This window comes from Castanea sativa, chromosome 9, assembly GCF_040712315.1.
Source record: "Castanea sativa cultivar Marrone di Chiusa Pesio chromosome 9, ASM4071231v1".
Taxonomy (NCBI): Eukaryota; Viridiplantae; Streptophyta; class Magnoliopsida; order Fagales; family Fagaceae; genus Castanea; species Castanea sativa.
The window spans coordinates 6,435,786-6,507,874 of NC_134021.1; the positions used below are offsets into that span (position 1 = coordinate 6,435,786).

General features: G+C 38.2%; 4 protein-coding genes across 4 annotated transcripts; 1 reads left to right on the forward strand and 3 right to left on the reverse strand.

Moving 5' to 3' along the window:
- Nucleotides 1-19,881: 19,881 nt before the first annotated feature.
- Nucleotides 19,882-20,406, reverse strand: LOC142608660 (uncharacterized). Its single transcript, XM_075780356.1, has one exon. The coding sequence runs from the start codon at nucleotides 20,404-20,406 to the stop codon at nucleotides 19,882-19,884; it is 525 nt and encodes a 174-aa protein (XP_075636471.1).
- A 1,881-nt stretch (nucleotides 20,407-22,287) lies between these two features.
- Nucleotides 22,288-23,772, reverse strand: LOC142608661 (uncharacterized). Its single transcript, XM_075780358.1, has 2 exons — nucleotides 23,005-23,772; nucleotides 22,288-22,899 (listed from the first exon to the last, which is right to left on the reverse strand). Exons 1-2 carry the CDS (start codon nucleotides 23,770-23,772, stop codon nucleotides 22,288-22,290), a joined length of 1,380 nt encoding a protein of 459 aa, XP_075636473.1.
- A 24,841-nt stretch (nucleotides 23,773-48,613) lies between these two features.
- Nucleotides 48,614-50,425, forward strand: LOC142608662 (uncharacterized). The gene is made up of 3 exons (XM_075780359.1): nucleotides 48,614-48,857; nucleotides 49,473-49,822; nucleotides 49,889-50,425. The coding sequence occupies exons 1-3, from the start codon at nucleotides 48,614-48,616 to the stop codon at nucleotides 50,423-50,425; spliced, it is 1,131 nt and encodes a 376-aa protein (XP_075636474.1).
- Nucleotides 50,426-66,932: 16,507 nt separating this feature from the next.
- LOC142608663 (uncharacterized) lies at nucleotides 66,933-68,173 on the reverse strand. The gene is made up of 2 exons (XM_075780360.1): nucleotides 67,834-68,173; nucleotides 66,933-67,660 (listed from the first exon to the last, which is right to left on the reverse strand). Exons 1-2 carry the CDS (start codon nucleotides 68,171-68,173, stop codon nucleotides 66,933-66,935), a joined length of 1,068 nt encoding a protein of 355 aa, XP_075636475.1.
- Nucleotides 68,174-72,089: the final 3,916 nt, after the last annotated feature.

Consider the following 72,089-nt stretch of genomic DNA (forward strand, 5'->3'; position numbering starts at 1 on the left):
ATCTTAATAGAAATGAAAAAAGAAAAATGCACTAATTAAAAGTACTATAAAATTTTTAAAATATAATGTGACATTGTCTCTCATTGATGAACTTCATCAATTTAACTAATGAATTTTTATATCACTTTTTTTGTGATTAATAACATGGAAATTTGTAAGCCAATAGTAAAATTTGTAGTATTTTTAACATCACTAATAAAAAAAATGTACAGCCTTTAGAAAAAATATATAATTTTATAAAAATTTGGACCTTTAATTATGGGAAATGGGACATTTTTTTTAAAGGAGAATTTTATTTTTTGGTGGGGCCTTAGGCATAGGCCTAACTTGCCTAGGCGTAGGGCCGCCCTGAGAGGCTTAAAAGTTAAATGTTTCAGACTTTTTGTGTGGTATGCAAAATATGCATCCACGTGTAAAAATTTCCCCCAGAATAGAACAACATAAGTTACATAATACTTTTAGCAAATATTTAGTACATGTGAGTAACAATACACAGAGTGCATGTTAGGATTAGTACCCTTAAATCCTATTGTATGATGCTATGTATGATATTATGTATGACATGATGTATGACTTAATATTGTGATTAATAAAGTTATTTTATTATTATATAAAATAATGGTAACATGAATATGGGACATTATCATATAGTCCATGAGATGCATTGTATGTGATTTATGTGAAAAGTCACAGAAGATGTAAATCACAAGTTCTTTGTAAACTCAGAATTAATAGTTCGTAGTCGGTGATGAAATTTGACATTTCATCTGCGAAGACTATAACGTGTCAACTAAGATGATTTTTCTTGATCATGGAAGTGGAGACTTCTAGTTGATAAGTTGATATGTTTTAAGAGTTAAAACATATTGAACAGGACCGCTGTGAGATTTATTATTCTCCTAATGACTGTCAAATGAATAATAAATCTCACGACTTCTATTTGCATGAATTCTTAATCCTGAGAGAATAATGAACCTGATCATGAAGTGTAGGTTGCTTTGATATATCAGGAGTGAGATCTGAAGTGACGGTCAAAATCTCAGTATGTTGGGCAGCCACATTTAGTGTTGATGGAACATATATTCTCAATATGGAATTCATAGTCTCTTGATGGAGATATAAAATATTCCCTTGAGATAAGTTTAATGGTTTCAGTTATTCAGAGAGTTAGGCCTAACCACTTTAGTAAGAAATTACTAAAGTATATATTTATGAAATTGGATTTCATAAATATATAATGAATAACTTTAAAGAATTAAACCGGGTACTCAAGGATAAGATGTAGTAATTTACAAAGTGGCAGTCTATATTTATGACTTTGTGTTACTACGAATATTTTATGAAGGGGTTACGTGTTTAATAAAGTCTTGGGATATAATTTATTAATAAGGCCTAGAGTGCAATTATATTTATATAGTGGTATTAAATATAATTAATGGTAACTTTGGACTTGTCAAGAGTTGACGGAAAAGCCCAAGGCCCATTGGAGCTAGTGTCTTATTGGTCCCTTTTGGTCCCACTTCAAGCCACACACTAAAGCCCAATTGGAAAGGCCCAATAGGCCAACCCAATTAGATAATAGTTAGTTATAAAGGGAGAAACAATTTTCTTAGAATCTTGAGATTAGAAAAGAAAAAGAGTAACAATACAGAGAGTGCAATGGCTTGGGGGCAAGTGAAGGAGTACGGCACAACTAGTAAACAGCAAAGAAGCATAAATTTTTAACTTCTAAAGGCCAAGTTGCAAATTATAGTTTTTAACTTTTCCTAAATTTAAATAATTTTTCTAACTTTACTTTCACTCAATTTAGACCTCTAACGTTTAACTTTCTTCAATATTGTCTTTCAAATATTCTCCATAAAAAAATGAGCCATTAATGACCTCCAAAATAACGTAATTTTGTAGTGAACAAAGTTGAGAGTTAACAGTATAAGTTTAATAAAGATTAAATATTTATTAGGTCCGAGTGTGAACAACCTCCTCCAATCAAATGTAAGGGGAATGAATTAATCTTCGAGGAACCAACATTACTTGATTAGCTGCCTTGCTGAGCTTCAGGAAAAAGTTCGACCAATAAGAAATGAGGAAATGTGGAATTTCCTTTAACTATGGCCCCCAGCGACCAGCGAGGTTGTTTGCTCTGGGGCTTCGATATACTGAAACCTAGTAATTTGGTCGGATACATTTTCGGTCATAATAAGACTCAATAACTCGTAACCGTCACATCATTTTCTATCAAAGATGAAAATCCTAATTCTAAATCATGAATTATATATGTGTGCGTGTGTTTCTCAAAAAAAAGAAAAAAAAAGAAATGATACAAACGTTATTTGAACTGTTATGATTTATGAATATGAAGTCAATTACAAAATAAGTGCTGGATGCAACAATGGGATCATTCAATCAAAAGGTTAATTCACCCTACAAGTTAGTGGTTAATATGCATTCTTGCAATCTATGATTTTTTTTTTCTTGGAGAAATAATTACAATATGCTGTTAAACCCGCAGCTTGAACACTTTCCTCTATAGTCTCCCAAACACTTTGTACATGAGGAGGTGATAATTGCTACAAGGCCTTTAGCTTGCAATCTATGATTTAAACCATCTGATTGTGTTTAATTTTGCAATTTTTTTTTGAGATGGTGGTTAATTTTGATTGGTTCTTAATTAAAATGAATTATATTTTCACTCTCATAAAGTGGCTTAAAACTTGTAATTATACTCAAATAAATCAGAAATAATGATCAAAAAGTGATAAATTTATTTTCTTAGATTAGTTGATTCACATATTCATGCGTTTAATAGTATATATTGTATGTAGGACCAAAACGATATGCTTTTTTATACTTAGATTGTCTCTATGACCAAAGTGATAACATTTATTTTCTTAGATTAGTTGCACGTCGCAGAGCATATTATATAATAATCTTCACTATTAAACAAACTCTTACGAGAAACTGATTCCACCTGTCAGAACTAGTTATCAGGTAATTTATGGTCTTTTCACCTCTGATAGGCTAAGCAGTTTATTCTCATGCCTAGGATGGACTCACCACAAGAAGTATTTAAAATGCATATTGATAAAAGAGGTCAAAATGAAACCAAGAGTTTGAATTTGACTATCAAAGTCTAGATAAGAAAGGAAGAAAGGAAGAAGATTAGAAGCAAAGAAAAGAGGAGTTGGAAATTAAGTATGGGGATTTAAACGACAAAAACAACAGCTAAACGACAAGCTTGAATAAAGCTACAAGTAGTTTATTGTTAGTATTTATTCTCACACATGTACATACACGTGGCTTGTGTTCACATGTGCTATAACTAATTTAGTAGAGTTTGTTTGTTTCTGGTATTTAGTGTATATAAACAAAGTAATCATTGTAGAATTTGCTTAATGCTGTAAAGTTGTGATTTGCAATTATGTTTTATGTTGGCTCTATTCCATGACAAAAAGTGTTGTAATTGTATTAATCTATTTCCTTGTATTTTGTGAAATTTTATTGTATTGAGTTTAGTATTAAGTTGGTGAAGAATCAAGCATAAAATGAAGATTGGTGCAATTTCACGACTAGCTTGCAAGAAGTTCGCGAGTGATGGTTCCTGCAAAAAGCCACATGAGAAACACATGTTGGAAGCTAAAGAGTCAAGTGTTAGGTTGCATTTCATGAGTACTTCGCGAGACAGGCTATCTCACTAAGTACTCGCGAAACTTTCTGCTTAGAGGATTTTAAGTGTGACTTTTTTACTGTTCATCCATACTATATATACCTTCATTATTCACAAAAATAAAGGAGGCTATATTCAGAGAGAAAACCTTAGATAGGTTTCTACAACACAACACACTCACCTTTTAGAGAGAGAGCTACTCATCTTTTAGTGAGAAATCCTTGTAGTCTTTTCTCATTCCTCTCTCCCATTGTTATATCTTAAGAGGAGATTTGTATTCAAACATAATCTACATCTATTCAAAGTGTGGAAAGTGTTTTGAAATTTGGGAAGCTTTGGGGATTTACCAAAAGAAATCGGTGAGGCTTGGCTGATATAATCAGGCGATATTGTGGGATCTAGAATGGTAGTGAAGATAAGACTCCGAGAAGTCCGTTGGTAGCAAGAGCTTAAAGAGCTCAAGTACATTGGGTAGACTAGGTTTGGAGTGTTTTTTGTTATGCGTATACTCTAACTTATTCACTAGTGAATCGATTTCGACTTGAAGGGTTACGGAAAGGCTTTTCGTCGAATTCTTCTATTTCATTTTTGATAATACATCTTGGTGTTATTTTGTGTTAGCATATTTCTTCCCTTATTCTTTGCGCTTTACATTTATTGTTTATTGTTTATGTTCATGCACTAGAGTAATTTTGGTTTATTGCGTTTTATTTACACTTATTCCATACTTAGATAAGTTAGAGTAAAAATAATTAAATCGTAATTTTAATTTTTGGAATCTATACAAGTATTAGTATTTCACGCTAATTTGAACTTTCAAATGCGAATACTGATATTTTTCAATCTTCTCATTCTAGATTTCTCTCTCTTTTTCTGTTAAGATTCTGTTATTGACATAATTGCTGCTTATCCCCTCCTTTTGGTAAGTAAAATAATCATTTTATTAGAAAGTGGAAAATGCTTTGGTACACTAGAACAGCTCCAAAAGAATTACATTCTTAAGTTTAAGTCAATTAATTGTATGGAAAAAGTGGAAATGAACACTGCATAAGGCAAACATCCAATCATACAAAATTCTCATGAATAACTGCTTCCTAAGACAATGATAATGATAATTGTTTATGTCAAGACAACAGAAGTCTGATAAAAGAGATGGAGAACTTGGGCAATTAATGACAACATTATGACCAGAATGTGACATAAAAAAAAGTAGTGGAAGTGTAGAAAACATGACTGCCAATATTTACCACACAAGAAGCACCAAATCATAATGATCTATTCCGATAGACAATTTGTTGTAAAGTAAATAAAATTTTAAAAAAATGTAACTATGTACAAAACTGGCTTACTTTCAGATGCAACTCAGCTGCCTTTTTTTTTTTTTTTGATGAACAATCTTCTATATCTCCTTCAATGCACACATCCACTTCAATTATTTTCTTTTTTATTCTTCTATAAAAGAAATTTAAATATATTTCCTAAACACAATAATCTCGGAACATCAGATAAATTTTTAAAATTAACTTATACACAACACAACATCTACTATTCATAAATGTCTTGGTGGGTTTTGATGTGTTATAATAAATTAATGATAAAAAAAATTAAAATTTTGTATAAATTGATTAAAGAGGAAAAACCAATCACAAAATTGAAGAAAGTGCGCTTTATTTGAATAAATTGATCATAAGTGGGGGAATTTGTTTGTTTAAATACCGTATGTATGTTTTTTTTTTTAAAATTATTTGTTTGAATACTGCATGTATGTTTCATTTGCATTCATTTTAGTTTATTTTTCTGGTTGATTCTTCACATTGCAGCGATGAAATTTATTTATGAACTGGTAAGATATGCAGCGATGGTCTTAAAGTTTAAATATTCACTTTGACATGTTGCATCAGCTCCTCCATTAATAATATGATACGCTGAAAATTTGTTGTTTGCCTAATCTCTCCGCAAATGAGACAAATTAGGAAGCATAGAATAGTAGAGTTCATAGTTTAGCTCAAATTGCTGAAATGATAGTGTTACATCAATTTGCAAAGCTACTAGTTTATATAATAGCTTTTCTTTTTTGTTTTGTCTCTAGTAAATCGTTGCACGCAATGTCCTGGTTGTGGAGAGGTAACGACTTTGGTGTGCTTGTGAGAGAGCTACAGTTACTATTGCATATATGCTTGCCTTGTTTAAGAACTAATAATCATCTGTGAAACAAGAAACAGATCAAGCAATATTTTTTGCTTGTGGATTTTTTTCTTTTTTCTGGGACATGTTTGGTGGTGCGATTCATGTGATCATTTATCCAAGTAACTATACCAGTCGCAGGTCTTTGAAAGTAGTTGCATCATAATAAGAGGCTTAAAAGAGTTGTATGCAAAATTCACATCCAGGTATAATAATTTCTCCAAGAAAATAACAACATAATAATTTTAACAATTTGTTTTAGTACATGTGACAACGGAAAAGAGTACAATGCTTTGGGTTACAACTAGAAACAAGAATAAGCCTAATTCGGTCTATCCAATGTATCCATTATCCCTCCTATAGATTCAGTCCAAAATCTTTCATCCAAAAAAAGATTCAGTCCAAAGACGGTACACTTGTATTTCTTTTTTCTTAGTTATTTATTTATTTATTAAATTCCTACAATATTGAATTAAAAACATGTCGGGACCACCACATTAACCTTTACAGCTTTACCACATAGACAGAGACCTGGGGCAAAGTTTCAAACAAAACACAATTTTGAAGTAATAATTATGTCGACATACGCATCCTCATCTAACCCTAATTAAGTAATTACGTAGTTAATTTTTTTTTTATTTTTGCAAAAAATTAACCCAAAGCTACAAACAATAGCAGATAATAATAGCGAAGACCGAAATTGTATAGATGGCCCCGGTAGCGAATTTGAGGTAAAGAGGAAATGGAATGGAAATGGCAATGAAAAACGCAGTTACGGAGAAGAATACGCCAAAATTCTTGAGCTTTTGGGCTGTTACCAAGAACTTGGGCTTTATGAATTGGCTAACAAAGAAGCAAGCAAAGGCGAATAAGATTGCTAGAGAAAGCAAGTGGAAGGCTGCAGAAAGCTTTGTGTTGATTTGAGCGGATACTGAAGCCATCTCAAGGGCGACAGACAAACAAAAACCAATCATTAAATCAGCCCAGTCCATGTGGATGCGGTGCTGCACAACTACTAAACCAGCTGCTTCAGCTGGTACTTCAACTGGGTCCCCAGCTGCCAGATCTGGTAGTTCTGGGTCAACAGCATCTCCAGAAGATGAAGGCTGTGGATGCTGTGGGTTGAATTTTGGGAAGAGTTGACACAATTTTGTGATAGGTGCAAGAAAGAATTCCTTGAGAATAGTTGTTATATTCATATTTGAGAGCTTTGGTTGGAGGCTATTGTTTGATTAATGTGTTTCCCTCTTTATACAAGTTCTTATTTTCTCACCAACGTACCTTATATGTTTCCTTCTTTATAAGAGTTCTTATGTTCTCACCAACGTCCTGAGTTGCACCCTTATTTCCTCGAAAGTACCTTACACGAGTGACAACACCATTTGCCACGAGTAAAGTACCCCACACGAGTGATAACACCATTTGACACGAGTAATAAGTTGACAACACAAATACACGTTGGGTTTTGTCTTTCTTGTGGGCTCCACTTCCCCACGATAGAAGTCACCCTTAGCATTCTTCTTACAAAAGAAGGATGTTGTAAAACTTATAAACATATGGTTAAACTTATATTTAACCAATGTGGGATACTATGATCATAACATACCATCACATTTTGTAGCCAACATCCACGATGGCTCACTCTAGCGACACTGACCTATTGGTAATCATTTCTCTTTTTGGTGGCTCTACTCAACTATCAGTAATTTTAATCCAATCTCTCTTTCTCTCTCTCTCTATATATTAGCTTTAGTAGTCATAACAATGAGATTAATCTATAACTCTTGATTAGCTTCCTTGCTGAGCTTCAGGAAAAGGTTCGACCAATAAGAAATGAGGAAATGTAGAATTTCCTTTAACTATGGCCCCCAGCGAGGTTGTTTGCTGTGGGGCTTCGATATACTGAAACCTAGTAATTTGATCGTGCGGATACCTTTTCGGTCATAATAAGACTCAATAACTTGTAACCGTCACACTATTTTCTATCAAAGATGAAAATCCTAATTCTAAATCATGAAATGATACAAACGTTATTTGAACTGTTATGATTTATGAATATGAAGTCAATTACAAAATAAGTGCTGGATGCAACAATGGGATCATTCAATCAAAATGTTAATTCACATTAAAAGTTAATGGTTAATATGCATTCTTGCAATCTATGATTTAAACCATTTGATTGTGTTTAATTTTGCAAATTTTTTTTTGAGAAGGTGGTTAATTCTGATTGGTTCTTAATTAAAATGAATTATATTTTTATTCTCATAAAGTGGCTTAAAACTTATAATTATACTCAAATAAATCAGAAATAATGAGTAAAAAGTGATAACTTCTATTTTCTTAGATTAGTTGATTCACATATTCATGCATTTAATAGTATATATTGTATGTAGGACCAAAGTGATATGCTTTTTTATACTTAGATTGTGTCTATGACCAAAGTAATAACTTTTATTTTTTTAGATTAAATTAGTTGCTTACAGAACATACTGTATAATAATTCTCACTATTAAACAAACTCTTACGAGAAATTGATCTCACTTGCCATAACTAGTTACCAGGTAATTCATGGTCTTTTTACCCCTGACAGGTTGAGCAGTTTACACCACAAGAAACATTTAAAATGCATATTGGTGAAAGAGGTCAAAATGAAACCGAGGGTTTGAGTTTATCTATCAAAGTCTAGATCAGAAAGGAAGAAGATTAGAAGCAAAGAAAGGAGGAGCTGGAAATTAAGTATGGGGATATAAAGGACAGAAACAGAAGCTAAACGACAAGCTTGAATAAAGTTACAAGTAGTTTAGTGTTAATATTTATTCTCACACATGTACATACACGTGGCTTGTGTTCACACGTGCTATAACTAATTTAGTAGAGTTTATTTCTGGTATTTAGGGTATATAAGCAGAGTAATCACTGTAGAATCTTCTTAACGCAAATACAGATATTTTTCAATCCTCCCATTCTAAATTTCTCTCTTTTTCTGTTAAGATTCTGTTATTGACATAACTGCTGCTTCCCCTCCGTTTGGTAAGTAAAATAATAATTTTATTAGAAAAAGGAAAATGCTTTGGTACACAGTACACTAGAGCAGCTCCTAAAGAATCACATTCTTAAGTTTAAAGTCAATAAATTGTATAGAAGAAGTGGAAATGAACACTGCCTAAGGCAAACATCCAATCATACAAAATTCTCATGAATAATTGCTTCCTAAGGCAATGAGCTATAATAATAATTGTTTATGACAAAACTGCAGTAAGTATGAAAATAGAGACGGAGAACTTGGACAATGACAACATTATGATCAGAATATGACATAAAGAAAAGTAGCGAAAGCGCAGAAAACATGACTGCTAATATTTGCTACACAAGAAGCACCAAATCATAATGAACTATTCCGATACTCAATTTGTTATATAGTGAATACAACAAAAAAAAAATTAACTATATACAAAACTGGCTTACTTTCATATGCAATTCAGCCTCTCTTTTTCTTAACGAACAAAGCTTCTCTTTCTCCTTTAATGCACACATCCACTTCAATTAGTTGCTTTTTTATTTCCCTATAAAAAATTTTTTAAAATTATTTCCTAAATTAATATTTTTTAAAAACCCATTAATTTTTTCCTTAAAAAAAATTAACTGATACACAACGCAATATCTACTATTTATAAATGCCTTGGTGGGTTTTGACGTGTTATAATAGTGTCACATCAATTTGCAAAGCTATTAGTTTACACCTCATATGCAAAATTATAAAACATATGATATGTAAATAGAAAAAGGAAATTATGCTCTTACAAGTACCTCATTTAGGCCAAACCATATATTTCCCCCTTTTAAACCCCCTTCCCATAGCCCCAACACAGCTGTAGACACCTCATTTCGTTTTGAACTATATCCAAGCCCCCCGGTCCCAATAATGAGAAATCAAATCGCTACCAAAATGATCAATGCCGTGTGTGGAACCCAATGATTTAATAAAGCCCAAAATGTGAGCCAAGAAGCCAAGTCTAAGCCCAAAATTCATTTTCTAGCTCAACATCCATTTAAAAGCCAAATTTTTAAAAGGCTTACAAAGGGTGCTTAGGCGTGTGTATGGATGCGTGCGCACTCTTTTGGTCAGAAGCCTAAAAGAGCAAGGCTACCATTAGAAGGACAATGATAGGTGGACTTTTAAGGGGGAAGGATTGATAGGAGCTGTGGTGTGGAGATGTGTGGTGATAGGAGCTGGCCTTGGCTGAAGTGATAAGTACTGGTAGTTAGTTGCAGTGGCAGTTAGCCTTGGTTGCTGAGTTGGCATTGTATTCAGTTGACTGTTTGGATTAGATAGTTATTACCTGTTGTAACAGATTGGGGACTTGTAATTGGGAAGGGAATTGTACTATAAGAAGCTATAGCTAATTGTAAAGAACCATATCAGAAATGTTAAGCAAATTTCTCTGTTTCTCAATCTCTTAGTTCCTATTTCTCTATTTTTACTTCTTACTTCCAAGGAGGCCTAGTTCCCTCGAAGAACTACTTCAATTCCATAAGAACCATTGGATTCCTATCAGACAAAGACATAGGTCCCTAATAGCTTTCGTATTAGAAGGAAGTACAATATCTTGTTTTACATATGGAGGTATCAAGCTCATCTGTAAAACATCACTTGAGGAAACAATTGCTTAATTATAAGCACAGCACACTATCTCACAGAACATGTTTACAAATATTATTTACCACCTAGAACAACAAAGAAAACAAGAAAGCCCATAAGCTTCATGTTTTATATCAATTACCAGTCCATCAAGTTATTTATTTCAGCAAGGGAAATATATCATGTGCTTGTTACCTGATAACAGGCAGAAGCACAATTACCACGCTGTGGCACCCAATTCCATACCTTGCAGTCTACTTGTGAAATATTTTTTATGCTTGAATCCAGTTCTTGCATATATTTGAATTTAGTTGTAATTGGATATTGATTCATTTTCTTGGGATGGATATACTGTGCGTTACTGATTCCAAGTTGCTCAAAGAGAATAATTTGGTAAGGATTAAGGAAATACAAAACAAGTTCTTATGTGACAACTTCCTAATTTCAATTAATGGCAACTTTGCATATAGATTATTAACGCTGAAATAAGTTGGGGGGATTTATTTGCTGAATTTCATAGATTATCAAAAGTACTAAATATCAAAACCTTAAACAGAAAAGTCTGAACAGAGCTAACTAGCCATGGAATCGTAGGATTTGCTCCAAACGATCATCAAAAGAGAAGAAAAAATAGAATAAAAACATTGAAGATGACATAAATTATTTTGTTCCCATATACATTGGGATACAATGGTTATGCATCAAAAGTAAGTTTTAGTACTTATGGAGAGAGAGAGAGAAACATTCCAAAACAGAGAAAAAATAAAGAAGATGTCATATAAAGATTAAGAAAAAGAAAACTCTGAAAACACTATCAAAGTCTACAACCTGGTCAAATGTAAGACTCCATGTATGTTGAATAAAATACATTTGTAGTTTCTTACTAGTTATAATTTATAGTGTAATAACTCTGGTGCATGTTGAAAGAGGATAGGGAACATAGCATAACAGAAAGCCAAAAATGGCACACCTGTAATATGAAACTGTAAGGAGATCCTAGTCCGCAAAAGTTGAGCCAAAGCTGTATCCTACGAGATATATTGAATGTAAATATGTGTTTACACAATTCTGTGGATAGAAAGAGATAAAAAAATCTTTTGATACTAGACAGATCGGGAAAGGGCATCCAAAAAGTCACAATGGCAGACATCAATGACCTAACCATAAAATTACATTGGAGAGTGTATCTATATTAAACATATAGCACTAAACATGAATTTCATAAGGCAAATGTCTTTCATTCAAAAGATGATTTCCAAAAACAGGTCTTCCTTGACAGTGCCCACCGGCATTTGCTAATCCAGGTGCTCTGCTCAGCACGTCTCCTAATATATGTTCCAAATAAGTTGTCCTCTACAAAGCAAAAAGTTTGAAACCATAAGTGATAAAGAACACAAACGCATAATCTAGTGACATCCACAAGTACTAAATGCAAGAATTACTTGGTTTGGCCCAGAGGCCAACATCCACAAAGAAATTCATTTGATGGCACCCTATACAGAATCTAGTGACACAATGAATCTAGATGGGGTATATACAGGAGGCTAAACCCTTAACTAACCATACAATAAATCGTGTTTAATTGACTTGAAGTACCAAGTAGTATTCTTTGCTTGCACACCAAGAATTGGGTTTGATACCTTTTAACATCCCCTCAAATTCAAGGTGGAAGCTTGAAGACAAGTTGAGGAATTTTTTTTCCAAATAATCTTAAATATCAAACAATTTCGTTAGTTGTCTCGTTTCAAAACAATGTGGGAAACTAGCATCTCGAGTGTCTAAAACTCAAGTTTGTAAGTCTCGATTTGTAAGTGGTGGCATCTGATGTGAAAAAATATCCATGTGAAACTCGAGTTTCTAAGACTCGAGTTTCACCTTTTTATTTTTTTCCTCCTTCTTCTACACGTTCTTCTTCCTCACGTTTTATTTTTTCCTCGCATCTTCAGATCTTCATTCTTCGACGATGCAGATCTGAAGATCAGATCGTCCAATCGCCCACCCAGCGTTCAATCATCCAATCAACCTTGGCTCACCTGGTGTTCAATCGTCCAATCGACCAGATCGTCTCTTCGTTCTTCCTCTGTTCTTCAAAGCTCCAGATCGTACCTCTTCAGATCTGTTCTTCCTCTGTTCTTCGTCAGATCGTTCTTCCTCTGTTCTTCTTCAGGTCTGTTGTTCTTCAAGTACCAAAATCGAGTCTCTAAGACTCATGATCTATTTGGCATCATATTTCCAACTCACCAAGTAGGAATTGAGTCTTTAACCCTCGAGTTTTAGACTAAAATCGAGTCTATGAAACTTGAGATGCTAGTTTACAATTTTCTTTCAACCAAATGTTAACTTATGATATTTTTTCTCCTCACTATGCTAGTTTGCAAATTCCCTCCAACTTGAGTTTGGAAAGTGAACTCATGATGATGCCTAGAAGAAGATGACCATGAATGACCTACATGGATGAAGAATGGATCATGTAGAATGAACATGCAACTTGTTGACAATGATAGCGAACAATGAAGATAGATGAATGCCAATAAGAAAATAAGGGCCTAATAAGACTGCATCAGTAACCAAGGGGGGACCACTCAAAACAATGACGTTATAATGAAGCAAGTGAAATGAACACTGCCTAAGGCTGCCTAAGGCAAACATCCAATCATACAGAGTTCTCATGAAACTGCTTCCTAAGGCAATGAAAATGATAATTGTTTAGGACAAAACTACAGAAGTATGAAAAAAGAGATGGAGAACTTGGGCAATGTCAACATTGTGATTAGAATGTGACATAAAGAAAAGTAACGGAAGCGAACGTAGTCTTCATCGTGGTCAGTCATTAGAGTTTCTTCGTGTGTGTGTGTGTGTGTGTGTGTGTGTGTGTGTGTGTGTGTGTGTGAGAGAGAGAGAGAGAATAGAGACTATACAAATTTTGGTCAGTTTTTATTTTTTGGTGGGATATTGGTGGGGACGTTTTGGTAAAGACATGAACCCTAAATTGGGAGTGCGCTTTTACGTCGTTGTTTGATATAAAACCACCATTTGTGTTTGCGCTTTTGTGAAGAAGCATTTCAGAGATCAAAATTCAAAGTTTGGAAAAGTGGAACACAAATTTTTCATAACTTTTTGTCACAATTATGACATGATAGAATGTGAGTGGCATAGAAAATTTGTTGGGACCATATGAAAGTGGCAAGTAGTCAATCATAGTATCTTATGTAGGATAATTGCAATAAAAGTTATGATTTATTATGTGGTACTAGAATTACTTTAAAGTGTAAAACTTTTTTTTATTTATTTTTTATGTGGTTTATTTTTTTTAAACAAGGTAGAATTTCTATTCTAGCCTAATCTAAGTGTATATAGATAACTGTTTTTTTTTTTAAAATTAATTAAATACAAACTTTGGTGAAGGAATTAATTACCAAGAAAAGCACTAATTCATGCTTTAAAAATAATTAACGGTTACACAACACATTATCTACTAATCATACCTCAGTGGGTTTTTGGCTTGTTATAATAATGAAAAATTGGAGGAAATGATTAACGGGGAAAAACCAATAACAAAAATGAAGGAAGTGTTCTTAATTTTAATAATTTGATCAGTGGAAAAATTTTATTGTTTAAATATATAATTATTATTCTTTTTAAGAAATAGTAAATATAATCACTTAACCATAATTTTATCTCCATTTAATAAGTGGAATGGTAATGACTTTGTTGTGCTTGCGAGAAAGCTATTCTTACTGTTCCATTTAATAAGTGGAATGGTAATGACGTTCTTGTGCTTTTTGAGTTAATAATTAATCATTTGTGAAGCAAGAGACAAATCAAGAAGATTTTTTTGCTTGGGGAGTTTTTTGTTTTGTTTTTTGACACGTTTGCTGGTGCGATTCTGTGATCATTTATTTGGATAAATATACCAGTCACAGACTCACGGGTCTTTGAAAGTATTTTTATTATTATTTGTTTTGCTGAAGGTCTTTGAAAGTAGTTGCATGCTTGCATCATAATAAGAGACTTAAAAGTATCTGTTACTGTGCTGTATGCAAAATTCACATCCAAGAATGTTTACACAGTAGAAAATAATCAGATTATACTTTTTAACAATATTTTAGTATATGTAACAACTAAAAGAGTACAAAGTTTTGGAGGTAAGTAGGCGCAACAAAGAGGATGGTACAAGTACAACCGTACAACACTACAACTAGTAATTAATATGAATGAAGCCTAATTCCTAGGCATGAGATCGTTTATTGGTGTGTGTAATAGACAATTGAAGAGTTTAGTCCCTCCAATTCCAATTGGAATTGACAAGGTTCAGTCAAAAATCTAATAAGACAAGGATTTATTGGCGACACGGCCCACACCCCTCCCTTTACTACACACACCACCGTCTTGGGCAATGTCGTGGACCATATCGCATTTTGATACAATACCTGAGCTCTTTTAAGGTACCAGAGTCCGAGACTCACTCCAATGGGTGACCCCTGTTGGTCACTACAATTGCTTTTTCTCCTGACTCCTGGGCAAAAACATAGTGTAATGAATGATAGAAACTTTATATAATTTATTTACGTCGCATAATGAAAATGGTGCGACATTATTTATTGGGCTAATTAAACAAGCATATCTTTTTTTTGAGAATCCTTAAACATGCATATCAAACTTATAAAACATATAATGGAAAATATGGATAAAAAAACTGTAACACAACACAACACAACACATACTATTGATAAATGCCTCGGTGGGTTTGACGTGTCATAATAATAAAAAATTGAAATTCTGGATAAATTGATTAATGGGAAAACCAATCACAAAATTGAAAAAGGGTTATTTATTTGGATAAATTGATCAGCGGGGGAATCATTTTGTTTAAATGCAACATGCATGTTTCATTAGCATTCATTTTAGTTTTTTTTTTTTGGTTCTTCGCATGGCAGCTAAGAGTTAAGCGGTAAGCCTAATCAATTTGACATGTTGCATCAGTCACTAGCTCCATTAATAATATCATTCGTCTCCCGTCCAAAAAGGAAGTGAGCACAACGCTATTTTCCAAAAAAGAAATTGAGTACAATGCTTTGGGGGTACAACTAGTGGGAGAAGAAGGTACAACTAGACGTAGTAACAAGAATGAAGAGTTTAGATCAAGATCCCTCCATTAAATTCAGTCCAAAATCTTTTTTTTTTTTTGGTGAACAGAAGTTTTATTAACGAACTAAGAGGAAAAAACAGCCTCAGTACAAAGTCTGTTAAGATACACCCATTGAGGTCATCTTCAAAAACATCAACTAAGTCCACAGGCGGATTATCAAAAGTAGAAAAATCAGCATCTAAACAATAGCTCATCCTAGCAAGACTATCCGCACATCTATTCGCCTGCCAAAAGCAATGCTTAATACATATCTGGCTAAATGAGAAATATCCAAAGCCTGCCATCCTCCCACAAAAGAGAAATGATGTTATTTAGATAAGACGGATTTCCTAAGGTATCAACAATAGCCTTGGCATTAAGCTCAATCTCAAGAAAAGTAAAAAGTAATATTTAGGTTGTTGCACAGAAGAAGAACCTCCCTTAATCCCCACAGCTCGGCAGCAAAACTGGTTGTCACTCTCAAACTTCCAAAGACGGTACACTATTGAATTGAAAACGTGTCTTTGACGGCCACACCATCCTTTACAGCTTTACCACACAGACCGAGACCTGGTGCAAAGTTTCAAACATAACACAATTTTAAAATAATATAATTATTCCATATATTAGAAATACGCATCATCTGGACCTCATCAAACCCTAATTAAGTAATTATATAGTTAATTTAAAATAAAAAAAAATTACCCCAAAGCTACAAACAGTTGCAGATAATAATAGTTAAGACGGAAATTGCATAGATGGCCCAGGTAGCGAACTTGAAGTAAAGAGGTAATGGAATGGTAATGGCCATGAAAAACGCAGTTACGGCGAAGAATACGCCAAATTTATGGAGCACTTGGGCTGTCACCAAGAACTTGGACTTGGACTTTATGAATTGGCTAACAAAGAAGCAAGCAAAGGCGAATCCGATTGCTAGAGAAATCCAGTGGAAGGTTGCAGAAAGCTGCCTCTCGATTTGAGTGTATAGTGAAGCCATCTCAAGGGCAGCAGACAAACAAAAACCAATCATTACATCAGCCCAGTTCATGTACAGGATGTGGTGGTGGTGGTGGCGGCGGTGCACAACTACTAAATCAGCTACTTCGGCTGGTACTTCAACTGGGTCGACGCCGTCATCCCCAGCTGCCAGATCTGGGTCGGCAGCATCTCCAAAAGATGAAGGCCGTGAATTGAATTTTGAGAAGAGTTGGAGCAATTTTGTGATAAATTGAAGAAAGAATTCCTTGAAAATATTTGTTACATTCATATTCGAGACAGTTGAAAGCTCTGGTTGGGGGCTAGGCTATTGCCTTTTTTTCTTTGTCTTTTTTTCCTTTTACTGTAGCTAAATTTTTATTGGATTTAATGTTTGATAGACGTGTCCGCCGTTATATAGGCCCCCGTATAATGGGATGCTCGTACGAAACTTCCTAAGATGAAAATAACATATATTTTATTCCCGAACCTAAAAGAAGATAAGTAGCATTCTGCTTATAAGACACCTCAAGAATCCTGCTTTGAAGAATTCTGCTTTGGCAGAAAAGTACTCCCTTATAGTTTATAGAATTGCTTTTTTTTTTATTCTAGATTTATGGAATACCATAACAATGGTGTCAAACTTTAAAAAATTTGTAGCATTCGAAAGATGTTGGAAAACTTCGAAGATTGTGCCACATGTTGGAAAACTCTGAAAATTGTAGCAGTGGAAATGTTGGAAAACTTCGAAGATTGTGCCACATGTTGGAAAACTCTGAAAAGATTGTAGCAGTGGAAATGTTGGCAAACTTTGAAGATTGTGCCAGATGTTGGAAAACTTTGAAAAGATTGTAGCATTGGAAACATGTTGAAAAAAGAACACTTATTTGGAGAAACTTATCATGAGTGAAGAAATGATTAAGATCTTGGTAAAGGCGCGCGAGTGAGAAGGCGCGTGGAAGGGTGACATTCCGTGGTTGTGTGGTATGTGCGGCTTTTTCCATAATAAAATATATATATTTTTTGGTAAACAGAGGAGTATATTAAAAGAACTAAACAGGTGAGTATATTTACATATGCGTCAGGCGTGTCGGTGTCTGAGTTGATTTGAAGACTTTTATTTTTATTTTTTCTTTTATTGTACTGTGGTCTTCATCAAGTCCTCTCTTCCCCTAGATACTCTCCCAACCAATCACATTTCTTTCTAAACTCTCTCTCTCCCTCTTCTTTTTCTTTTGTCCTTTTTTTTTCTCTCTTTTCCTTGACGTCATGCAAAAAAGCATATAAACCCACATATTTTAAATATAAGCGGATCTCTTTTCCTTGTCGTCATGCAAAAAAAAAATATATATATATATATATATATATATATATATATTTTAAATTTCATACAACATTTTATATACAACTCATATCTTGCTTGAGAATTGTTAATATTAAGTCCAATATCTTTTTATTTTTTTTAACAGGTGAAGATAAATTTGATAAACCATTGTGCGTCCCAAAGATATGGCTGCTGGGCCTTAGAAGAGTTTGTGCTTACAATCTATTTGTACAATGGACTTTTGAATTTCCTACCATGGGTGGCGCGATGCTCGGCAGGCCCGTTTCTTGTGTCTCCCCGTTTTTCTTACTATCTCTCCCCTTTCTTCCTTGTGGAGAGTTGATATCTGTTCTCTCTCTTTAGATTGCAGGGAGTAGCCCATTTGAATTCAAGCCGTCGGGGCTTATGTTACTAGACGTCCGGCGTAAGTGAACGGGTCCCTATACCCATATGAGGCTAGCGTGAGGCTTTTACTTGCTCGGCAATAGGGCTTGAACCGAGGGTTGGTTTTTGTCCTTAGGTAAAATACAGCGTGAGGTTTTCACCTGCTTGGTGATAGGGCTTGAACCAAGGGCAGGTTTCTGTCCTTAGGTAAAAAATAGCGTGAGATTTTCACCTGCTCGATGATAGAGCTCGAACCGATGGCAGATTTTTGTCTTTAAATAAAAATAGCGTAAGATTTTCACCTGCTCGGTGATAGGGCTCGAACCGAGGGCAGGTTCCTGTCCTTAGATAGAAATAGCGTAAGGTTTTCACCTGCTCGGTGATAGGGCTCAAACCGAGGGCAGGTTTCTGTCCTTAGGTAAAAATAGCGTAAGGTTTTCACCTGCTCGGTGATAGGGCTCGAACCGAGGGCAGGTATCTGTCCTTAGATGGATGAGTTGCCTTTAACCTCGTGACTCTCTTTATAATTCTTGCCTGGCGATAATAACTTGAAATGAGAAAAAGGGGTGGCGCTAAATCAAGGTCTTCAAATTAAACATGCAGTGATGCCCGGTTGCATCAGGTTTATATCTTTGGAATGTGTTCGGTTACTGATAAATTTTTTTCAAATTGCGAACATTCGACGGCCGGGGAAGCGGTCTTTCCTCCAAATCCTCTAAATAGTATGCCCCTGCTCCGGCAATAGCAGTCACACGGTAGGGCCCCTCCCAAGTCGGAGCTAACTTTCCTGCGCTCGTGTCTCACGTATTCCCCACTACCTTTCGGAGTACCAGATCTCCCGCGGAAAACTCCCTCCTTCTGACAGCTTGATTGTACCTCTAGGCAAGCTTTTGTTGATACTCGGCTAGCCGGATGGTGGCCATATCTCGGTGCTCCTCCAGCAAGTTCAGCTCCCTAGCCATCAAATCCTCGTTCTCATCAGAAATGAATCCCGCAACTCGGACGCTACACAGGTTTACTTCAGTGGGGATGATTGCCTCCGCTCCGTAAGTTAGAGAGAACGGCGTTTCTGTGGTTGATCTCCTCGGAGTGGTTCGGTATGCCCATAGGACGCTTGGAAACTCCTCGGCCCATCTACCCTTGGCGCCCTCCAACCTCTTCTTCAGGCCGCTCACGATAGCCTTGTTGGTTGCTTTCGCTTGGCCGTTACTCTATGGGTAGGCCAGCGTGGAGTATCGGTTCTGGATACCAAGGCCCTCGCAGAACTCCTGGAAAGCTCTGCTGTTGAACTGCAAGCCGTTGTCCGATATTAAGGATTCTGGCACGCCGAACCTTGTTATAATGTTCCTCCATACAAACCTCTTAACATCAACGTCTCGAATGTTGGCCAGCGCCTCAGCTTCTGCCCACTTTGTGAAGTAGTCCACTGCCACCAGCACGAACCTTCGGTTGCCTGTTGCTCTAGGAAAAGGCCCGACTATATCCAGCCCCCAGCGGGCGAATGGCCACGGGCTGTAAACTAGGTTCAAGTTCCCGGCCAGTTGGCAGATCATCAGCGCGTGAGCCTGACACTGTTCACATCTCTAAGCATACTCGATGGCTTCCTTCCTTATCTGCGGCCACCAGAAACCCTGGGTCATTGCTCGGTGCACCAGCGAGCGTCCCCCCACATGGCTATTGCAGACTCCCTCGTGCAGTTCGGCTAACAGCTCTTTAGCCTGGCCGGGGCGAAGGCACTGCAGGTATGGCCCTTCGAATGATCTGCGATATAGCTTCCGATCGGCAGATAACCAGTACCGAGCTGAAGTTCGCTGTACTCTGGCTGCCTCCTTCTTATCTCCCAGGGCTCGATCCTCTGAAAGGAAGTCGATGATCGGATCCATCCAGCACTTCTTAGCTTCAGTGACCTGTACAATCAGTGCCCTAGCGACAATACTTGGCTCGGACACCAACTCCACCCTGATCAGCCGAGATACTTCGTCAGCTATTGATGATGCTAGGGTTGCCAAGGAATCGGCATGTCGATTTCGTCCCCGGGCTATCCGCTCGATCTTGACCGTCTCAAAGTTACCCATCATTTGCTTTGCTAGCCGCAGGTATTCTATCATCCGGGGATCCTTGGCCTCGAAATTCCCTTAGACCTGACTTACCACGAGGAGGGAGTCCGAGTATACCTCCACCTCCTTTGCCCCTAGATCCATGACAACTCTCAGTCCTGCCAGCAGAACCTCATATTCGGCCTCATTGTTAGAAGCCCTGAAGCCTAATCTGAATGAGTGTTCTAGCTTCAGATCTTCCAGGGTGATGACCACGATCCCAGCCCCCGCTCCAGCTGCATTGGACGCTCCGTCCACAAACACTCTCCATGCCCTGACTTCTACCACGCCGGCTATGATCATAGCCCTCGGCGAGAACTCGGCAATAAAGTCCACAAGTACTTGTCCCTTCACGGAGTTCCTTAGCTTGTATCTGATGTCGAATAAGCACAGCCGAGTCCCCCACTTAGCTATCCTCCCCGTAAAGTCAGATCTCCTCAATAGTGACTGGAGTGGGTACTCGGTCAAGACGTGGACTGTGTGGGCCTGAAGATAATGGGGTAATTTTCGGGTGGAGTGCACGAGTGCTAGCACCAGCTTTTCCAGTGGTAAGTACCTGGTCTCCGCGTCGAATAGCGTCTTGCTGATGTAATAAATCGGGAGCTGTGCACCGTTATCCCTTAGTAGTACGGCGCTTGCCGCATGCTCGGACACGGAGAGATACATGTACAAGTCTTCTCCCAGCTCTGGGGCTGACAACGTTGGTGCCCGGCCAAGGTAATCCTTTAGATCTTGGAAGGCCCTGTCACACTCCTCGTCCCACTGGAACCCCTTCCACTTCTTCAGAAGTTGGTAAAAAGGCTGGCACCGATAAACGAACTTGGAAATAAATCGGTTGAGAGCAGTCAGCATACCAGTCATCTTTTGAACCTCTTTTGGATTGCCCGGCGATCTGAGACGTTTCATAGCTTCAATTTGATCGGGGCTGACCTCTATCCCCCGTTTAGTAATCAAATAACCTAGGAATCTGCCGGATCCAACCCCGAATGCACACTTATTGGCGTTGAGGCGCAGCCGGTGTCGTCGGAGTATCTCGAACACTTCTTTCAAGTCGCCAACGTGCTGCCCTTCTTGCTTGCTTTTTATCACCATGTCATCAATGTATACTTCCACCGTCCGTCCAATCTTATTCCTAAACATCCTCGTCATCATTCGTTGATATGTGGCTCTCGCGTTCTTCAGACCGAACGGCATCACGGTATAGTGGTAGTTAGCATCGGGCGTTAAGAATGTCATCTTCTCCTGGTCCTCGGTGGCTAGGGAAATTTGCTGATAGCCCTGAAAAGCATCGAGGAAACTCATTCTCGGGTGTCCGCATGTAGCGTCCACCAATTGGTCGACTTTCGGCATCGGAAACGGATCCTTCGGACATGCTCGGTTAAGATCGGTAAAATCAACACAAACTCTCCACTTGCCGCTTCTCTTAGCCATTCTGGAAAGAACGTTTCCTTTATGGCCCCCGCTTCTCTCAGCCTCCCAACTTCCTGTCTGACGGCTTCCACGTGCTCCTTAGCAGACCTTCTCGGTCTCTGTTTCTTGGGGGGGCACAAGGGATCCACATTCAGCTTGTGAACTATGAACTCGGGGTCGACGCCGGGCACCTCATATGGACTCCATGCAAACACATCCACGTTTTGTATGAGGAATAATAATAGTTGCACCCTTTCCTCATTATTCAAGCCTGCCCCTATCTCAAAACTCCTTTCACTTCCCGGTAAGATCTTTACGCTTACCAAATCCTCAACAGCGGTGGTCCCCTCCACCTAGGGATGCTGTAATTGCTATAGGGGTGCCTTCTCGGCTGATTCCTTCTGCTCGGTTTGTTTGACTACCGCGGCTACCAAACATTGCTTGGCCGCCTGCTGATCACCCCTTATTACTGTAATCCCCTCATCAGTTCGGAACTTGACCTTCCCCCATGTCATGAATCCATGGCCTTTTGAATATTGCCATGTATGGTGAGAAAGAGGTGACCACTATGTACGTCACCATTACCTCCCTGCCTCCCATGATAACTGGGAGCGAAATCTGCCCCTCTGGAATCACCATGTGCCCGTCGAATCCCATTAAAGGCGTATCATACTTGGACAAGTCCCCCTTTGTCAGGCCGAGCCCCCTGTATAGGTTTGGGTACATTACATCTGCGCCACTCCTTTGATCTATCATTATTCTCTTCACTATGAATCCCATTATTCGGGTTGTGACTATTAAAGCATCGTGGTGGGGCTGGGTAGTACCTTCCAGGTCGTCGTCGTCGAATGCGATGGGTTGTCTTGTGTACCTTGGCTTCTTCCCCGGGGGTTGTTCGCTTGCGCTTCCTTCAGCTAACACCACGGTCGACACCCCTTTTGCTGTGGGTGTTTTAACTGCCCTCTGAGCGGCGTGGATGACCTCTATCACTCCCAAAGGGGGTGGGAGAGGGTTTCGACGCGACCGATCAGCTTGTCCGGTCTCCTGATTCCCTGTCTCCACCAAATTCTCTTTCAAATGCCCCTCCTTCACCAACTGTTCAAGGTGATCTTTCAACACCCTACACTACTCGATGGTGTGCCCCTTATCCCTGTGATAAGAATAATACAAATTCTGGTTTCTCCTTAACGGGTCGCCTACCATCTTGTTCGGCTGCTTAAAATACGGTTCATTTTTTATCCTATCAATGATGCGGTGTACAGGCTCCTTGAACGTCGTGTTGACTCCCCCAACTGCCGGGCCGGGCTCTTGAATTCTCAAATCCTTCCTGTGTCTGGGGTTGAAGCTGTTGTTTTGAGGATAACTGATTATCGGCTCCTTCCCTTTGGACTGCAGCCGATCATCTTCTAAGCGCTTGTACTCTTCGATACGCCTCATTAACTGCCTCATATCCTCGGGGGGATTTAAGGTCAACGATTCTCTTAGCTTGGACTCTTCGGGTAGGCCCATCCAAAAGGTGCTTGCCGCGATCTTTTCATTACCCCCGCCAATCTCATTGTACAGCTCCCAATACCGGCTGGCGTAGTTGCGAAGGGTCTCTCCAGCCCCCATCTTCATTGATAGCAACGTGTCCACGGGCTGTGGCACCTGGCTGCAAGTCATGAACCACACTCCAAACTCCTGGATCAGTTTCAAAAAACTGTGGACCGAGCCCTTCTTCAACCCATTGAACCACCTCAAAGCAGTAAGTCTAAGGCTCGAGGGGAAAACCTTACACATCAATGCATCGTTATGGGACTGTAAGGACATCATTTGGATATAGTGACTTACATGTTCCACTGGGTCTGTCTTCCCAGTGTAGGAGTTGAACGGTGGCCGTGCGAATTGGCTCGGCATAGGCGCGCTTTCGATATCTCTAGAGAACGGTGACCAGGTAGCTTGACGCAGTGCTCGGCTCATGGTTTCCATGGCCGCGTTACATGGTCGTTCCGTGTCGGGGGAAGTTGATTCACGGTCCGCATACTCTCGCTAGCGGTCGCGGTGCCTATGAGACCCGGATTGATGAGATCCTGCCTCGCGGCGATTCCCCACTCTAACTGACCTTTCCCTTCATGCTTCCTGGTCCCTTCTCCTTCGTCGGCCCCGTGCTTGCAACTCCAAATCCCTGACCGCCCTGCGCAGGCGCTCGAGCTCTTAGTCCCTCTGTTCAAGCTCCTGGTCTCTTCTGTCAAGGCGGCTGCGGCCTGAGGTATCAGACATTGTTCAGAGGGTTTGGTACGACCCTTCTCCGGGCCCAGACTCTTCTGCCTCCTCATGCCTTCTGTCCTCCTGCCTTTTTTGCCTCCTTTCCCGCCATGTAGACCCCCGCGACGACCCTCCAGTGCCGCTCTCTACATGGCTTCTCTGTCTGCTTCCAGACATCCTCACGAGCGCGCTAAGATAGCACCACAGCTTCGTAGGAGTTCCCCACAGACGGCGCCAATTGTGCGTCCGAAAGATATGGCTACTGGGCCTCAGAGGAGTTTGGGCTCACAATCTATTTGTACAATGAGCTTTTGGATTTCCTACCACGAGTGGCACGATGCTCGGCAAGCCCATTTCCTGAGTCTCCCTGTTTTTCTCACTATCTCTCCCCTTTCTTCCTTGTGGAGAATTGATATCTGTTCTCTCTCTAGTCTATTTCCTCTGAAATTGCCAACCCCTTTGACTGAATCTTCCCTGCCTATTTATAGCCAAACTTAGTGGAATGGTCATGATTATTCTCCTGATGGGTGAAGGGAGGGGTCCAATACTATTACCCATAAGTGGGAGTTTAGTTGGGAGTGGGAGGAAGTGAGAGTGGCATTGGAACTGACTCCACTGCTGGGGTTGATGCTCGGTAAGGGTGTTCCCTAGGCAATGGAAGGGAGGTCCAATACCGTTTCATCTAAGTGGATGTTTGATGGCAGGAAGGAGAAAATGATAGTGGCGTTGGGACCAACCCCGTATGTAAGTTCTGTGCTCGACAGGGGCACGTCACAGGTTGCTTCGAGCACTCCGAGCTCAAATCTCTTGGATGGCACGCGCGTTACTACGTGTGATCAGCGCAGGACTCTTATAAGGGTTAGTCTTCACGGGCCTTAGGGCGATTGGGCTTGACAGGGGGTAGGGCCCGTACAACCATCTTGAACAATTATATTTAAAATATGTGCACAATAATGTATTCAAAATAATGTATCATATAAAGGTAAACTTAATTTTTCTTTGGGGAAAAAACATTTTTCTCCCTCTATGTTTGAGGTAGTTCACAATTTCCCCCTTATCTTTGAAACCAACTAATTTCCCCCTCTATGTTTGGAAAAATGAGAAAATAACTTCAATTCGTTATTATTCAGTTAAATATAACGGAATTTAAAATAAAAAATATTAGTTGTACACCACAAGGAAGAGAGAGTTGAAGATTGCATTATTGTTTTCTTAGATTGTGTTTGTAATCATTGTAATTTCATTGGATTTAACAGAAAAGTAATGAATTGAAGGTTTTTTCTCGTTTTTCAAACATAGAGGGAGAAACTGGTTGATTTCAAAGATAACTTGGCAAATTGTGAACTACCCCTATTATTTTTGCCAACTTATTTTACTATTCAACTTATTTTTAGTACTATTCATGGGTCCCACTACATTTTTGGTACTATTCATGGGTTCCACTGTACTAATTCAGCTAAATTTTACTTTTATCTATAGTACTTTCAGTAAAAAGTTTTCAGTTTCAACAAAATAAGTGGATCTCAAATGGACCCATAATAAAGAAAAGTTGGTGTTTTGAAAAGTGAGAGAATTCATGTTATCAAAATGTGAATTGTATTATGGATTGATTTTTTATTTTTATTTTTATTTATTTATATCATATATTGTATGATATCTGTGGGGAGTAAAAAGACCCTGATGGGTACATGGGCCGTTGGGCCATGCTAAGGAAGGCCGACCTGCTCTTGGGGTTTAGGACTTGTTAGTACTATGGGTCGGCCCATACGCCGAGGATCCGAGGATCTAGCCGAGGGTGAATTTCTCTGCGGATGGACACCGGAGAACTCGGGATTTCATGGTAAAGGTTAGGGAATGACACGGTCAAGGCCAATGGTTAAAGGGGGTGAACCCTTGAATGCCCTAGAAGCACCGATGTTGGAGAAATGTCAAAGATAAATGCTGCTACCTCCACATTAAAGACCCTGCACCTACCACCCTGGCCGCATTAATGGGGAAGTGACACCTGAACAGTGGAAGGGAAACTTCTGGTTACTATTCAAAGGCACTGAGAAAAGAAATATCTAGGCTAAGGGGGAGATGGGACAACACGTGTATAAAATATCAAAAAGAGGAGTATTTAAGGGGCAACCTAGAACAAAAAAGGGGGACGGACTTCTTTGTAATTGAAAAGGAAAAGAAAAAAAGGGGAAAAGATAATATAATAACAACCCTTGGCTTACGTCCGAGGAGGTTGATTTACAATATTCTCCATTATTTTTCGAGTGTTTGCAATATTTGGCTTGTCATTTAATCCTCACATACTTCTAACCTGGGTTTCAAGCCCACACTCTACAAATTCATATTGTTTAAGGCTCATTGGGCCTGAGCCCGTAACTGTTCTTGGGTCCAGGTGCAATTGTGCACTTACAATATCATGTATCATATATCATATGATATCATGTATCATAAGATGCAAAAATACATAATAAAATTTATAGATATACATACATAAAAGGTATATTTATTATAAATTTAAATTATTCAACAAATGACTAATTTAATCTTCACTTATATCATAATATTTAACAAAACTAATTAAATTAATATATGTTTATCACATATGTGTGAGAAATTTTTGTACTCCTGGGAAACTTATTGCGTACTCCCTAGAAACTTGTTGTTGTCCCACATCGCAAAGATCCTCCCCCACTTGCTGCCTTATAAGTCTGAAGCTGAAGGAGTAGTGTACCATCAGTTGTACCATTAGTTATTAATAACTGATGGTACACTCCTTACTTCAGCTCAGGCTTATAAGTGAGAAAGTGGAGAGGGATCTTTGCGATGTGGGACAACAACAAGTTTCCAGGGAGTATGCAATAAGTTTCCCTAGAGTACAAAAATTGCCCACACAACATAAACATTCAATTGATCAAACCCAAAATATGAAATATGAGCCAAAATTATTTATTTTCATCACATCCATTATCTTGCCTAAACAACTCAATCTAAATCAAAATTATCATGATATTCATCATCTTGCAAAATTATTTATTTACTAACATTTTCTTCATCATTATCAATATTTATTTTATTTTCTTGTTCTTTTATTTTAATAATTTTTCTTTATACTTCTTCTTGGTATTCTAACTTCTTAGACTTATAATAATAATAAAAAATAATTATTTAATATCTTACTTCTATTATAGAAAGCAATTTGCAAATATGTAAATGTAATGTAAAGTGTGTTGTCACAATTTTGTAGGAGAAAGAGAGAAGGGGAAAAAAAACCTTATGAACATGCTATTTTACTGGGCTCAATCAAGTAGCCTAATAATTTCATAAAAAATCTAGTATCACAGAAAACAATTTTTGCCACAAATCCCTCACATGTTTGACTGTGATTGGTTAAAAAAAGTAATGACTTTGTATAAAAGTAATAGGCAACTAATCACAGTTGGATATGTAGGAAAATTGTGGCAAAATTTGTGAATTTGTTTGTGGTAATAGAAGAACTCATAATTTTGTGTTAAAAACAAGTCTAACAACTTGTATGACTCAATAAAAACACAAAATTTAACAAAAAAAACATATTTCAAATACACGTGTTTATGTATCATACGATTCATGAACACTTTTGATATTTCCTTATAACATAAAACTTTTTGTATATGATATGAATTGTATCGTGTGCATACGATACTAACAACTATGAGAAAAATAATAATAATAAATAAATAAAATCATATTTAAATAAATAATATTCAAAATAAGGAATTTACTGTGGTGAAAAAGAAAAATAGTTTGCTTTTTTTTTCTTTTTCTTTTTTTTTTTCTTTTTTTAGAGAGAAAAGTAGTCAGCTAAAATTGGAAGGTTTTTATCATAAAATAGGAACACATTTTTTTGTAAGATGATACCAATGGTCCTATCAGTCCTATGGCCCCCGGCGAGGTTGTTTGTTGTGTGGAGTTTGATATATTGGAACCTAGCTAGTAAATGGATCAAATATCTTTTACGGACATATATAACTCATAACTGTCGCACCATTTGCTATCAAGATCTTTCGAGGATGTATAAAATCCTAATTTTAGATTATGAAATGTTACAAACCATGGTTTGATCCCTTGAATATGAAGCCAATTGCAAAATAAGTGCCAGATGCACTTTGAATCTTTGTTTTTAGATATGACCTGGTCAAACCTAGTCAAGCTTGGTGAGTTTGTGATGACTCTAGTAACTTGGATGAGTTTTTATAATTCAGTTGAGCCTGTGAAATTTGTAAAATTACATCTAGAAGTCCACTTTATTGGCTTCTTTATTGTTCAATATGTTATAATATGATAATTTAAAAATGAGAAAAAATAAAGATTTTTTTTTAATAAAAAAAAATGCACTTCTCAATTTGTCTACCTACCTCCAAGATTCACCTCCTATCAAAAGTCCACTTTGTTTTTGTGAAACCATAATTTTGAATTATAATTATCAATTTAATTTAGGCATATGCCTATTTTTTTAATTTACATATTTATGTTATGATTTCTCATACGCGCGTACATATATATATATATATATATATATATATATATATATATATATATAATTTAGAGTCCCATATATGATCTAAGCTCCATCAATGGTGACTCGGTGAATTTAAAGCAAATAGAAAACCCATTTTAGCGAGAATGAAACCCCGTCAGCATTGCATTGAATTTAGAAAGACAAAATCAGAACAATCGAGGGAGAAAAGTGTGAGTCATGAATGATGAACGTCTCAATTTCTGACTCAGCCAGGACTATGACCCAAAAAAGTGTCGGCCTTTTTTTTTTTTTTTTATTTAAATGCAAAAATTTTAAAACCACCTAAAATGTCACAATTTTTATTACAATTATTGACGTGCAAATTATGAGTGGTGAAGAAAAAATTATGAGTTTATTTAAAAGTGACACAATCTGATATATTGGATAATCATTGCAAAAGTTACAACATTTTATACAGTACTAGAGCTATTCATTTGAATGTGGCACATTGTATGGTAGAGATTGATAGGCATGGATATAATAACATACATGATGGGTATTGGGCTTGGCAATTTGCGACAATGTCAACGAGAGTAAATGGTGCCTGAGGGACATGAGCTTCGTCCTTTATCAGTACATGAAGTAAAGCCTGGAGAAGTGGCGGGTCGACTCCATGTTCTTAATTTACCATTGCTTATTGAATGCAGGTAACAAAAAGAAACATTTTTTCTAAGCCTAAATTATAAATTGCACTATTTAATTTGGTCAAAAATTTAATTCATTTTTCTAACTTCACTTTCACTCAATTCAATTTTTTGACTCTTAACTTTGTTTAATTTAGTCTTCCAGTTACTCTTTATCAAAATTGATGAGCCAGTTACTCTCTGTTAATAGCACAATTTTGAGTTAAGTCTAACAAGAGTACTAAATTGAACACAATTAAAAGTTAAAAAACTGAATTGAAAAAAAAAAAAAAACTTAATTAAATTTTAGACAAATTAAAAAGTACTATCTGTAATTTAGCCCCTTCTTTTTACTACCCATAAGTTAAAAACAACTGCAGATAAAAATGGAAAGAGCGGTAATGGGATAGTCGGCCCAACTAGCGAATCTGAGCAGAATGGAAAAGGAATGGCCATGAAAAACGCGGTTACGGTGAAGAAAACGCTACATTTCTCAAGCACTTGGGCTGTCAGCAAGAACTTGGGATTTATGAATTTGCTAACGACAGTGGAAGCAAAGGCGAGTAAGATAGCTAGAGAGTACAAGTGAAAGGGTACAGGGAGTAGTGAGTTTACTTGAACAGATAGTAAGACTATAGCAATGGCCCAAGCCAAACAAAAACCAATCACATTCTCTTCCCATTCCATGTGGTGCACCTGTACCAAGCCAGCTTCTTGATCTGGTTTTTCAGCACCATTCACAGCTGCTTCAGTTGGTGCTTCAGCTTGATCGACAGCGTTGGCCCCAGTTGCCAGAGGAGCTAACCCTTCTGAGTGGACAGCATCAGCAAAAGGTGAAGGCCGTGGAAGTTGTAGTTGTGGGTAAAATTTGGAGAAGAGTAGGATAATTAAAACAAAGAATGGCTTGAAAGGATTTGTCATTTTCTTTTGGCTGGCAAATTCGTATTGCTCTTCTGGTTTTAGCTTGTTCTATTGATACTTGCTAATTAGTCCTGAATTATTATGTGAAACATTTGGAAGAGTGCACTCACGTGAACTCGAAACTTCCAAATGTTTCACATAATATTTTGGTAAGGGTTTATTGAAAAAAAAAAAAAAATACCAATATTTTTATGTGAAACATTTGGACTTCGCAATCTTCCAAATTTTTCACATAATATATCGGTCATGAGCCGTGGCAGCTTCAAAAATTTTGTTTAGAGGAGTCGTTAAGAAACTTAAATTAAACAATTTTTTTTAAAAAAAAGAGAACTTGAATATATCAAGTTATTGACAAAAAAAAAAAGTTTTACAATTTCCTACTACAATTTTTCAAATTTTGAATTGTTATATGATAGTTCATTATGATTATTTATTGCCAATGTGGGAATTTATGATCACTTTATTTTGTTAAGTTTGTCTAACATTATTATCTATTAATTTGTCTTTGATTTTATAAAAATATTGTAAACTAAACGAATAAACTTAACTCATTGGTTCTGTATAAATTATTGACGCACACAACTACACTCGTTCATATGTAAAATAATACACTACGTATCTACTTAACCAATTAAATGTTTGAACAATCACTAACTTTATCATTTTTCTTCTTGAATAATTTTTCTGACTTTATAACAAAAAGTAATTAAACATGATAACAATATACAAACATGTAATAAACTCTCTCTATTTCCTAATTACTAAATTATATGAAGTTATATTATATTTATACTATACACACAAATATCCATATACATCATTATTCACACAAATAACATTATAATAAAAAGTAATGCACACAATTAATATTAGACACACTCACACACATATAATATAAAGGGTAAACTGCATAAATGGTCCCTATCCCTTACACCATATTTCAATTTGGCCCCTAACTTTTCAATTGTGTCAATTTGGTCCCTAACCTTTTAGTGTCGTGTCAACTTAGTCTTTGCCGTTATCTCATGGATGGAAAAGTCTGACGTGTCAAACGGCCTAAATAAAAAATTAATTTATTGCCACATCAACGAACACATGTCCTGCCACATTATTTTTTTTACCCAAATTAATTTAACCCAAATCATTTTTTTTATAAGAAAATTTGTAGATTTTATTAAACAGGGGCAGGCCCTCCTTCCGACAGCGCCTTCTCTCTTCTGGCAGCGCCATCTCTACTCCGGCACCGCTTTCTCTTTTCCAGTAGCATCGGGTGTGTCTCTCTCTGTTTCGTGATTTCTCTCTCTCTCTCATCCTTACTTCATGTTTGGCTTCCTCGAAATTCAATGATTTAGGGCCCATTTGGTTTGTAATTTGTCATCACTCAATTTTCATCACTCACCACTCATCACTTAAAATACCCCAATTTCCCAAACCCACCCATTTGGCACTCATCACTTAATTCTGCCGTTACTTTGTTTCCCAAAAAAAAAAAAAAAAACCCAAAAGTCAAACATTGCGGCTGAAACTTCAAAATTTGTGGGTTTAATTACGAAAATGCCATTAGAAACTGAGTTTTGGAAACTGAAAATACCTAAAATGTGTTTTCAATTTCCATAACTCATCACTCAAAAATCAGAGAATTGAGTGATGGAAACAAGAGTTAAAAACCAAGCCAAACAAAGTTTTTTTTTGTGAGATCCATGCGTTTTGAGAACTCAGTTATGGAAACTGAGTGATATGATCCAAAAAAACCCTCATCCAAACAGGCTCTTAGTCTTTTCCTGCTTTTAATTTCGTGTTTTCATTTGGGTTAGCTTTGTGCATTTTTTGTATTTTTCTACTTCATGTTTTGGCGTTTTGCTTATAAATACTCTTTTGTTTTACTTGATTTTTATGCTCAATCTCGCATCAGTGGAGATTGGCCCTATGGATGCTGCAATGTAGAAACTCCATTTTTTTTAACCCTTTAACTTTGTTATAGTCCCAGCTCAAAAAAAAAAAAAAAAAAACTTTGTTGTAGTCCACTGTGAAATTGTTTGAGACCATTTCTACCTTAAATTGTTGGACCCACTTGTAGTAATAAACACATACAGGCAAATGGATTTTTTTTTTTTCCAAATAACATTAAATATTAAACAATTTAGTTAGTTGTCATGTTTCAAAACAATGTTATAAACTAGCATCCAGAGTGTCTAAAACTCGAGTTCCAAGATAAAGCTTGAGTTTTTAAGTCTCAATTTGTAAGTGATGGGAGGTGATGTGGAAGAAAAATCCACGTGGAACTCGATTTTTCAAGAGTCGAGTTTTACTTTTAAGACTCGAGTTTCACGTCTTCTTCCTCCTGAGTACCTAGCATTCTTCTTCGTGTAGATCTAACCTAGCATTCTTCTTCTTCCTCGCGTCCAATCGGAGCTCTAACGTTCTTCTTTTGTTCTTCGTCTCTTCATCAGATCTCCTCTATTCGTCAGTGTTCTTCGTCTCTTCGTTAGATCGTTCCTCTGTTTGTCAGCATTCTTTGTCTCTTCCTTGCGTCTGTTCGTTCTTCCTCGTTGCTGAAGACCAGATCGTCCACCCAGTCGCTGAAGATCAGATCGTCCACTAGTGTTCTTCAACAAACAGATCGCCCATCGAGCACTAGATCGTCTTCTTCAGCGCTGCAGATCTCCAACCCATCTTCTTTGGCGCTGCGTTCTTCTTCAGGTTGTTTTTCTTCAAGTCCGACAAAAATTGAGTTTTGAAGACTTGGTTTTGCTTTTTAGAACTCGAGTCTTATAGACTCGAGATCTATGTGGCCAAATTGGTACACGGCAGTAGTAAAACTTGAGTTTGAAAGCCTTGATTTTTGTCATCGATCTCGAGTTTTAAAAACTCAAGATACTAGTTTCCAGCATTCTTTCGAACATATGTTGACTTATCATATTTTTTCTCCTCACTGTGCTAATCTGCAAAATCCCTCTAGCATTCAAATGAACCTTTGCATGGGGTTGTCACATGATTCAAAAGGTATCAGATTCACATAGAAAATTCAAGAAAAGAGCCAAGACATGGAAATGGTCTAGTTGTAATGCTTATTTCTTACAAGCTATAATGCTCATCTCTTTTTGTATATTCTTGTATTTCTGATACTGTGAATATTCTACTGTACTAATTAGAGCCTTTTCTAAATTATCAAGTATAATTGATATGATGTGGCTATACACTTAATATTTTTGGGACTTGGGCTGTCCACTATCCCCATCTGATTGTTTGGCATTTTTCTTTGATTTTTACTATCTTCACTTGTTTGATGCATCAAGCAAGAACAGTTAGGTTTTGATTGGCATGGATTGGTTTTAAAAGACCTTAGTTGCAAGAGAATTGTCACCTAAGTTTTGCTCAACATTACTTTGGGAAAATAAACAAGTGAGTTTGTTATTATTTATTAGGCTTAATTTCAATACAGGGTAAGAGTAATTTTAAGCTTTTATTATGTTTTTCTTGAGATTATGGTGGTGTAAGAGTAATTTTAGACACTCCTTAACTTGGGTGTCTAGGGGAAGTTTTTCTTAACACTTCAACAAACACTTTATTTTGCAGTTGGTAGCCCTTCATTATTTTCCTTACTTTTGAATTATTTAAAGAGTTGTGTGAAACACTTTATTTTGCAAGGAAATGCTAGAAGGCTACTTGACAAACATTTGATGAGAATAGCCACTAAATTTTCAAAATTAGGATTTGCCTAGATATTTTGGTGTTTAATATTTTTGCTATTGGTGACTTATTCTCAATCTGTCATCAATCATAAGTTTTAGATGATGATTTCGTATGATACTTTTGTTTGGAGCTCATATTCTTTGTCTGTTCTTTTATGCTTATGTATGTTATTGTGGGTTTTTTTTTTTTTTTTTTTTTGTGGCTGTTCATTTGAAACGAATTGTAATTTATTTGTACCAAGTTACAAATGTCTTCAAGTACCTCATATGGAGGCCTTGTAGCACAATGATGTTAACTTAAAGGCTAACTAATGTACTAGTTTCAAATGATGTAATTTTGAGTTTGTAATAGATACTATGATGTAATTTGAGTTTGCAAATATGAACTATGGCAGTCAATTACATCCTTTATTATTTGACCTTGTTCTTGTCACCTTTATTTTTCACACTTATTTTTGGCATTAAAAAGTACCAAGTTGCAAAGACAAACATGATAATGGAAAGCCTGGGCATCATATATAAAGATTACATGTGCTTGCGCTCTTGAGCATAAAGCTGCCTCAAATATAATGAGGAAAATGTTCTATTTAAAGTTTAAACAAAATAGGGTCGAGAACATGTTCCGTTTCACACATAAAAAAACTGAAAATGACACTAAACAAAAATATCCATTCTGTTAGGTTCTAAGACCTTAGGGACTAATGTATTAAAACTTCAATTTGTAATGTGTTGGCAAACCATGATCAAAACTTAGAGTCTAGATTTAGGCTGCTCAAAGTGTGTTTAATTGTAAAATTGGAATCGAGTGATTGCAGAATTTATTGGTGTAAATCTGTAAGGCTTGATCAATCGAAAATCAAACTCGATTGATCGAACCTCGTGCAGATTAATTTTCTGCAGAATTTTCTAACTCAGCCCAAACCCGTTTTGATGTGTATTGTTTTATGTTTTATGTCTTATATAAATAGAAAAACCCTAGCTACGTTTTAGAGGCTTTTGATATGCTGTATGTGTGAATCTCTTGTGAGATCTAGAGGCATTTACCTTCATACATACTTAGGGTTATCAAGATAGTGATTGATGTCAAGAGCTTGGTAATCAATTCATTTTCTGCACAAAGAATATTCAAGAGGATCAAGAATCATAACTAGGAGAACTTGCGGTTGGAGTGGATCAAAGAAAGAAGTAGTTCGTGGACTCAGAGCTGTTACGTGGTCGTGGTAGTAAGTTTTTGACATACATACTTAGAGTTATCAAGATCGTGATTAATGTTAAGAGTTTGGTGATCAATTCAGTTGCTGTACAAAGAACATTCAAGAAGATCAAGAATCACAAGTAGGAGAACTTGTGGTTGCAGTGGATCAAAGAAAGAAGTAGTCTGTAGATTCGGAGTTGTCACGTGATCGTGGTAGTAAGTTTTTTACAAAAGGTAGTAATAGGATGTTAGTGGTCTAATTCTTATTGTATAAACTTCAATTCTTTCATAGTGGATCCGTTTTACCTTGAGGATAGCTAGGTTAAATCCTCCCTAGGTTTTTTACTGGTTTGGTTTTCTTGGGTCATCATATTGTTGTGTTCTTTATTTTTTCGCTGCTTTACATGATATGATTGTTTTGTTTTAACCTAGATCTGAATAATTTATTTAAGTAATCACTTGGCTAAATAACTAGGTTAAATATATTCTATTGTTAAGGGGTCTAAAAACTAACAAGTGGTATCAAAGCGAATTAGCTCTTGTATTTAGATCCTTTTATCTAAGAGCTAATATTTGACCCATGTTGTCATGGAACACGGTCACTCTCTTATGATCCCACCACACTTTGATGGGAGCAATTATGCCTACTGGAAAGTCCGGATGAAAGCATTCTTGAAATTCATTGATAAGAGTTTGGAATTCCGTTGAATACGGATGAGAGAAACCTACTACTCTTGTAAGTGAGTGGGAATCTTCTCAAAAAGAAGCAGCCGCTTTTAATAGCAAAGCTATGAATGCTATTTTTAATGTTGTTTCTATGAAGGAATTCAAGAGAATTTCTAATGTTGAGGTTGCTCATACTGCTTGGAATATTCTCCAAACTGTGCATGAAGATACAAAGGCAGTCAAGATCAATAAACTGCAGCAGTTAACAACTAGATTTGAAAGCATAAGAATGTCTGATGATGAATGTTTTGATGAATTTTATGCTAAACTTAATGACATTGTTAATTCTGCTTATAATTTGGGTGACATTTATGATCAACCTAAGATTGTTAGGAAGATTCTTACATCCTTGACTGAGGACTTTAGACTCAAAGTGACTGTCATCATTGAAAGCAAGGATGTTGACTTTGTCCCTGTTGATGAACTTGTAGGATCTCTTTAGTCCTATGAGCTAGACTTACTCAAAACAAACAAATCCAAATCAATGGCTCTTAAGTCTATTGATGATGTTGATGGGAATGAATTTGATGATGAACTCTCTTCTACAGAAATTGCTTATCTTGCCAAGAACTTTAGAAACTTTCTTAGGAACAACAACAGAAGGGCAAGAGGTAAAAACAACACTGAACCTAGGAATTTTAAGAGGAATGAACCCTCTAAAGTGAACAATACTAATAAATCTAAAGAGAAAGTAAGTCAACCCTCTAATAATTCTTTGGGACAACAATGTTTTGGTTGTCAAGGGTATGGTCATGTGAAATCAGAATGTCCTACATTCTTGAAATCAAAGGGTAAAGCTATGGCTGTAACCCTTAGTGATGTTGAAATTTCTGATCATGAGTCTGGTAGTGATGAGGATGAAAATTTCATTGCTTTCACAGCTACTGTTGTAGTTGATGAAAGTGTTGTTGTTGAAGAGAGCCCTTCTGATGGGGAACTCTCTGAATGTGCTAATTTGCAAGAAGCTCACAATAAGCTATGCAAAGTTATTGCAAAGGATGCAATGAATGTTGATTTAGGTTTAAATAAAATTGCTTCCCTTGAGCTTGATAAGAAAATTTTATTGTTGAAACTGTATGATGCTAATAAATTGATTGATAAAGTGAAGACTAAGAACATGATATTGATTGAAAAGATTAAGAAATTGGAACTAAAATTATCTATTGCTAGAGAATAAACAAATAGGTCTTCTAGTTTTAAACTTGAATACATGTTGAGTGTTCAGAAATCTCCTTTAGACAAAACTGGTCTAGGTTTTGTAGAAAGCACCTCGTTGCCTGAAAATCATTCCACAAATTTTGTTTCTTCTTCTGAACCCCTCATGAGTGAGATTGTCAAACTAGTAGAAGTTACACCTCCTAGGAAGATTAGGATTGATCTTAAAGAGTCTAAGCCTAAGAATCCTACTTTCTCTAAGGATAAGGAGCATGATAGACCTTTATGGGAATGTCATTTTTGTGGAAAGACTGGACATATTCGTCCAAACTGTTTCAAGTTGCAAGCTGTAAAGCGAGCAAATAAGCTAAAAGTACCTGTGCCTGAAGTACAAGATCCTATGGTACTTATTGGTGAGTTGGTAAAGGTATTAAATCTTTATTGCAATCCTAGAGTTGCTCATCATTCTAATAAGAATAATAACTCCAATGCTAGAGTTGCATCTAAAAGATTTTGGATGCAAAATGCTCAATCTAATTGAGTCTTTCTAACATGGTCCTCGTACTTCATCTCTTTACTCTTTGTGACTATTCTTCCTTGCTGTTTTTTGTGTTTCTTTTTTATTTTTAGGATTTGCATTGCATAACCTTCATGCATTTCATGATAGGTTGTGTTTGTTATTCTTTTCAACAAAAAAAAAAAGGAAAAGGAAGGAAAAATGTGTTTTGCATGATTTTTCTTGGACTTATAATCAATGTTGGCCATATTATCTTTACATAACATGTTTAAGTACCTTGATTAGCTTAGAGGAGCTTATTGTATTGCACTTTGCTAGTTTTAGTTAGGTAGTGCATGTTGTGTGAGAATTGTTTATAGTTTTTGATCACATGATCTTAATTTTGAAGTCACATGCTTTTGATTGTAAGGACTAAAAAAGCCTAAAAGAAAGGCATAAATAACTATCTCACCACTGTTTACTAGCCAATTATGAACACCTTAGTGCATATCATAAGATTTTGTACTCGAGAAAGTGTAGCACATGCACAAAAAAAACATAAGGTATAGCCTCGGTTATATTGAATTCAAATAATATAAAATTGGTGTGTACATTATGAGGCAATACAAGAAACTTCCATGATTGCAAGCTTGTTTTCTAGGAGATGTAGGAGTTATATGATATAACTTTTTAGATGATAGTCACTTTTAAATTTATGTGATGAATTCAGTAGAAAATGTGATTGATTACTATTTACTTATCACCTCACATGTATTTCATACTTTTGCTAGTTGCACACACTACACAAGTTATTCCTTGCTAAACTTAGTATATGAAATTGTGTGAGAATTTGTTTTGGCCATCCAAGATTATATGTGCCTTGATGTTAATGTAAAATATGTTCAATGTTTGAGTTTTTGAGGACAAATTGTGTGAAAATTTGTTTTTGGGAGATCTGGGTTGTATTCAAGTGTTTTTTAAAATCTTTTCGTCTCATACTCATGCATTTCATTCATAAAATAATGTGCTTTGAAGAGTTTCTGCATTTAAATGCTTTGTTTTTCAAAAATCTGAGTTTTCCAGATTTTCGATCAATCGAACTTGTTGCTTGACCGATCGAAAATGTGATAAAAATTTTGGTTACAATCTGCCTGGCTCGATCGGTGCTCGATTGATGCTAGATCGATCGAATATGTTTTTCGATCAATCGAAGCTAATTTTTGACCGATCGAAAATTAGTCAGTGAGTGTTTTAAAAACAGTTTTCTCATGTGTTCTTCACACTTTCTAAAACTTTTCAAACACTCTTTTGTCTATTCTTGCTCGACCGATCCAATCCAAGCCAAATTTGTCGTTTTCTTCCTAAAATTTCTTAAGGGTTTTTGTCTTCTAGTGCTTGTAAGTCACTTTTACCCTTTACTTTTCAATTTATTCACATATTTCATGCATTTTTTTTTTGAAAATTTCGAACCTAGAGATTTTGGGATTTTTATTCAAATAAGTTGTTTTTAATCAAATTTGTTTGATGGGTTTTTGTCCTTGCATGTTATTAACATGATTCCCATGCATTAATTTGATTAATTTTGTGATTTGGGAAAAATGTGAAATTTGAGAGCTTGAAAGTTTAAGAAATTGGGGATTTTGTTCAATTGGACTAAAATTGATGAAATTGACTTGTGTTATTGATTGATTATGTCATTATATGATGTTATCTAACTAGTGTAATGATAAATTGATCAATTTGTTGGGATTTTTGAAACTTGGTTTTTCAAAATTTGGGGTTGTTGTTTCAAAACTCTATGTTCAAGTCAATTGTTGGTTTATAATATAGAATTGAACAAATTTCAATGCATTAGGGCATGCATCATATGTGCATTCATGTCATGCATCATATTGATTGTTATTTTCTATATTTGTTTTGTCTAACCCTCTCTAATGCAATCTGCCTTGGGTTTTCTTTGTTTCTTTTTGGGCCTATCTCTCATTTGCACACCATTCCTATTAAGAAGGGTACATTTTTGTATGCCCTTGTGGCTAATACTCCTATGAGTTTTCCTACTATTTTCATTCGGTCTCTAGCTGAGATTCATAGGAGTAGTTCTAAATCACACGGTCTTTTCTTCCCTATTTTTATTCATTGGATTCTTTTACATTTGGGTTTAGAGGATTTTCTCGCATCTGAGCCGGTACATATTATAGCTCCTATAGGTGCCACCTTTCTTAGGCAAAGAGCAGCTTAGATGAAAACTAGCTTTAAACGCCCTAGAGTTGAGTCTTCTTCAAGTGCATCTAGGCCTCCTACTTCAGATGATCCTGTTGCTGAGGAGTATGTCGACCCGACCACCGCTATTGATCCTCCACCTTCTTCTTCGAGTGATGATTCTCTACAGAGTATGTTGGACACTGTCTTGACCGTTTCGGTGGCTCAGGAACAGATTTTGGTGGATGTGCTTACTGAGCTTCAAGCTTTGCGTGTAGATTTGGCGAGTGCTCGATGATCTTCTCCACCTCCACCTTTTGATGACAAGTCTTGATTGCCCTTTGGAAATTCGTCACAAAAAGGGGGAGTACATATGCATGGAGATAAGGGGAGTTTTTGTTGGATTGTATCTAGGAGCTTCATGATGTATATTCTTTTTTGGCTCATGATGTATTTGTTGTGGTGATGATTTTTTTTTCTTTTTTATGAGTTGTATATGTTAGGGGGAGATACTTTGTTTTATTTATTTTTATTGTTTCTTGTTTCACATGTGATACATTAATTATTAATTTATATTATGAGGTTTATTTTTTTGTTTTGTGAAATCAAGAATTTATTTTATTTTATTTGTATTTTCCACACATGTGTTTATGTGTTTGTTGAGTGTTTCGGGAATATACAGCTTAATTCAGCCGTGGTTGCTGTCTACATTGGCAACTGATAGATAGTAGTTAAGTTGAATTGTTTATGGGCATTTTAATTTTTATTGGGCTGTCTTGTAACTTTGAGCATTTAAATTTTGTGATGTGTTTTGTCACGAATTGCCAAAGGGAGAGATTGTTAGGTTCCAAGACCTTAGGGATTAATGTATTAGAACTTCAATTTGTAATGTGTTGGTAAACCATGATTAAAACTTAAGAGTCTAGATTTAGGCTGCTCAAAGTGTGTTTAATTGTAAAGTTGGAATCAAATGATTGCAGGATTTATTGGTGTAAATCTGCAAGGCTCGATCGATTGAAAATCAGGCTCGATCGATCGAACCTCGTGCAGATTAATTTTCTGCAGAATTATCTAACTCAACCCAAGCTCGGTTTGACGTGTAGGGTTTTATGTTTTATGTCTCATATAAATAGAAAAACCCTAGCTATATTTTAGAGGCTTTTGATATGCTATATGTGTGAATCTTTTGCGAGATCTAGATGTGTTTACCTTCATACATACTTAGGGTTATCAAGATTGTGATTGATGTCAAGAGCTTGGTGATCAATTCAGTTGCTGCACAAAGAACATTCAAGAAGATCAAAAATCACAAGTTGCAGAACTTGTGGTTGCAGTGGATCAAAGAAAGAAGTAATCCGTGAACTCAGAGCCGTTGCGTGGTCGCGACAGTAAATTTTCTACTCGAGGTAGCAATAGGATGTTAGTGGTCTAAGTCTTATTGTTTAAACTTCAATTCTTTCATAGTGGATCCGTTTTTCCTTGAGGATAGCTAGGTTTAATCCTCCCCAAGTTTTTTACCGGTTTGGTTTTCCTGGGTCATCATATTGTTGTGTTCTTTCTTTTTCCGCTATTTTACATGATATGATTGTTTTGTTTTAACCTAGATCTGTATAATTTATTTAAGTAATCACTTGGCTAAATAACTAGGTTAAACATATTGTGTTGTTAAGGGGTCTAAAAACTAACACATTCAAACACATTGGCAATTATCCATATTTTTTGGCATTAAGTAGTACCAAATTGCAAAGACAATAAGGAAAATAATGGACAAAATACATAAACAATAACATTCATTCAAACCTGTTGTCAATCATCCAAATTTATTGGCATTGAGAAATACTAAATTGTAAAGACAATAAGGAAAATATAAATGACAAAAAAAAAAAAAAAACCTGGGCATCATAAAATGACACTAAACAAAAACATCCATTCAAACCTGTTGGTAATTATCTAGAGTACTCAATAGTCAAATTACATGACATATCAAACTTGTCAATACACAACATAACTTAAACTGAACATCCAAAGTGCACGAAACGAACTGGTAGTTGACTTAAAACATGAATCCATGATAGAATATAAGTCAAAATAAATAAAAATTCCAACTGGTCTTTAAAATTAATATAAATAAAAATTAGCCACGACTTCCTTTCTTTCCTTTCTCACTTTGTCCCCTAAATGATGGCAGTCCATGAATTGATTCCTGATTGCCAAGTATGTTGAATGTCTCCCTATACCTTGCAGTTTGACTAGCAGCCATCAGTGTTTCTTTGGTTACAGAAGAGTTTCCTTTCCATGAAGGAGGTGGACCCCATATTTATGGAAGTGGTACATTGTTAACCCAAGGCTGTATGTTACCCCTTGGTGTATCAATTGCTTTTCTCCTAGGCCTCTTCGCCTTTTTACCTTGTGGTAGTTGAACAAATGGACCATTTTCAAAATTGGTAAATGTCCTAGTTATTGTGGAGGTCACTCCTGTGGCTGTTGCATTTGCAGCTGATTGTGTATTTGCACCACCTTCAAAATGTGCTTGTGCACTTGCAGTTGACCGTGGTGGTATTATTGGCTGTAAAGGCTAATTTTCATATGCACTTGCACCAGCACCAACACTAGCACTTGCACTTGTACCCTCACCCTGGCGAAACAATAAGAGACAATTATCACAATAGTTAAGGCATAAAATGAAAATTACTACAGCATAGTTTAATTTTTTTTTTAAAGACTGTAAGAATGACAAATATCACATATGCTATCCACTTACACCCATCTTGACAAATTGCCCTCACTTGAACTTTATCATTTTTTTTAAAACCGAATACCCCGGCCCCCATGAACTGCATAATCAGTTACAACATTCTTAAATTGTTCAAGTGAAATAAACAGCATTCCCTTTACAAAGTTGGTATGTTTTGGGTTTGTAGGAGGTGCGAACACAAGATAAGGAGGTATAACATTGTTGTCATCATCATCATCCATACTCAAAAGCTCTTCAGATTCATAAGGCTGGTCATTGTCACTAAGACCAGTTACAATCTTGGCATTTGACCCCATCGCCATGTTACTATCTTGTTCTTTGCTTGCCTGGCCTAAATCTATTGGTCTCATCACCATCTTATCAAAAGCATCATCACTACCACTTGATTCTTTAGAATTGTCAAAATAGTTTATATCATCCCCCACATCATCAATTATGTGAGGCACATCCACACAGTGCTCTACATACAACTCTATCACCTTATATCACTGAACAACATCTGCCATACTCATAGCCAAATCATCATTGTCAATAGTTATAGGGCTAAGCCCACCATCCTCCAAGCTCACCATAGGCATCCTATACCACAACTTACCAGAACTCATATACCCCAACTTCTCAACCATGTTTCTCAATTCTTGGGCAGACCAACAATCTCGTTCATTACCATCAAAATAATTTATAGCAACCCCCTCATATCTAATTGGATCGCTCAAAAATTTCCCACCATGATGAACTTCCGCAGAAAATTCATCCATTCTTGGAAAAAAAAAAACAAAGAAACAAAATAAGATACATAAACAATATTATTTTTCGCTAGTACCAATTTGGCTTTTATGCACTTCTTTTATTTCATTAAATGGACAAAAAGATAAATACAAATTTAATCTTTTGTTACACTTTACTTTCACATTTATAAATTTGTTTTCTATATATTATGATAAATTATTAAAAGATCTTACAATAATTTTTTTTTTGTAATTGTTATAAATCCAAGAAAAATGAATGCTAGGAAAATATATAAAGAAAAGTTATTGAAATGGAAGAATAAGGATAGATAATAAATTATGAGAACAAGAATGAAAAGGAAATACAGACTTATGAAAGACTACATCCCTAAAAATGAAACATGACTAAGATTGCAAATCAAACAATTGGTAGTCTTTAATCCCAAAAGGAAAATCAATGAAGATGCGGGGTCTAGATCTTGCATCAAATTTAGTCCTATTCCTAGATAAGGTCGAGACATAGCAAAGATAACAAAATACTCATAAATGTAATTATGACTTTCGTTTTGGGAGTTTGTGAATCAATGAAATGTATTTAAGTAAGGAAAATGAATAGAAAAGAAAGGAATAAAATGTAATTAAGTAGTATTGTTTGGATGGTTTAAAGTAGAGAAATGTTATGCCCATAATACAATCACAACAAATCCTGAGTAACAAGTTGTTACGTGTTGTTATTGACGTGGCAAAAAAGTAATTTCAGTAATAAGTTCAAATTAAAACCAATAAAAATTAACCACCTATGATTTGTTATGAAAGTGTTGTGAGCATTGCACTTCTCTTTAAAATAAAGGAATGGAAATGAATGGAAGGTAAATAACCTTATTTGAAAGTAACATAGAGAAAAATGAATAAAATCATTTTATAACAATATTACTATTAGACCCTCATTTTAAAATAAAAGATTGAATGTATAAGAAAAATTAAATAATTATAAAATAATAAAATAGTACAATTACTATAGAATGATAACAATGATATAACAATTTTAATATATATATATATATAATACCCTTTTCCAAATGCACCACGTATCTCTTACAAAAACATTGACAAGGTAATTTCGACTTCTTAAACACCCATTTTTAACTCTAGTGTCTCTCTGAACTTGAAAGTTATCAACAAAATAAGTATAGTCTAACATAAACTTCATCACATGTATAATTCAAATGTAAAGATCTATTTAAAACAAAGTTTTTATTATTAGCAATGGCCAATATAAACAAGATAGCACATGTAAGTCACTAACTAAATGGAACTTAGACCATTACTTCTTTCCTGATATTGATTGAGACCCTCTAGTGTTCTCCACTCTGTGGTAGAAGTTTTCAGCCATGTGATATTCTAATAAAAAGAACTTTAACCCTGGTTATTCTCGAGTAAACATGCCAAGAAAAAAAAAGTGAAATTAGACATTTTGGCACTAACAAGGGATGTTTTACAAGGAAGGTTACTAACTAGAAGTCTAGAAGTTCCAATTACTCAAAAAAAAAATCTGTAAAAAAGTCATTCTTATTATGCGCATAATTGTTCAATTCATAGATAAATAGCTAATATTATTATAAAAGACCCGTTTGGAATTAGAGTTGTTCCCACATTAGGAATTCAAAGAAATTACGGGTGAAAGAAGTGTTTCCAGAATTAATTCCAACTACAGAATCAAAACTTAAGTTCATGGTCAGATGAATCTTGATGAAGCTAAATTCCTCAGTTGATAGATTCGTCTAGATGGAGTATGACCAAACGAATCTAGAGTCCTGCATAAGATCAAAGAATTGTGTTTCTCTCAGAAAGGTCACCGACATGGTGTCTGCCAGTGAGCATTCGATAATAAAGTCAAATTTTGAGTGAGAAGAACTATAAGAGATTAATAGAGGTATGATATGTCTAAGTACCTTTGTTTGGTGTTCTGATGTAGTTTCTATAAATATTTGCCTTTCTAGCCATTGGAGGTCTTCAATGGGAGCATTAAGGGCTTTGGTAACGCCTCTGGTGGTTTTAGTGCAGTGCTTTTAATGTTCATCCAACGGTCATGCTTGCTTTATTCTTCTGTTTAGTAACGAAAGGCGCGTTAAAGCATATGGTTCGTTCATCGTCCAAAGGCCTTTCTGGACGATGGTACGTATTTATGGTTCGTTCATTGTCCAAAGGCCATTCTAGACGATAGCACTTTCTTGGTTCATCAAACCTAATGGATGTCAATTGAAGAAGGCTGCTTAAAATGAAGATAGGGAGAAAAAAGAGGATAATTGAAAACATAAAAATCCTTGCATCTAGCTTTATAGCATCATAATTACTGAACGTCATTAGAAGCATCAGAATGGAAAGTGGTTTAGAAACACGGGGAAAAAAAAAATTAAATATAAAAATTTCTTGAATGCATCTATAAGTAACCCATTTTGATCTAAACCAAGGTGCAAATTGAAATGAATAATAAAAGGTTATCAAGAAATTATCCAAATGGCTTTCAAGATGAAGCAGATTTGTACAGAACTAACATTGAGACAGGCCTACTATTCTTCAGCACCATCAAAGTTCCACTGAGACAGCAAATTGATGAAGCAGATAGTATAGAACTAACACTGGAAGTAAGAGTTGAACTATGTAAAAGTGAGTCTGCCATATGCAGACTCACATAAAAGTTGAACTTGTATCTTTTCATATTCTTTTTCCATATGAAGAATTTGTGAATTTTTTCAATTGGGACAAGCCAGGATTCCCTCCTCGTGGACTTCTAAATTGTGGGAACAGGTTTGTGTATATAGAGTTAAGCATGATAGGCAATGGAGGGAAGGAGCTATTAATGGCAAAGGACATAATTTTTTTTTTTTTTTTTTGGTTTTCTTGTCTTCAAACTTCTAAGGGCTTGAAACTCTATTATATCAGTCAAAAATGAGATGTCTCTGAGGCCCGGCTACCTCAAATTAGCCAGATAATTCGCGCCTTTTTTCTTCCGATCTTTCTATTATGGGTGGTTCCCGCTGTTTTTGTATTGAATCCAAATTTTTTCAACTGGTGGTAGAGGAAGGGGGACATTTTACTTCTGTTAGGATTTTTGAGTGGAGTAGGTACTTCATGAAGTCGGTCTTCATGGGTAAGAATGCTGCACAATGGCTGTTGAAGAGTACAGAACAGATTGTTGTTGGGTTAGTCCGAAGTATTTTTATACGTTTAGGGAAGGTGATGTAGCTTACACCCTCCAAAGGAGCTCCAACTCTTTTGGCTGGTTCCTTCTATTGACTGAACTTAAAGCTGGAGGGTCTAGGAGGTCCATTATTATTCCAAAAGGTAGAGCTAAGAAAGGATGGAAGGTTTTTGGGTTAGAGTTAAGGAAGATATTGGAACCCAAAAACTATGTGAATGGTGGTTTTGGTCAGTTGAAATTTGTAGCTCACCTCCTTAAGGATAAATCGGGGTTCAACCATTTAAAACTTTTGCCGATACGGTGCGTGGGTATCAAGTGCAGGTCAGGGCAGAAATCATCTGTTAAGCGCCCATGATAAAAGGAAAATGCAACTAGGGGATAATAGGGGGGAGAAGCAGAACCCAGTCTTTGAACAGAGGACGTTGAGCAAAACACCGATGAGCATACCAGGTCCGATAACTCTAGGAGGAAGAGATGTGGGCCCTCGGCACAGTGATGAGGAATTTAATTTGGGAGAGACAAATCAGGTTGGAATTAAAAGGACCTTTCAGTTGAATTTCAAATCAAAGGTGAATTGTTCTGTTTATGGAAAAGAATTTGAACTGGGGAATTCTCATTGGACAGGAGAAGGCTTGACCATAGAGGTGAATGAGGAAGGTAAAAGGCGTGTAACATGGAATTCTTATAAAGGTGGTCTGAGGACTTCTAAATGGGTCATAAGGAGTCAGAAGGAGCAATTGGAGGGTCCTCCTAGTGGGTCACGGGTGCAACAAACCCCTGTGATAGGCTCAGCCCAATATAGGTGTGTTGCAGGGATTCCTAATGAAAGAGGTTGGAGGTATTTTAAAAGGGGCATAAGGAGTTAGAGGGATTTGGTCGTGGGTCCTTCCAGTGGGTCACGGGATCAAAGTTGGTGTCCCACGTTGGCCCAAACTGCTTTGGGCTCCTTTCAGTCCAATAAAGTTTGCTTCTCGGGCCCAAGTATTCACGAATTGGGTGAGCCCTCTTCTTTGACTAGCCCCACACCGCTGGCCCACTCGGTGATACCTTTTATATCTTCTTCAGAAAAGCCCGAGTCATTGAGGCTCGTTAGTTGCAGCAGGTCTGATGGAATCAGCTCCGACAGCCTCACGATGGCTGAGATTGAGGCTGGGTTCAACTCCGATGGTCTCAAGGTGCGAAAATTATATCTTGCACCCGGCATATATGCCGGGTGTGAGACACAGGGGCGGGCCCCACAGTGTGTGGGCCCCGCCCCTGTGTGAGACACCCGGCATATATGCCGGGTGCAGGATATACTAGCTCCTCAAGGTGAGGCTGATGGTGGGTATTAACACGGTAAGCTCCGATAATGTCACGGCGGTTGGGATTGAGGCTGAATTCAACTCCAATGGTCTCAAGGTGAGGCCGATGGTGGGTATTAACACGGTAAGCTCCGATAACCTCATGGTGGCTAGGATTGAGGCTGGGTGCAACTCCGATGAGCTCAAGGGGAGGTCGATGGTGGGTTTTATTAGCTGCCATGACAGGAGAAGCTCCGACAGCATCGCAGTGGATGGGCTGGAGTTTGGAACCAGTTCCGACGGTCTGGAGGTGGCTTCGATGAAGTTTAAGAGCTTTTCCTCTGCTGGGTTTAACTCTTACGGTCACGAGGGGGCTAAGACGGATTTATATGGTACCTCTCATGATGGGTTCAACTCCGATGACTTCACGATGTTTCTGGGCAAGACCGATATGGTAATTTCGCAACTCTCGAAGGGTATTTTCTTGGCAGATATCCTTAAGAGACTTTCGGCTGCGGGTTGTGTGGATTTTGGTGTCAATAGAGTGGTTAAAGTTGGAAGTGAGTGTATGGGCACCAGGCTGTTAGATATGGGCACTAGGCTGTTAGATATGGGTGAGATTGGCTAGCCCAATTTAGTGTTGGCGGAACCGAAGTCAAATTGTGGCCTAACTATTTTGGGTGAGGAGGAGTGTTTGGCAGATTGTAATCCATTGTTGACTGTTATCCCTCCAGGGATGGCTTTGTCAATGGAAATGGACAATGTTTCTAAGGTGTTAGATATTGGTAGTACGCTAGATGTCTCTAAATGGGTGAAGAACAAAATCCCAGGTTTTAGTCGAGTGATTGGGCTTTCTGTTAATGGACATGAAAAGTTTGTTTATTGCTTATCTTCAAAGGCTAGAAAGGGAGATGGTGGTTGTTAACCAGCAGCGGAAGAATCAGCTACTTTCCAAAAAGTAGCAGCCTCCACGGGTAAAGGGAAAAGAAAGCTGAGGAATTTGATCTCAACGGTTAACTATGATGTGAGATAATGCGTTGGCAGTGTGGTAATGACAATTGCGGGGCCATAAAAGTATTTATGAAGCTGAAAATGGTTTCATGGAATGTTAAAGGTTTGAATGACTCCCAGAAACATTTGGTAGTGAGAAACTTGTTACGGGAGTGGCAGTGTGATGTTGTATGCCTGCAAGAAACAAAGCTTGTAGACATAGATAGACAGCTTGTTTGTAGTATTTACGGCTATCTATATGTGGATTGGGTGGCTCTAGATGTTGGTTAGACAGCTAGTGAGGTCTTGATTATGTGGGATAGGAGGGTTTTAGAAAAATTGAAGGTTCTGGTGGGCTCTTTCTCGGTGTCAATTCAGTGGAAATGTGTGGATGACGGTTTTATTTGGGCATGCTCAGGGGTGTATGGCCCGAACAATAATAATTTGAGGGGCAATTTGTGGGATGAGTTGGTTGGTATTCAACATTATTGGAATGTTCCGTGGTGTTGTTTCGGAGATTTTAACGTTGTTCGTTTTCCTAGTGAACGGAGGGGTGGGTCTAGACTTACTCCGGCTATGGAAAAGTTTTCTGAATTTATTGAAGATTTAAACTTGATAGATTTGCCGTTGGAGTGAGGGAGTTTTACATGGTCTAGTGGTACTGAACAACCATCCATGTCTAGGATCGATAGGGCTCTAGTGTCACAGGACTGGGAGCAACACTTCCCAGATGTGATCTAGCGGATTCTACCACGACCTGTTTCAGATCATTTTCCAATTCTTTTGGAGGCAAGGGGTATGATGAGGGGGAAAAGCCCCTTCTGGTTTGAGAATATGTGGTTGAAATCGGATGAGTTTGTTGATAGAGTAGATTCATGGTGGAATTGCCATTCTTTTTCAGGTACTTCTAGTTATGTGTTTGCTAAAAAATTGAAAGCTTTTAAGGAAGACATTATTCAGTGGAATCGCCAAGAGTTTGGCAATGTTGGGCGCAGGAAGAAAGAATTAGTGGGGGCTCTAGAGTTACTAGACGCTAAGGAAGGGGTTCTTGAACTCACTGAGACGGAAAGAAAGGAGAAAGTTGAACTGAGATCGCAAGTAGAGCATCTTCTTTCCCTAGAGGAGATTTCATGGGGACAAAAATCAAGGATGCTATGCATTAAGGAGGGAGATAATAATACGAAGTTCTTCCACAGGATGGCCAATTCTCATAGAAGGTATAACCATCTGAGGATCTTAGAAGTGGATGGGGTGATTTATAAGGATGGAGGGGAAGTGGTTGCTCAGGTAGTTCAATTTTATAAAACCCTATATTAGGAGTCTGAGGAGTGGAGACCTTCTGTGGAAGGGCTGGATTTTGATCAAATAAGGGAGGTGGAGAGGGGCTGGTTGGAGAGGAGTTTTGAGAAGGATGAGATTCTATCAGTGGTCAGAGATATGGAAGGGGATAAAACTCCAAGTCTAGATGGCTTTCCTATGGCATTTTTTCATCATTGTTGGAGAGTACTAGAAAGAGATGTTTTAGCAGTCTTTACAGAGTTCCATCAACACTGTAAGTTTGAGAAATCTCTTAATGCTACTTTTATAGCTTTGATTCCTAAGAAGAATGATGCCTCCAACATTTGTGATTTCAGACCTATCAGTTTGATAGGGAGTCTATACAAAATCTTGGCCAAGGTCCTGGCAAATAGATTGAAAGTGGTGTTAGATCAACTGATATCTGAATCTCAGAATAATTTTGTGCGAGGTAGGCAGATTCTCGATTCAATTCTTATTGCTAATGAGTGTGTTGATAGCAAAACGAAGAGTAAGATTCCGGGGGTGATTTGTAAGTTAGATATTGAGAAAGCTTAAGACAATGTGAATTGGGAGGCACTTTTGAAGTTGTTGAAGAAAATGGGCTTTGGGGAGAAATGGTGTAGCTGGATTCGAACCTGTATCTCCACAGTGCAGTTTTCAGTGTTGGTCAATGGGTCCCCAGTTGGCTACTTTGGTAGCTCTAGAGGTTTAAGACAACGGGATCCATTGTCTCCCTTACTATTTTTAGTTATGATGAATGTGTTTAGTAGGATGGTGAAGAGAATGGAGGGGGCAAGTTTACCTAGTGGCTTTAGGGCGGATGGTAGGAGGGGAAGAGGGGAATGTGTTTCACATCTACTATTTGTGGATGATACTATCTTGTTTTGTGATGCAAAGGTGGAGCAAGTCCTTCATGTTTGACTGCTGCTGCTTTGTTTTCAGGCTGTGACTAGCTTGAAGGTGAACATAGCTAAAAGCGAAATGGTGCCTATAGGAGAGGTAAATAATGTGCATGCTTTGGCAGAGATTTTGGGTTGTAGGGTTGGGGCATTGCCAATGACTTATTTGGGTATGCCGTTGGAGGTGTCCCATAAGTCCACCTCTATTTGGAACCTTATTTTGGAAAAATTTGAATGGAAGCTAGTAGGGTGGAAGAAATTGTATTTATCAAAAGGTGGTAGGCTGACATTGCTTAAAAGCACTCTATCTAGCCTCCCCACTTGTTATTATTATTATTATTTTTTTTATCTCTTTTCACCATCCCTACACATGTGGCAAACAAAATTGAGAAGCTGCAAAGGAACTTCCTATGGGGAGGCACTAAGACACAATTATTGGGTTGGGATAAGGTGTGCATGCCTATGGCTAAAGGTGGCTTGGGTATTAGGAAATTGACCACTTTCAATAAAGTATTACTAGGAAAGTGGCTTTGGCGTTTTAGGGTCGAGGAGAATAGGCTTTGGAGGAGGGTGGTAGCTTTGAAATTTGGGGAAGAGTGGGGAGGGTGGACCTCTAAGTTGGGAAGGGGTGGCCATGGTTGTGGTTTGTGGAGAAGTATTCGGATGGGTTGGGAAGTTTTTAACAAATATGTCCAATATAAGGTTGGAGTGGGGGATGGAGTGAAATTTTGGAATGATAGGTGGTGTGTAGATTTTCCTCTCAAATTGGCTTTTCCAGTCCTATACAATTTTGCTACGAATAGAGAGACTTCCGTAGAGTCTTCTTTGATTTGTCAAAAGGCAAGGGATAGGAGAATTTGGGATGTTCGCTTCAATCGTGGTCCTAACGATTGGGAGGCAAATGTGGTGGACGAGTTCCTTCATCTCTTGGCATCCAATTTACCTTCAGGGACTGATGGTGATCGGGTGAAATGGAAGTTGACAAAAAATGGGGATTTTACAATCCGTTCATATTATCATAAGTTACATGGTTCTTCTTCTGTTGTTTTTCCTTGGAAAGGCATTTGAAAGGCTAAGGCACCTCGTCATGTCTCTTTTTTTGTTTGGACAGTTGCTTGGGATAAGATCCTCATAGGAGATAACCTGTGGCTTAAAGGTTTGACTTCATCGACCGGTGCATTATGTGTCGTTGTTCTGGTGAGACAGTGGATCATTTGTTGTTACATTGTGGAAAGGCTCATCAGCTGTGGTGCTTTGTCTTTAGGATTTTTGGGATTTCTTAGGTTCCCTCATGTATGGTGTCAAATTTTCTTTTTAGTTGGTGGAATTGGTTGGGGAAGCATTCTTCTTACATCTGGAACTTAGTTCCATTATGTTTGATGTGATGCATTTGGAAGGAACGCAATCGGTGGACATTTGAGGATTTGGATAGATCCGAGGACCAAATGCTTGCTCTCTTTTCTGGTTCCCTTTTTGATTGGGCTAGGGCTTGGAGACTCACATCTAGTGACTCTCTTTCTCTTTTCCTTAGCTCTCTTTATTTGTAATTTATGTTTTTCATGTTTTTGCTTTCCCTTCGTTTTTGTTCTTCTGATTTGCTGATGTTATTTTGCATCTAACAGTTTTCTTGAATATACCTATCAAAAAAAAAAAAAGTGAGTCTGCCATATGCACTAAGTTGCGTGTCAGACCCTGCAGGGAATTAACTGGCCCAACAGCTTAGTGCATATCAAACACCAAAAGTGAGTCATTCTACAAGAAAGGGAAAAAAGTAAAAGATCAGCCCATGTCGCAAGATACAAAACTCACAAAGTTCAGACCTGAATTCCAGCATTACATGTTCAGACCTGAAGTCCAGCATTTATGTAATGCGAGCTGCTGAGGTCCCATGTACACGACCAACCAGCAGCCTGGAAGTACATATTCTTCTGTTTTAGTACCAATAATAACAATTTTTACAGAAGAAAATAGTGAAAGTCCTAGAGTACACACATTTGAGGTGTGTACAGATAGGGTGAGACGAAGAGAGGAAGGTGTTACATAGAGTATATTAAAAAAAGACATTCTACAGATTATGAAAAAGAACGAAATTAAAAGCCCACTTTAGCAGCATCACCATAGCACTACAAGATCCATTATAGCACTTGAATTAGACACCCCACTAGGGCTGAGCAGGCAGAATCTAAAGACTAAAACGACTTGCCCAAATTAGAGCCTGTCAACCATTTTGCCTAATTTGGGCTATTATGCTCAGCTCAAGCTAAACTTTCAGGCTAGAAGGGGCCACCCAGCCTAAAAGGCAATAGTAATTGACTACTGTTTTGTAATCATATTTCAACCTAGTAGTATTATGCGTTCATATTCAAGCAATGAGAATAGCTCCGTGCCAAGGTTTCATCCACTAAAATCTAAGGATCAAGATCCAAGCCTTCGTTAAGCCCATTTAAGGAACATAGAATGAATGATGGTTTAAGTTTTGCAAAGGAGATACAGTGAAGGAGCAGTTTACAGTTTACAAACTTGCTAGAATGATTGCACCTGTCAGTTTATTTCCATTTTAAGTGGCATCATGCCATCATGTATTTGTTCACCTCTGGCCTCAAAAGCAGGCTTGATCCAACTCAACCAGATCCGTCCGACCAGGCCCACCTTTAAATCCCGACTCCTAGTCTCTGTAATTGATAGGGATTGTGGCATGCACTTCCACCAGCCCAAACGTGGATACCAGATGGAAACTGAGGTATGTCCAACATATTCAGTTTAAGATATTAGTGAGATATTTGGTGGATTAAAAGATATAAAAAGTTGGAAAGAACACAATGACTAGGTGAGTACCAGTTGAAGAACTACAGAATTTGGGGGGGGGGGGGGGGTGAGAGGGGGATGTTGAAAAAGGATTTCATGATTAAATAGAACATAATTAAGTCAGACACAATAGAGATCATCAAGTGATAAATCCTCCCAATTAGACACGATGAAAAGATTCATAGGGGAACTTACCACCATGCAGTTTGTATCCATGTCCATGTAGAATATAATGTGCACTGGATCTGTAACTGTTACTGCAACTATCAGCAACATGCCAGAACCATGAATATCGCATAAATATGTAGCTACCCACTCAACTCAGGAACTCTGTCATTAGTGTTTGGGAAGTTTCCACATAGTAAAGATTTAATAAGGGCCTTTATCTTCTTGAAAGATTTAATTTTATCTCCCTTAAGAGGTTCTCCACGCTTAAAATTTTGGGTTTGTGCATCTATACACATGGATACGACACAAAAAAAAGCTATTTCTAGTAAAAAATTGCAAGGCAACAATGAGTTTCAGAGAAATTTTAACAAAACAAGTTTGCAAAAATTACCTGAGAAAACAGTTGCTTGATTAAAAGCACAGAAGATGATGTTACAATAATTAAATGAATAAAAAAAGAGGAGGCCGAGGGGAGTAAATCACACCATCTCATAGATTATGTTTACAAATATTATTTACCACCTTGAACAACAAACAAAACAAGAAAGCCCATAAACTTCATGTTTGTAGTATCAATTGCCAGTCCATCAAGTTATTGATTTCAGCAAGGGAAACATATCATGTGCTTGTAACCTGATAACAGGCAGTACCATTACCATGATGTGCCTCGCAATTATCATGTTCTTGGGCTGGATATATTGTGCATTACTGATTCTAAGTTGCTCGAAGAGAATCAATTGGTAAGGATAAGGAAATATGAAACAAGTTCTCATGTGACAACTGACAAGCACATAATATATTTCCTAATTTCAATTAATGGTGTTAGAAATGTGGTTAAATGATTAAATTTAACATATCCTAATAGCTTAAGTTTTTGGGACAATCGGTAATTTAACATAGCATCAGAGCTTGAGATCCTGAGTTCGATCCTTGTCTCCTCCACTCTACCTTCCATTTAAATTCCCACGTATTGGGTCTCACCTATTAAAAGGCAATTTCGACCCACACGTGAGGGGGAGTGTTAGAAATATGTAATTAAATGATTAAATTTACCATATCCTAATAGCTTAAGCTTTTGGGACAATTGGTAATTTAACAAATGACAACTTTGCATATAGATTATTAATGCCGAAAGAAGTTGAAGGGATTAAATTGCGAAATTTCATAGACTATAAAAATACTAAATATCACAACCTTAAATAGAAAATTCTGAACATAGCTAACAAGCCACATAATCGTAGGATTTGCTCTGTATGATCGTCAAAAGAGTAGAAAAAATAATAAAAACATTGAAAATGACATAAATACATTTGTCCCATATGCATTGGGATACAATGGTTATGCTTCAAAAGTAAGTTTTAGTCCTTATGGAGAGAGAGAGAGAGAGAGAGAGAGAGAGAGATGTCCAAAGAAACATTCAAAAACAAATAAAAGCACAGAAAAATAAAGAAGATGTTATATAAAGATTAAGAAAAAAAAAAGTCTGAAAACATTGAAAGTCTGCAACCTAGTCAAATGTAAAACTCAATGTATGTTGAATAAAATACATCTGTAATTTCTTACTAGTTATAATTTATAGTGTAATAACTCTGGTTTATGTTGAAAGAGGATAGGGAACATAGCATAACAGAAAACAAAAAATGGCACACCTTTAATATGAAACTGTATGGAGATCCTAGTCCACAAAAAGTTGAGCCAAAGCTGTATCCTACAAGAATTATTGAACGTACATGTGTGTTTACACAATTCTGCGGATAGAAAGAGATAAAAATGCTTTTGATACTTGACAGAATGAGAAAGGGTATCCAAAACATAGCTCCAAAAAATCACAATGGCAGACGTCAATGACCTAACCATAAAATTACATTGGAGAGTGTGTGAATATATATATATATATATATATATATATATTAAACATATAACACTACACATGAATTTCATAGATGAATGCCAAAAGATGATTACCAAATACAGGTCTTCCTTGAAAACATAAGTGGTATAGAACACACAAGCTGACAAGCACACACAAAAGATAAACTCCCTTTTACCTAAACATTTTTGTAAGCTATTTGCAACTTAGTTGATGGAAATACTAACTATTAGAATATATGAAATTCATATATATATATATATATAGAGAGAGAGAGAGAGAGAGAGAGAAGAGAAGAGATAGAGCGCAAGAATTACTTGGTTTGGCCTAGAGGCCACCATCCACAAAGAAATGCCTTTGACAGCACATCTTCACTATAGGAGGCTAAACCCTTAACTAACCATACAAAAAACCATGGTTAATTGACTTGTAGTACAAGTAGCATTCTTTGCTTGCATACCAATAATTGGGCTTGATACCTTTAACATCCCCCTGAAATTCAAGCTGGAAGTTTGAAGACAACTTGAGTTTGGAAAGTGAACTCATGAAGATGCGTAGAAGACCATGAATGACCAACATGGATGAAGAATGGATCGTGTAGAATGAACGTACAAGGTGCAACTTCTTGATAATAACAGCGAACAATGATGATAGATCGTAGATGAATGCCAAAAGATAATAAGGGCCTAAGAAGACTGCATCAGTGACCAAGGAGGGACCACTAGACAAGGAATGACATTGTGATGAAGCATGAGAATGAATCAACAGATGCATAGGTTGAACCCAATGGGAGAAGGGTCAATTTGTGTGATTGGGTGCCTCAACGGGAAACCGGACCCCAAAATCGAAATTTATGGGAAAAACAAGCAGGATACTCCCAATTTGAAAAGTCAACTCTAGTCATATGGCCTAGTTTGATCTGATCAACTGTTTTCGTCAATGGCTGAATCGAGCTATGGTTGACAGTAAGCTACATAAGGTTAGATGTACATGATCATTGAAGCTTGAATGATGAGCACAATGCATATATACTTGTAGAGACTATTGTCTAAGTAACGTGATTTGAAGATGATGAAGACATGTGATAAAAAAGAAAGCCAATAGAGGAGGCTATTGATTAGTGTGGTCCGTGATACTCGGCCAAGATGATTGAGAACAATTGATCAAATGGAATGCCTAAAACCAGGTATACAAGGAAGATACACATGCCAATTGAAACTGTCAAGATTGTCTTGTGAGAAAACTAGTGGATCTTAAAGACTCAAATAAGGTTGTACAATGCTGCCCAGTCAGGGGAAAAAATTAAGATAATCCTGCAGAGTGGTTAGCAGAGGTGGCAAGAGAATGAATTGAAGTCTATTTTCCTCAAAGCAACAGAAACAAGCAAGAAATATTAGAACTTTTGGATGTCAAAATATTCTCCGAAAAGTTAATGCAAGACTTTTGACCCAAGTTGTTCACTTTGTCCAAATATGGGGAAGTTTTCTTTTTTTTTTTTTTTTTTGGTGAAAAGGCCAAATGATTTCAAGAACATCTTCTTGAAGAAACCATCATTATATAAATTGCACTGCATAATTTCACGAAGGACTACCACACCACAAAAAGCTTACTTTTGACAGTGGGCAGGAGAAGGTGAAGGGACTGGAGAAATGCCAAGGAAGACAAGGACTAAGACAACCAAAGATGAGAGTTGTGACTCTAATACCATGTTAGAGTATTTGAAAATATAAAGAGAGCTATAGAGAGTGTATGCAAGAATTTTGAAATGTGGCTAAATGGCCTACATGCACAGAGAAAAGCCCTTGATAGCTACAACTTCTCTATACTGAATCCAATGATACAATGAACCCAATATGAGGTATTTATAGGAGGCTAAATTCTAAACTAACCATACAATTAACCTCGGTTAATTGACTAGTAGTACAAGTAGTATTCTTTGCTTGCAAACCAAGGACCAGGCTTAGGCCTTAACTATGATTGGGCTTGATATCTTTAACACTAACAAAGAATGGATGAAGTTTTCAACCTCAGTTCTTTTTATTTGAAAAGAGTGATACACTCAATGATTCCTAATATTAAGGAAAAGTGCACATAAAAAAAAAAATAGACAACCACAAATCTCACCACAAGACACATTTAAAATGCATATTGGTAAAAGATGTCAAAATGAAACCAAGGGTTTGACTTAACTTCTGCATTTTTCCAGAGCAGCTCCTAAAGAAGTACATTCTTTAAGTTTAAAACATCAATAACTTGTATAGAAGAAGTGGAAATGAACACTGCCTAATGCAAACATCCAATCATACAGAGTTCTCATGAATAACTGTTTCCTGTGGCAATGATAACGATAATTGTTTATGACAAAAACTATAGAAGTATGAAAAAAGAGATGGAGAATTTGGGCAATGCCAAAATTGTGATCAGTGAATGCAATAAAAAAAAAATGTGAGTAGGCTAAAGGTTGGAGCAAAATTGTAGTAAAACTCTAGAATTGAAGGTTATGAAAATTCAGCAAATATATAGGGCTCAAAGAAGAGTAAGAATTGGGAGGCGAGTACTAACCAGATATAATGATCACCGTCGTTGGTCCAAGATTTCATGCAAATAGGGCAAAAAGAGACCGTCGATTTCACTCCGATTCAACTCCTTATCTTGCGAGCCTTCGACGCTTCACACTCCATTCCACGAACAAGCTTCTCCTCCGCTTGCAATGCTCAGCTTATTCTTCTTCTTCGTGTGACTTTGGTCGTTTTTCTATTTGGGACTATTGGCGGGGATGTTTTGTGAAAGACACGAACCATAATTTGGGAGCGCGCTTTTGCGTCAGTGCTTGAACTACAATATAAAAACGCCATTTGTGTTTGCGCTTTTGTGAAGACCAAAGAAGCACCGAAAGTTGTAGTAAATTGTTGGGGCCAGTGAGAAGCAGTCAATCAATCTATTACGTGGTACTAGAATTATTATGAAGTCCTTCTCTTATATTACGTGGTACTAGGATTATTCTGAAGTCGTTTATATATATATACACACACACACACACGTAAGGACCAAAGAATCATAAACCAGCCTAGACTTTCACAACTAGTTTCCTGACTAAAGATCCAAATACAATAGATTTTGTAGAGAGAGTCCAACAACAAAAAAGTCCCCTTTCTGTATCTTCCGATTCCTATTTATATCCTGGGCTCCTTTCATCTCAGCCCTACACCTTGCTATCTTATTCAACTTCTTCCCCCGACACCTGTCCGTCGGTAATGGAGCAAAGCCCTAACTTTGCATTCCGTACTGTTCAGGTCATGTCTACATTAATGCAACGGACAAAGTCGGTACTTCCTAACTAATGCGGCCAGAAAGGTTGGTGCCAGATATTTAATGCAACACTCTAAGTTATCTAGCCACATTCATCTATTCGCAATATGTCCCCTGTGTCATCAACACCCATGTCATTTCATCCTCGGGTATCCTCGGGTATATTTCCTGATTGATTTATTCTCCCTTGCTTACTACGTCTCGAGCTTCCCTTCTTCGGGTCCTCGGGTCTTTGGGTCTTCGGCACCTCACAACAGCCCCCTTAACACTTGAGTTATTAACCATAAATTAATAACCAAGTTTTAATTTCGCATACACGCTTCTTACATGTTCCTTTGTTTTCACATGTACGGACGTCTTTTCACTGCCCATGACCCGCGTCTGGCGCCTCGTAGCCCACGATGGAGCATTTATGGAGTCTGGCGTCTTTTTTCCCGCGCACGTTCTACGGTTGGATGAATATTGTACGGCTCAGATTTCAATCTTAATTATGAGCGGGAAAGTTACCGCCCTTACCTCATTATTTCTACTTTCCCACCCCTATAAAAGCAAACCTTCAGGCTGGATGAAGCTCATTTTGGCCTTTTGAAGGATTAAAAGAAGAGAGAACTCCCGAGGACAAGTTTTAAGCATTCTTCAGAGGTGTGTTCATTTTCCTTTTGCTTCTTTCTACTTGTTTGCTTTTCTCCTCTTGTCGTAAGGATTAATGGGTAGGTACGCTAAGCTAGTTAACACAGATGAGGTGAAGGCCGCCTTTAAAAATCGATATAGGATCCCCTATGATGTAGACATTCAGTATTGTGAGGAAGAAGAGATTCCACTCATATCACGGCCATCTGAGTCCGTTTTGATTCCAATGATTGCGTTTATCGAGGGGGGAATGGAAATTCCTATAGGTAGAGTGACTAGGGATTTTCTGATAAACTATAGGCTTACCCCCTCACAGTGCTCCTCAAATGTCCTTAGAATTTTAGGATGCGTAGATGCCCTTAACCGAAGGATGGGAACTAATTTGACCTGGCAAGATGTAAACTGGGTGTACAACTGCCAAAAAGGGGACAGGACTAAATACTATATGAAGTGTAGAATCCCTTCCGTTAGGTTGATCTCTTGCTTACCTGATTCAAGTAAAGGGATGGACGAAGATTACCTTGTCATTTCGGGAAATTGGCATGACGGCTTACACTGCCCTACCCGAGAAGGGGTGCCAGGTAGGGTTCTTGAGGACCGACCTAGTATTTAGGACTAACCATCTTCCCTTTATGTGATTTATATTGCTTAACTTATTCATTATAACGATTTTATTTCTTATTGCAGACGATTACCATACCGCTCCAAATTTATCTGCTGTGAACCGTGAAGATCTAAACAGGATTCTTCGGTCAGAAATATTCTTACATAGAGACGGACAGCTCCGAGCAGCCCACATCATCCTCGACTACACCCCATCCACCAAACGTTTCAAAGCCCGAAGAACGTAATCAGAGCAAGGGATCTTCGGCTAGCTCAGATTGACGTTGCGGTTCTTGGATTCTTATTCCCTATACCTCTGCCCGCAGGAACTCAAGACGCATAACTTCCTGCCCTTCTTGCCGCTAGATTACTTTATCCCCCGGAACAAGCTGCCAATCCTGTAACCGAAGACAGAGCTGCCACTCCCAAGCCAACTCAACCCGAGGTGACGGAGAAAGACTTTGAAGTGTTCTACCGCAAAGACGCTCCGTGCAGCTCCAATCCCTCAACCAGCACAATGGGTTTTCAAGAGAAAGAGCCCAACCTATTGGCCTTGCTTCAAGCGCATGCAGGCGATTCTTCACCTGCCATGCCGGTCCCTCCTCGTCCAATTACCCCGGCTGTGACACGTGCACCTTCCTCGAAAGTTGTGGATAAAAAACGAAAAAGGGGCCAAAGTAATAAAAATGTAATAGAAATCAAAGAAGGGGAGAGTCTCGACCCTACTTCTAAAGATACCAGGGCTGGAAAAGCCCTTTCCAAAAAGACTGCTCCTACTAGTTCGTCCAAGGACCCCAGTAGCGAGCCTACAAGGAAGGCATCAGCCTGGCGACCCAACTTCACCCTCAGTTCGGGCAGTCCCGTTTTGGATGATGCCAATCTGAGGGACTCGAAGAAGGGAAGCTCGAGCCTGGTGGCCGAGTGTTTAGAGAAGGCTCTATGCTTTCCCGAAGATATGGCTGAATTGCAGTCCTTCCGCAAGAGGGAAGTCTTCCTGTCCCTGAAACAGGATTTAGCTAAGGTATTTCCTAAGTCTTTGCACATGCCATCTACGAGCCTAATTTCTCTAACTTTATTACTACTAACTTTGTTAATTCAAATGTATTATAGGCGGTCCAGGCTTCCTTTATGGCTGAGGAATGGGTAGACCACTCACTGGATCTAGCCCGGAAAGCTGAGCACAATGCTGAGGTGGTTGTGGGGGCCCAAAAAGAAGCTGAGCTAAACTTAAAAGAGACCCTCACTCGCTTATCCGAAGTAGAAAAAGCTCACAAAAATGCTGAAGCTGCCCTGCAGAGTTACGAATCGCAGGCGAATATTGCTCTCGAGGCCCAGAAGCAAGCTCAAAATAGGCTCGCCCTTACTGTTGTTGAGCTTAAGCAGGCGAAAGGAGAGCTAGCCACTAAGGAACAGGAGCAGGCCGCTGCTGAGTAAGCAGCGTATGATGCTGGGATGAAGAAAGTTGCTGATAGCTTGACCGCCCAACTCAAAGGGGTTGCGAAAGCATTTTGTTTGGAGGTGTTGGGTCGGGCTTTAGATGCTGCCGGGGTAGCCACCGACTCTGAACTCCGAGCTCCGGACAGCGTTTACTATCCTCCGGCCTTACATTTAGCTCCTGCTCCCCCCAAGCCAACAAGTGAATCAGCTGCGCCCCTCCCTGCTCCTGACTCATCTGATGCGCCAACAACGAAAAACCCTTCTCCTGCAGCCCAGCCCGTGGAAGAAGCAATTGAAGGTGACTTGGCTGAAGGAGAGCCGGTTAAAAAGAAGAAGAAAGATAAAGAATCAGAGAAGAGAAAAGACAAGCAGCCTATTGCTTAGTCGTTTTATTGTTGTTTTGTTTGTTTGTTTGTTGTTGTTGTTGTTGTTTTTTTTTTTTTTTATATTTTTATATAGGGACGGGTGTAAAAGGGCGGCATAACTGCCACATTTTTGTAATGAATATTTTACAAGAGACTAATATCAGCGTTTCTGTTATGCATTTGTTACCGCCATGTATTGCCGTTCAATTATTATCTTCCACGCATCTATACAAAGGCTTATATCAACCAAAAATCATGATATAACTTAAAGGTTGTTCATTGTTATATTTGTGATTTAAGAAACATAGAAGGATTAACTTGGGAACCATAACTTAACCACTTAACTTTTTACAACGTTTGAGAGACGAGGCATGAAGCAAAATTATCTTAGCGCATCTAAAGAGTGCTTACACTAACACTTAATTGTTTGAGATACGCTAGCACTTACCTTGTCTTTTGCAAGGTTACTACGTTGGATTTATGACTCCATGTTGTATCTGACTCGTTCCTTTAGTTGCTAGGTTTTCCTTGACTTATGGTCCGAGGAACCGGATAAGAACTAAGATCAGTTTAACACACAATTGGTTAATTTCTCTTAGATTTGTGGCCCGAGGAGTCGAACAAGAACTAAGGTCAGTTTAACATTTGTGTTTTTACGAGTGGTTAATTTCTCTTAGACTTGTGGCCTGAGGAGCCGAATAAGCACTAAGGTCAGTTTAACACTTGTGTTTTTCAAGTGGTTAATTTCCCTTAGACTTGTGGCCTGGGGAGCCGAACAAGCACTAAGGTCAGTTTAACACTTGTGTTTTACAAGTGGTTAATTTCCCTTAGACTTGTGGCCCGAGGAGCCGAACAAGCACTAAGGTCAGTTTAACACTTGTGTTTTACAAGTGGTTAATTTCTCTTAGATTTGTGGCCCGAGGAGCCGAACAAGCACTAAGGTCAGTTTAACACTTGTGTTCTGATAACTGCGAGATTGATACAAATGAAAACAAAGCAAAAAAGACAAAACACTTTTAGTACAAAAGGAAACTCTTTCTTAATAATAATAACGTCGTGTGTTATTTACATTCCAAGGGCGAGGAATCACCCTCCCATCCAGATCTTCCAAACGATAAGCCCCTATACCTGCTAATGATGTAATTTTATACGGCCCCTCCCAGTTAGGTCCCAATTTTCCCCAAGCAGGATTTCTTGCTGTTCCTACTACTTTTCTCAGCACCAAATCACCTGGTACTAAGGGCCTGGACCTAACTCCCTTGTCGTATGTTTGTTTGAGTTTCTGCTGATAGCTACCCATCTTCTTTCCTCAATGGTATTCAAACAATCATGCATCCTATCACGATTACTTACATCATCATACTGGTCGGATTTCAGGGTGGGAAAACCCGATTCTAAGGGTATTATAGCTTCCATACCATACGTCATTGAGAAGGGTGTCTTGCCTGTCGATCTTCGGGGCGTAGTGCGATAGGCCCATAATACATGAGGCAATTATTCTACCCAGCATCCTTTAGCATCATCCAAACGCTTCTTCAACCCCGCCAAGATGACCTTATTTGTTGCTTCGGCCTGACCATTTCCTTGGGGATAGGCCGGTGTTGAATATCCATTTCTTATTCCCATCCCTGCACAGTACCGGCGGAAAGCCTTACTATCAAATTGAAGCCTGTTATCAGAAATCAAGGTGCGAGGGACTCCAAAGCGAGTTATGATATTCTTCCAAACGAATTTCTTTGCGTCCACATTCCTGATATTAGCTAACGGTTTGGCTTCTACCCACTTCGTGAAATAGTCCGTGCCGACAATGAGTCATCTCTTATTACCAACTGCCCGAGGAAAAGGTCTGACGATATCTAAACCCCACTTAGCGAAGGGCCATGGGCTGGACAATGGATTTAAAGTACCTCCTGGTTGATGAATGTTTGGCGCATATCTTTGACACTGATCACATTTCTTAGCATACTCTTGAGAGGTTTTCTGCATGTTCGGCCACCAATACCCTTGAGTCATGGCTCTATGATCTAACGATCTTCCTTCGGTGTGGCTCCCACATGCTCCTTCATGTAATTCTTCCAACAAGGGTTCCACAGCCTCAGGATGTACGCAGAGCAAATACGGCCCCGCGTAGGAGCGTCTATAGAGCTTCTGCTCCTCTGACAGCCAGTAACAGGGAGCGCTTCTTCGTACCTTCTCGGCCACTGTTCCATCTTCAGGTAGTACTCCGTGCTGCAAGAAAGTATGATTGGGTCCATCCAGCTTGGGCCCACACGAATGTTGTGAACCCTTGCCGCCGAGATGCTTGTAAGGCTAGAGGTCAATAAATCCTCCACCATGACCATTCGGGGTAATTTCGAGCCCAGTGATGTGGCTAACATTGCCAACGAATCGGCGTGAGCGTTCTGTCCTTTTGGGACTTGTTGTACTTGGAAACTTTCAAATAAACTTAACACCCCTTTGACTCGTTCAAGATAACTCTTCATTCTTTCATCTCTTGCCTCAAACTCTCCATTAACTTGCCCTACCACTAGTCTGGAATCGTAATACAGCTTCACTATCTTCCCTCCCAAGTGTTTAACCATTTGGGCGCCCACCAAGAGAGCTTCATACTCGGCCTCATTATTAGTGGCCGAGAATCCCAGCCTCAATGATTTTTCGATAACTAACTTTTCGGGAGTAATTAACACAACTCCAACCCCAGCTCCCTTTCGATTTGACGCCCCACCCGTATAGACTTCCCAAGGAGTGACGTTTCCCATCCCGATAGTCATCACTGTCACCATGGTATCTTTTTGGTTGATTTGACCTTTTGTGAACTCGGCCATGAAATCAGCAAGGATTTGCCCTTTGATAGCTGTCCGAGGCATATATTTGACATCATAGGCTCCCAGCTTGGTTCCCCACTTGGCCACACGACCCGTGTAATCCGATTTCCTCATAATAGCCAACTGGGTGAGCACCACTACGGTGTGAGCTTGAAAGTAATGGGGCAATTTCCTCGTTGCATGTACCACGGCTAGAAGAGCTTTTTCTAAAGGTAGGTATCGTTGTTCTGCTTCCTGTAAGGACTTGCTGACATAATATATTGGTTTTTGAACCCCATCATCATTCCGTATTAAGACGAGACTTACAGCGTGATTTGTAACGGCTAGATAAGCATACAACACTTCTTCCTTTTCTGGTCTTGATAATATCGGTGGGTTAGTCAAGTATTGTTTTAAATCCTCAAAAGCCAAGTTACACTCATTAGTCCATTGGAAATCTTTCCACTTGTGCAAAAGACGATAAAAGGGGCGGCACCTGTCTGCGGACCGGGATATGAACCTATTCAAGGCTGCAACCATACCAGCTAGCTTCTGCACTTCCTTAGGATTCCGAGGAGGATGCAAGCCTAAGATGGCCTTGATTTGGTTGGGATTAACTTCAATTCCCCGATGAGTTATCATATACCCTAGAAACTTTCCCGAGCCCACTCCAAAAGAGCACTTTGATGCATTCAAGCGTAACTTGTACTTTCTTAAAACTGAGAAGGTCTCATGTAAATCCTTCAAATGATCCCCCGTCTTTTTACTTTTAATTACCATATCATCGATATAAGCTTCCATATTACGCCTCAACTGCGAATCAAACATTCTGGTCACCATCCGTTGGTAAGTGGATCCTGCGTTCTTAAGACCAAAAGGCATCACTCGGTAATGGTAATTGCCATTAAGGGCACGAAAGGCCGTCTTCTCCTGATCATTTAGTGACAAAGGGATCTGATGATAACCTTGGAATGCATCCAAGAAACTCATTCGGGGATGCCCAACAGTTGCATCCACCAATTGATCGATTCGGGGTACAGGGAAAGGATCCTTAGGACATGCCTTATTCAGATCTGTAAAGTCAATACAGACTCTCCATTTTCCATTCTTCTTTTTTACCACTTCAGTGTTGGCCAGCCACTCGGGATAAAAAATCTCCTTGATTGTCCCAGCTTGCTTTAGCTTACTAACCTCCTCCTTAACTGCCTCCACATGCTCTTGAGACGCACACCGAGGGGGTTGCTTTCGTGGCGTAGCATGGGGATTAACATTCAAATGGTGGCAAATGACTTCTGGATCAATTCCCGGGACGTCATAGGTTGTCCATGCAAAAACATTGATGTTATCTTGTAAGAATTAAACCAACTCCTCCTTTTCCGGTATCGGTAACTTTGATCCCACTTGAAAATATTTCTCTTTATCTTCCTCTATAAATACTTTGTCTATCTTCTCGGCAGGACCTCCATCCTCAACTTCACCGACTTCCCGAGCAATTTCCTTTAATTGCTATGATGTCTCCAGAACCTCCCCTGCCAATGAACCTTGACCTGTTTGGATAGTGGCAGACGTCAGACATTGCCTGGCTACCGTCTGGCTACCATGTAGTACTCCCATATTTCCTCGTATAGGATATTTTACCATTACGTGCAAAGTAGATGAAACTGCCTCCATTGCATGGAGCCAAGGCCTGGCCAAAATGGCCGTGTACGGGGAGTATGCCATAACAACTATGAAGTTAACCTGTACTTCATAACCCTCCACCTGCACAGGTAACTTAATCATTCCTCGGGGAATTACCTGTTTTCCATCAAAGCCTACCAACGGGGAGTCATATTTTTCCAAATCTTCTTCTCTCAACTTCAACCCATTAAATAGATCAGGATACATGATTTCTGCACCACTTCCATCATCCACCAAGACTCGTCTCACATCATATCCCCCGATACGAACCGTTATCACCAATGCGTCGTCGTGGGGTTGATACGTGCCCTCCTTATCTTTATCGGAAAATCCCAATACTGGCGTCGCCGAGAACCTCATTCTTTTAACTACTTGATTACTTTCCTCCATGACTTCATTTCCAAAACCGTTTTGAACGGTCATGACCCGAGAAGGTTTCCCGAATTCTCTTCTCGGCTGTGCCAAAATGACGTTAATAGTGCCTAGAGATGGTTAAGGAGCATGACCCCAATATTTTCGAGTGCCTTGTTGTCCCCCTTTCCCGTCCGGTTTAGCCAATAAATGATTGATCTTCCCAGCTTTAACCAATTGATTCAGATGATCGCGCAGTGTCCGGCAATCCTCCGTGGTGTGTCCCTTGTCTTGATGATAATGGCAATGGAGGTTTTGATTCCTCATGGATGCATCTCCACTCATTTTGTTGGGTGGCGTAAAACATGGTTCATGCCGAATTTTCTCCAATATGTGATGCACGGGTTCCTTGAATAATGAATTAATCAGAGGAGTTTCGACGGTCATCAGGTGGCTTGAAAAGTCTCGTTTAGGCCGGCTACCTTGGAACCCCCCTCCCCGAAGATCTTTCCTCTCCGGATACACTTTCATTTTTCCTTTGCTTTGCATCTGGTCTTCTTCTACCCGTTTATACTTATCTATCCGGTCTATGAGCTGACGCATATCTACCGCGGCCTTCATTATCAAGGACTTCCTTAACCCATGCTCTGTGGGAAGCCCCACCTTGAAGGTTCTCACGGCCACATCTTCCACATCTCCATCAATTTCATTATACATTTCCCAATATCGGTCAGAGTAGGTTTTGAGTGTTTCGCCTTCCCTCATAGACATATACAATAGAGCATCCAAGGGTTTTGGAATCCTACTACAAGTTATGAACCTTGCTCCAAATGCCCAAATCAACTCCTCAAAAGACTTCAGGGAACCTTCTGCAAAGCATCAAACCACCTCATGGCTACGGGCCCCAAACTGGAAGGAAAAACTCTGCACATCAGTGCCTCATTATTCTAGTAAACGGCCATCTTTTGATTAAAATGACTGACGTGTTCTACAGGATCAGTCCTTCCGTTGTACATAGTAAAAATGGGTTGAGAAAACCTACGAGGTAGCTTTGCCCTATTTATCCTGGTCACAAAAGGGGATTTGGCAATTTGCCTCAGGGCTTTGCCCATTGCATCACCTCCATCATCATGATATATCCCATCATTACCTGGCATCTTCATCTCCTTCTGCTTCTTTGTCCTAACACCCGAAGACGCGCTGACACGGGTCACACTGCGCAGAGGTTCAAACACTGGGGGCTCATTTCCTCCAAGGTTTGCTTCCGAACTATCACTGGAAGAACAAGCATAACTCTTCCGTCCCCGTTTTCTACTATCCAAGCACTTGCGTAGGTAAGCTATCTCAGATTGCATTTGTTGCAATACATCATCGCGAGACATCTGCCCCTCAGTTGGTGATCGTTGTTCAGCCCCCTGACCGCTACCATGTGCTTCCGCCACCCCTAAGGTATGTCCCTTCCCTATTCCTTGCTAGAGACTTACGGTTACGTCCCTGCTTCGTGAACTCACTGATTCCTCTCTTTCTGGATATGCCTCAGCCATATACTTTTAAACAGAATGTATCACGTTGTTGTTCCCACAGACGGCGCCAATTGTAAGGACCAAAGAATCATAAACCAGCCTAGACTTTCACAGCTAGTTCCCTGACTAAAGATCCAAATACAATAGATTTTGTAGAGAGGGTCCAACAACAAAAAAGTCCCCTTTCTGTATCTTCCGATTCCTATTTATATCCTGGGCTCCTTTCATCTCAGCCCTACACCTTGCCATTTTATTCAACTTCTTCCCCCGACACCTGTCCGTCGGTAATGGAGCAAAGCCCTAACTTTGCGTTCCGTACTGTTCAGGTCATGTCTACATTAATGCAACGAACAAAGTCAGTACTTCCTAATTAATGCGGCCAGAAAGGTTGGTGCCGGATATTTAATGCAACACTCTAAGTTATCTAGCCACATTCATCTATTCGCAATATGTCCCCTGTGTCATCAACACCCATGCCATTTCATCCTCGGGTATCCTCGGGTATATTTCCTTATTCCTTTATTCTCCCTTGCTTACTACGTCTCGAGCTTCCCTTCTTCGGGTCCTCGGGTCTTTGGGTCTTCGGCACCTCTCAATATATATGTATATATATATATATATATATATATATATGTATGTATGTATGTATGTATGTATGTATGTATATATGTATGTGTTTCTCAACAAAAAAAAAAAAATTATTCTGAAGTGTAAAAGCTTATTTTTATAAATTTTTTATGTGGTTTATTTTTAATGATTTTTAAAACTGAATTATTTAAAAAATAGGATTTTTTTTATACAAGATAAAATTTCTATTTTAGGCTAATCTAAGTATTTTTTTTTTTTAAAAAGATAATTAATTACAAACTTAGGTGAAGGAATTATTTACTAAGAAAAGCACTAATTCATGCTTTAAAAAAATTAACAGTTATAGAACACAATATCTACTATTCATACCTAAGTGGGTTTTTGGCTTATTATAATAATGAAAATTTGGAGAAAATGATTAATAGGAAAAAACCAATAACAAAATTGAAGGAAGTGTTCTAAATTTTAATAAATTAATCGATGGGAAAATTTCTTGTTTAAATATTGATGATGCCGAAAATCGTCAGTAAGCTACACGGTCCTTGCAAGCTCTTAGACAAGCCTACACAACAAAAAAGAAGAAGAAAAAGAACCTTAAGAGGGTACCGGTGTGGTACCGGCCAAATACCCTCCGAAGGTTAAGTCAGAAAATGTTCACAACTCTAGAGTGCCAGAGCTGAGATAAATTATGCGTACATTGATTTCTGAGGGTTTTGGGTATTTATAGTAGTGTAAAATCGAATTTTATTTCTTGGTGAAAAATATGTTTCCTTGTAGGGAAGATTCTCATAAATACACGTATTTTACGGGATCCTTTTCATATAAAGATTTTGTTGATTAGAGTTAATTGTAGGACACAAGACATTTCCATTTGAAATTTCTTGAAGACCACTTAAGTCATGTGGATGCCACATTGCTTTGCCATACCTCTGACACTTGTCGCAAGTTTTGACATATGCATGGGCATCCTTTTGCATGGTAGGCCAATAATATCCTGCTCGTACTAGCTTGTGCACTAAAGATCATGATTTAGAATGGTTTTTGCAGATTCCTTCGTAGACTTCTCTCATGACATAGTCTGTCTCCTCGAAATTGAGACACCTTAGGTTTGGACAGGAGAAGCCTCTTTTGTATAAGATGTCTTTGATTAGCACGAACCGTGCTGCCTGAACCTTTAACTTCCTTGCAGCCTCCTTCCCGTCAGATAGCATGTTATTTTTTAGGTAGGAGATTAATGGTGTAGTCCAGTTGTTCTTGGAACCTATCTCCTGTACACTGACGTCGTCTATTAATGGTGAGATCTGGACAAAGGATAGTACCTGACTTGGGATGTGCATATGCTCTGCTAATGTAATCTTTGCAAGACGGTTGACTTGCTCGTTCTCCTCCCTTGGGATTTGAACAAACTTTGCTCGAAGGTCGTTCATTCATTTTTTTTCACTTGCTCTAGGTACTTTTTCATCCGCTCACCCTTGCACTCGTAGTTGCCGTTTACTTGACTCGTGACTACCTGAGCGTCACAGTATACGACCACATTTGTGGCTTCTGCTGCTTTGGCGAGATCCAGCCCTACTACTAAAGCTTCATACTTTGCTTAATTATTGGTTGTAGGGAAATCAAGTCGGACCATGCATTCAATCTCGTACCCTTCTAGGGAATGGAGTACTATACCAGCTCTGTCTGCCTATCTGTTGGACGACCTGTCCATGTGGATACTCCATTGAGGCAACGTTTTTGCCCCCTGGCCTTCCATGTTAGTGAATTTCGCGATGAAGTCAGCGACCACCTGCCCCTTCATGGCGGTACGTGGGAGATACTGTACGTCGAATTCACTTAACTCAATTGCCCATGGTGCCATCTGTCCAGCGGCTTCAGGGCTGCTCATTGCTCTCCGTAGGGGCTTGTCTATTAGGACGACCACCGTGTGGGCTTGGAAGTACGGCTTGAACTTACGAGCCGCAGTCACTAACGTGTAGGCGAGCTTCTCCATCGGGGGTACCTCTTTTCTACGTCTCGGTGTGCCTTGCTAGTGTAATATACAAGCTTTTGTACCCTATCTTCTTCTCTGACTAAGGCTGCGTTAACAGCCACTAGGGAGACGGCCAGATAAAGGAATAAGTCTTCCCTTGGTTAGGACGGACTCAGTAACGGTGGGGAGGACAGGTATGCTTTCAGGTCTTCGAATGCCAGCTGACACTCAGCCGTCCACTTAAATGACTTCTTCAATGTGCGGAAGAAGGGTAAACATTTTTTCGTTGCTCTTGAGACGAACCTGTTTAGTGCGGCTACTTTGCCGTTGAGGCTACTTTGCTGTTGAGGCTTTATACTTCCTTGATGTTTGTTGGCGGCGTCATCTCCATTATTACCCGTATCTTGTTTGGGTTAATCTTAATACCTCTTTGGGATACCATAAATCCTAAGAATTTTTTGGCTGTCACCCTAAATGTGCATCTGTTCGGATTTAGCTTCATGTTATAAGAGCGAAGGGTATCAAAGGTTTCCTTGAGGTCGTCCAAATGGTCCTCAACTTATTGGCTTTTTACCAACATATCGTCCATATAGACTTGAACGTTCCTCTCAATCTGATGTGCAAACATCTTGTTCATCAACATTTGATACGTGGTGCCTGCGTTCTTGAGTTCGAATGGCATTACTTTATAGCAGAAGAAACCTTGGCTGGTGATGAATGAAGTCTTCTCCTGATCAGCTTCGTCCAGCTTGATCTGGTTGTAACTAGAAAATGCATCCATGAAGCTTAGCAAATAGTGTCTTACTGTTGAATCCACCAAGATGTCAATCCGTGAAAGTGGGTAGCTGTCCTTGGGGCATGCCCTATTTAAGTTCATAAAGTCCATGCACATCCTCTACTTCCCGTTGGCCAGCCAGTCGGGGTAGTATACTTCTCGTATGAACACTGCTTCTTGTAATTTACGAACCATTTTTGCTATGACTTTGTCTCGCTCCTACGCGAACACTCGTTTCTTCTGACGGATTGGAGAAAAAAAGGGTGATACATTCAACTTGTGGACTATGACCGAAGGATCAACTCTGGGCATGTCTTCATGGCTCCAGGTAAAGACGTCCTAGTTCTCCTTTAGAAATGTTGTGAGTGCCTGACGGACTAGTAGGCTAGCAAAAGTGCCGATCCTGGTCGTTTGCTCAAGCCTAGAGTCATCAAGGAGTACCT

Bases quoted from the DNA above. Each gene is read 5' to 3' on its own strand.
- LOC142608660 (XM_075780356.1), bottom strand. From the start codon at position 20,406: ATGATAGAATACCTGCGGCTAGCAAAGCAAATGATGGGTAACTTTGAG.
- LOC142608661 (XM_075780358.1), bottom strand. From the start codon at position 23,772: ATGGAAACCATGAGCCGAGCACTGCGTCAAGCTACCTGGTCACCGTTC. The intron at 22,900-23,004 runs GTAGGCGACCCG...CACCTTGAACAG, and splicing joins TTAAGCAGCCGAACAAGATG to TTGGTGAAGGAGGGGCATTT.
- LOC142608662 (XM_075780359.1), top strand. From the start codon at position 48,614: ATGCGTTGGCAGTGTGGTAATGACAATTGCGGGGCCATAAAAGTATTT. The intron at 48,858-49,472 runs GTTAGACAGCTA...ATTCTTTTTCAG, and splicing joins TTGGGTGGCTCTAGATGTTG to GTACTTCTAGTTATGTGTTT. The intron at 49,823-49,888 runs GTGATTTATAAG...ACCCTATATTAG, and splicing joins GGATCTTAGAAGTGGATGGG to GAGTCTGAGGAGTGGAGACC.
- LOC142608663 (XM_075780360.1), bottom strand. From the start codon at position 68,173: ATGTCTCGCGATGATGTATTGCAACAAATGCAATCTGAGATAGCTTAC. The intron at 67,661-67,833 runs GTAGGTTTTCTC...GATGCTTTGCAG, and splicing joins AAATAGGGCAAAGCTACCTC to AAGGTTCCCTGAAGTCTTTT.